This window comes from Asparagus officinalis, chromosome 6, assembly GCF_001876935.1.
Source record: "Asparagus officinalis chromosome 6, Aspof.V1, whole genome shotgun sequence".
Classification (NCBI taxonomy): Eukaryota; Viridiplantae; Streptophyta; class Magnoliopsida; order Asparagales; family Asparagaceae; genus Asparagus; species Asparagus officinalis.
The window spans coordinates 10,478,830-10,548,509 of record NC_033799.1 but is presented as its reverse complement, the minus strand read 5'-3'; the positions used below and the strand labels follow the sequence as shown (position 1 = coordinate 10,548,509).

At 38.3% G+C, this 69,680-nt stretch overlaps 5 protein-coding genes across 8 annotated transcripts in view; 3 read left to right on the top strand and 2 right to left on the bottom strand.

The window, feature by feature from the left end:
* The window catches only part of LOC109845637 (nudix hydrolase 17, mitochondrial-like), a 991-nt gene extending 796 nt beyond the window's left edge, over nt 1–195 (bottom strand). Inside the window, 2 exon segments of the mRNA XM_020414906.1 lie at nt 1; nt 4–195. The exon segment at nt 1 is cut by the window's left edge and continues 106 nt beyond it. Coding sequence (XP_020270495.1) covers nt 1; nt 4–58 — 56 coding nt within the window. The 5' untranslated portion in view covers nt 59–195.
* Nucleotides 13,709–20,888, bottom strand: LOC109844857 (protein PLASTID TRANSCRIPTIONALLY ACTIVE 14). Of its 3 annotated transcripts, none has more exons than XM_020414014.1 (6): nt 20,662–20,888; nt 20,445–20,592; nt 18,010–18,176; nt 17,215–17,496; nt 15,783–16,046; nt 13,709–14,223 (listed from the first exon to the last, which is right to left on the bottom strand). In XM_020414014.1, exons 1-6 carry the CDS (start codon nt 20,827–20,829, stop codon nt 13,855–13,857), a joined length of 1,398 nt encoding a protein of 465 aa, XP_020269603.1. In that variant the 5' UTR covers nt 20,830–20,888; the 3' UTR covers nt 13,709–13,854. The 3 variants fall into 3 exon arrangements, with proteins under 3 accessions (XP_020269603.1, XP_020269604.1, XP_020269605.1); XM_020414015.1 differs by having other exon boundaries at nt 20,445–20,601; nt 20,671–20,888; XM_020414016.1 differs by lacking the exon at nt 20,662–20,888 and having other exon boundaries at nt 18,010–18,234; nt 20,445–20,572.
* Nucleotides 24,854–32,543, top strand: LOC109845727 (condensin complex subunit 3-like). The gene is made up of 9 exons (XM_020415000.1): nt 24,854–24,878; nt 27,130–27,221; nt 28,942–29,185; nt 29,268–29,707; nt 29,838–30,352; nt 30,452–30,512; nt 30,628–30,906; nt 31,008–31,269; nt 31,924–32,543. The coding sequence occupies exons 1-9, from the start codon at nt 24,854–24,856 to the stop codon at nt 32,259–32,261; spliced, it is 2,256 nt and encodes a 751-aa protein (XP_020270589.1). The 3' UTR covers nt 32,262–32,543.
* On the top strand, nt 33,595–56,239 carry LOC109844249 (THO complex subunit 4D-like). Of its 2 annotated transcripts, XM_020413215.1 has the most exons (7): nt 33,595–33,830; nt 51,031–51,278; nt 51,841–51,984; nt 52,065–52,133; nt 52,483–52,673; nt 53,998–54,045; nt 55,506–56,239. In XM_020413215.1, the coding sequence occupies exons 2-7, from the start codon at nt 51,078–51,080 to the stop codon at nt 55,669–55,671; spliced, it is 819 nt and encodes a 272-aa protein (XP_020268804.1). In that variant the 5' UTR covers nt 33,595–33,830; nt 51,031–51,077; the 3' UTR covers nt 55,672–56,239. The 2 variants fall into 2 exon arrangements, with proteins under 2 accessions (XP_020268804.1, XP_020268805.1); XM_020413216.1 differs by lacking the exons at nt 33,595–33,830; nt 51,031–51,278 and adding an exon at nt 51,285–51,658.
* LOC109845726 (glycine-rich RNA-binding protein 7-like) lies at nt 59,821–60,735 on the top strand. Its single transcript, XM_020414998.1, has one exon. It carries the CDS (start codon nt 59,821–59,823, stop codon nt 60,733–60,735), a length of 915 nt encoding a protein of 304 aa, XP_020270587.1.

Below are 69,680 nucleotides of genomic sequence, written 5' to 3'. Positions count from 1 at the left end.
CGCCGTGGCTGTTGTATCGCTGGAGCTCTCGCCCTTGTCTCGCAGCCGTGCAGACCATATTCAATTCTATCGATATTAACTGAGGCCTTCAAGAATTAATTAATGGCGTCCTTGATGGATATTGGGATCGGTCTTTTTGAGTGACAGAAAGTTTAATTGGTAGTTTGGCTCGATCGGTGTTTTTATGGGAATCATGAGAGGCTATATATAAGCCTACGTTGTGCGCTGCTGAAGGAGATGTGGTGAGCGCGTGCGGGGTGCCGATCGATGGGGGCCTCCTTTCGGGAGACCATCGCCCGCGGTTTCTGTGAGGCTTCGGCTTCTTTTACTAAGACGGGTTTTTTCTCATTAGTCCCTTAAATCGTTTTTAAGTTTTTAAATTGGCCCCTCAAAAATTAGTCCTACTTACTGATCATTAAAGTCGCTATTAGGCGCACAAAATTCTTACGAGTCATTTCAAATTAATCCGTCCAGTGAGGAGCAGCTAGGGGTGCAAAGGATTCGGATTACCCGTATCTGATTAGCAATCACGGACGCGGATATGGGCAAATACGTCTCGATAAAGAAAACTCATATCCGTATCCACTAAAATCATACGCGGATGCAAAACGGACATGGGAAAACCAGATACTTTTAAAATAATATGCTTCATATGGTACTAAAGGGTTCATTATTATGTCCGTTATAGGATATGAAAAAATATTAATGATATTTGAAAAGCTAAGATTAGATCTCTTGATAATCAAAGTTAACCTCAAATCTATTAACCTAGGATTAAAATAATTGCAACGGCATGACAAAAAATTTCAGATACGAACACATATATATAGTAAAATATCTATATCTATAACCATACTATATCAGATATAGATATTAGTAATTATATATATCCTTATTCTATATACATAAATTTTGTGCTTGGTAGTGAGGTGACACGATCCCCTCCACTTATTCAAATGGGAGATCACATTCACATGAGTTGAGCTCCCCCATTTGAATGAGTAGAGGTGTCTCATTCTCATCCACTCATTTAGCAAGACGCAAGATCGAGACGGCTGATAGCTAGAAATTTAAATCTGTGAGGGACTAATTTGAAAATATAAAGATGTAAGGGGCTGATATAGTAAAAAACTTCTAGTAACTAGCTTGTAGCCGGCTGTCAAATTAGTTTTCCTTCTTTCTGCCTCTCACTCGGTTTCAAAGAATGGACCTCCCCCGTGGCCCGTGGATAATTGATTAGCCAGAACAGGAAGGGAAACGGCCGCAATCGCAGGGATTATTTTAGTGGAGACGTCGCCATCAAGAGACTAAAAAAAAATTAAGCAAGCGAAACGGACGGATCGGAAAGAGATGCGAGTGGGAGATACGGAGCAAAATATTAGCTGAGAGGGATATCTCTCTCTCTTTCTTTCTTTCTTTCTTTCTCATATTTAAATATTTAATGAGGTGGATAAGTACGAGTAACAGGGCGCACGCTGGGCGAGGTCAGTCCAAGAACTCGACGTGTCCCCTCGATCTCCTCATCATCTCAATGAGTGAGTTCGCTTGTCTCCTCTTTTGTTTGCCACTCCTCCTTTTATATAGTGTGGCACTAGGGACACACTCTTAACTATAACCTCAACCACGCTTCTTTTCTCATTTACTACAGTATACTGGGTCTCACATGAGATTTAAAATTTTTAAAATCCTATGTGGGATCCGGTGCACTGTAGTAAATGAGAGAGAGGGGTGTGGTTGAAATTGTGGTTGGAGGTGTGCCCTTATCATTTTCCTTTTATAAAATAGCATGTTTCAAGTAATTAAGCAGTACACATTTGTGCAGGGAAACTGTCAGCATTTTTTTATGTAGAGTAGACAGTAGGAAATTGTCAGTAATATGGTTTGAGCAACATTATCATCATGAAAAAAAAAATTAAGTTGGGGTAAATTACACTAAGCCCTCATGAATTTTTAGTATTTTGCAGCGAACCTCTATGATCTTTCAAAATCACACTAAAACCCCACTATTTGTTTTTTGCAAAAAAACACCTCAATATCTTTTGGCTATATTACACTAAGCCCACGGTAACTTTTAAAATGTCTTTTTGTGTCATTTTCAAATTCTAATTTGTGGGGGGTTACCACAAAATGCAGGAAGTATCGGGGTTCTAGTGTGATTTTAAAAGTTTATAGGGGTCTACTGCAAATCACTGGAAGTTCATTGAGGTTTAGTGTAATTTAGCCTTTAAGTTATACGCATCATTCAGATAGAAAAGCGCCAAAGTAACTAATTTAATAAGAGACCTGAATCTCAAATTTTACTGACATGAGAGATTGAACATTATATAGGAAATACTTGAATGCATTACATTATATACAATTGAATGTGAAATTTTAAATATACATAGTTATCCACTAAAACAAAAACTTTGAAAGTGCATAAAACTTACTTATAAAAAGTCACATCATCAAAGGCAGAGGTTATTGCTGAATCTTACAAAGGGAAGACGGATGCAGAATGGAGAGCAATTTAGCAAAAAGATTAATGCATTACATTATATACAATTGAATGTGAAATTTTAAATATACATAGTTATCCACTAAAACAAAAACTTTGAAAGTGCATAAAACTTACTTATAAAAAGTCACATCATCAAAGGCAGAGGTTATTGCTGAATCTTACAAAGTGGGGAAGGGTGATGGAGGATTTAAAGCATGGGTAAGTGGGAAGTTATGTGAGGACGCGGGTCATGTAATTATCTTATTCATTTATTTATTCTTTTCCAACTTTGCCTCTTTACAAATGTTTTAGAAACCTTTAAGCTGCAAGAACATCATTGGGTTTACCTCAAAAAAGAACATCATTGGGTTTACAATAAATGTGACCAAGTAAGAGTATGACACCAAAACCAAAAATATGGTCCTAAAGGCTGGCTTCTCTTAATAAGTATTAATAGATTACCTTTTCAAATTATGGAATTATGAAGGGTTTGAGTTTAGTTTTTAGTTTTTTCTCTTTTGTTTATGGTTCTACCAAAAATAAATAAATAAAGGATTTGAGTTCTTCAACTGTGACAACTAGATTTTAGGGGTGAGTTTTCTTAGCTTTATGAGAAATGTATTAGAGATGACTGCATCTTCCTGTTAGGTTTGAGTCTATACCGGAGAGCGGATTTAACATTCATTTAGTCTATTGAATGAACTTGCTCAAGTGAATGCGACTAATTCGCTTAAAGAGTAGCCATAACTACATTGTTATTCTTAAACTAATCTTACACTACAAAAAAGAAAAGAAAAATGCCCCAGGGACCCAAAAAAAGGGACCCCTACGGGACAGGTGAGGTGTCAGTTCCTGGGGGCGCGATTTACTGTTCATGAACAGTAAATCGCACCCCCAGGTGTCAGTTCCTGGGGGCGCGATTTACTGTTCATGAACAGTAAATCGCACCCCCAGGAACTGACTCCTCACCTGTCCCATAGGGGTCCCATCTTTTTAGGGTCCCTGTAGCAATGCCCAAAAGAAAATTGTTGAGTCTATTCACTTCAACTTTTTTTCCAAAATGGATAACTCATCAAAGAACCCCATGCTCTTCTTTGTTGTGGGGGTATTTAATTGGCAAGTTGAAAGTGCCTAAAAAGTGTGAAAATAATTTTTTTTGGTGCTAGTGAGAAAGTATATATGTACGTCAACATGAAAGTGAGATATAATGTTTGTTTATAAAACCAAGTCATTGTGAAAAGTAGAAAAGTAAAGATTATGTAGTAGCATCTATTTGTTTATTTTTATTTAAAATATTGCAATGATTTTTTAGTAACTACAAATAAAATGAATTCAAAGTGAGCCATATATACCATATAAAATTATTGATTTGTTTTATTAATAATAGCAAACCTCTACAAAAATTTATTTATGATATTATCATCCATTACTATAAATTCCTTATAGTTTATATCTATTGTATAATTTATAAACTATTTTCATCAGTTCTCATATCTTGATATTACTGCCCTTGGCGGAGAGGATTTAGAAAAAATAATCTTCGGTCTGATACCAATTTTAGTAACTTTAGGGACTATATAGTTTAAAATAGAAAAGATTTAAGGGTCAACTAGAAAACTATCAACAAAATGCTTTGAACTAAAATGTGAGCCGAGTGAACTCAAATAACTGTTATTCGTGAAGGGGAAAACCCCATAAGATCGATATAATAAAAAATTATTTTTTACAAGTGGTCTCATCTTTGTATTTTTTATTTCACATTTGTATTTTTTTAAGATAAGTTGAATATGCATTAAATCTGATGTGAAGAAATTTTCACATTTTATTTTTATATGCAATTTTAATAAAACAAACATATAAGATATCAAATGAGAAACGTGAGTTAGTTTCAAGCTTTTAATTTTTATTTTGGGAAAAATGCTTCCAGCCCCCAAAAGCTAAGGAAACATGCTTCCCTTTTAACAATCTCATCCTTAGGATGGGTTACTTGGGTTTGGCATTGTTGTAAGGAAACATGCTTCCCTTTGTACATGCATTTCTTTTAAGAGAGAGATAGAGAGAGGATTCATAACCTTAACAATTGACCCGTAACATTAACAATTAACTCGTAACCTTAATAATTAACCCGTAACTTTAACAATCTCTCAATACAAACAACAAAAATAATAAAAAACAAAAATAATAAAATAATCATCATCAATCATTTCAACTATCATCTTAGTACATTATGATAAAGAGAGAGAGAAAACAAAAATAATAAAATAATCCTCATCATATTTTTAATAAAAAAAGAGAGAGAGAGAGAAGGGTATTATGGTCTTCATATATTTTAATCTCTTGGGTTTTGTGTTTTGGGGCTCAGAGAACAGAATCTTTATTTTTGGGGGTAAAATATCCATTGACCAAGTGTTAGGGGTGGGAAACACGTTTCCTTAGCTTTTGGGGGCTGGAAGCATTTTTCCCTTTTATTTTTGGTTAGATATATACGTCCGAAGTGTAATAGTAATGCAGTTGATATTATTTTTTTAAAAAAAGAAAAGAAAAGAAAAGAAAAACAGTGGAACCTACTCGTGACAAATCCATTCAATCCTCACAAATTGTGTCAAGCTAAAAGACGCTCAAATGAAAAATGATGCAAGACAACGACTTGGAAAAAAATACAAGTGTTAGCGTGGAGGCTCACTCTGAGAGGTGGAATTATAGGAAAAAAGGCTAGCTGCCACCATGAAAATCTGCGCACGCACTGAAAAATGCAAGTCAACTCGGTTAGAGCAAGAAATAAAAATGAAATAATTCAAACAAAGAAAAGTCAAAATGATTAGAAGGTTACAGTCGTCCACTGCCAATAGTGGCTCTGAGTAATACGTGTAACACATGCTAAAAAATTGTGGCTGCATATTTAATTTATACATGCCAAAATCTTTTTAATGGAAGTCAATTCTGTTGAAACTTGTGAACTGCTTAAATATTTTTGGTTATGGATGGAGAAAAACATATGTGCATCCAATACTAAACATCTAAATCTGATGGGATGTTAATCACTGTGTCGACATCTTTTTGGAAGAAAATGATACGCTTAGAATCTCATCAGGGGTGAAGAATGTGAGTGTAACAAAGCAAATACATAGATTTTGGATATAAATCTGCAAACGGAATGTATTGGAGGTCAACAACGGAGCCAAGATTTTGTCAAAGGATTGTTCCTATATAATTTATCATGATTTCTATTTAAATCTACATTGACAAGTTTACAGTTTTATTTATTATAGTGGTTTTCTAAGTAGTAAATACATATATAAGTAAATAAAAATTTGTATAAATTAGGCAATACATTGGTATCCTGTGACACCACTGCAGATTATGTAGCTCTGCATCTATTGGAGGTATCTCACTGAAAAACACATAGTATCTAACAAATTTACTAGAAAATTATTCCCTCCAAGTTGTTGCAAAATATTGGAGGACACCTTTCCTCCCCAACATTTTATTGCCTTTTCTCCCCAGTGTATTTGGGCCTAGTCTGGGCTTCTCTTATCTAAGCAGATCATTAGGGCATATTTTCAAAAAAAAAAAAAAAAGCGGTTTGGGCTGGGCTTAAACGAGCATCTAAAGAAACTCTTATTCAAAACAAAAATAATTGAATATTTTAGCACACTGGGCACGTATTTTAGTACTTTTGACATTTGTATTTTTCAGGATTAGTTGAATATGCATTAAATCTAATGTGATAGATTTTTTATATTTTATTTTATATATAATATGAATAAAACAAACATATAAAATGAGAAACGTGAGTTACTTTCACACTTTTAATTTTTAATTTTGATTAAATACCCCCGAAGTGTAATACTAAAGTAGTTGACACTATTTAAAAACAGAAAAGAAAAGAAAAGAAAAGAAACACAGTGGAACCTACACGTGACAAATCCATTCAATCCTTACAATTTGTGGCAGTAAAAGACACTCAAAAGAAAAATGATGTAAGACCATGAATTGAAAAAAATAATAATAAAGTGTTAGCGTGGACTGGAGGCTCACTCTGACAGGTGGAATTATAGGAAAAAAAGGCCAGCCGCCACTCTGAAAACCTGCGCACGCACTGAAAAATGCAAGTCAACTCGGTTAGAGCAAGAAAAAAAAATGAAATAATTCAAACAAAGAAAAGTCAAAATGACTAGAAGGTTACAGTCGTCCACTGCCAACAGTGTCTCTGAGTAATACACGCCAAAAATTCTGTTGAAACTTGTGAATTGCTTAAATACTTCTCTGGTTATGGATGGGGAAAAACATATGTACGTGCATCTAATACTAAATATCTATATCGGATGGGATGTTAATCATCGTGTCGACGTCCTTTTAGATTTTTGGTGCGACATGAATATATGAAAAATGTGTATAAATACATATATTTTAGATAGCAAATACATATATTTTAGATATAAATATGCAAATAGAATGTATTGGGGGTCAGTAACGGAGCTAAAATTATTTCCCAATAATGTTCTTATATAACTCATCATGGTTCCTATATATATGAATCTACATTGACAAGTTTACAATTTTGGTTCTTATAGTGGTTTCCTAAGTAGTAAATACATTTATAAGTAAATGAAAATTTGTATAAATTAGGCAATACGGTAGCATTGTTGGATAGCAGGTTTCTGATATGTTTCCTAATTTGTTTTGGTAACAAATTATTGGGATTCCTAATATGTTTTGGTAACATGATTTCAAATCTGTTTTGGTAACAGGTTATTAGGATTCCTAATTTGTTTTAGTAACGAGATTCCAAATCTGTTTTGGTAACAGGTTATTAGGATTCCTAATCTGTTTAGTTTTTTGTTTTAGAATTTCTAGTATGTTTTTGGTTTTAGGATTTCTATACATATGGAACGATTGAAAGATAGAATTGAGCAGCGTAGGGGATATTTGGAGCACAGAAAAGAGGTATTTTCTGAGCTATTGGTTAGGGTTTTGTTTGGAGAGAATTAGAGCTTTGTTGGTGAGATTAATTGGTGAGTTTGTGTGATTTTGTAATCTCAGTTTGCACTCTTCTTCTCTATTAGTGAAAATCCCATCCACTTCTTGCCCCGTGGACGTAGGCAACTTGCCGAACCACGTTAAAATTGGTTGTTTGAGTTTGTGCCATTATTTTGCATTGTTTGGCCTTCTCTCGGCGTTTGTTTGATTTGGTCTCTCGAAGCACATCGGTTTGGTTTTGGCTTCCGTCGCGCACAACAAGTATCCTGTGACACCATTGAATACTATGTAGCTCTGCATCTATTGGAGGCATCTAACCGAAAAAACGTGAAGTACAAACAATTTTACTAGAAAATTATTCCCTCCAAGTTGTTGCAAAAATGGATTAGAATGAGGTGCTCGTTAGAAAATAAACATCGGAGGAAACATTTCCTCCACAACATTTTATTGCCTTTCCCCGCCTTGTATTTGGGCCTCCTTTGGGCTTCCCTTATCTAAGCAGACCATTCGAACATATGCGGGGCTGGGCTTAAACGAGCATCTAAAGAAGCGTTTATTCAGAACAAATTTCCCTTTTCTAAGATTGGGGAATATCAATAAGATGCTAATCCACTCTCACATGAAAACAAAATACTTTTTAGGGTGAAAGATGATTCATAATGCTATTTGGTTTAGTGGAGTGGTCAATTAATGCTACGTTTGTGACAATTTTTAATCAAGCAAAGTTGCTAATGATCTCACGCCACTCATATGATCATGGCTTCCTTTAACATATAAAGGATTGGATCAGATTAAAGCACATCAAAAACGTCTTTGGTCATCCTACACACTTGTTGGCAGTTTGAAGTGCCTTAAAATACTTAGGTCATTGTTTAATGGGTTAATTGTCTGAAGCATGTACTTTGAACCATAAAATATTTTTTCTTACGTCATTGACGATGGTAATTTCTGCAACACATTGAAATATCAGGGGGATGTAATGTCTGATACTATGATCTTTGAGTACTGACGATATCTGATATTTGTGTACTACTGACAATAAAATTCTAGAGGTGCTTCTGCAATTAATTTTTATTTAATCCTTTCAAGACATAAGAGATGGTCAAAAGTTACAAAGTTCAAATTTTAATAATCACATTACCTAAATTGGTGTTGACGGAGCCTCATTAATCCCAACGTGTTAAAGCAGAGGTGTATATATTATTGTTACTTTGAAATGCAGAGTTGTCCATATTTAGTGCGAGTAGAATTGAGAATGAGTATGTCTATTTTAGTGGTGAGTCAAATAATTGCTTGGTGCCCTCCCTTAAAACTCTAAAACGACTTTTGATTAATTTTTTTTTAATTTTCACTTTGTATCTGGTGGTACAATGATTGAAAACTTCATCAATAAAAAAATAATATACTTGATCGTAGCCCCATGATGAAATGAAGAGCTAAAATAAAAACTTGAAACCAACACTTAATAGGTTAAGTTTGAGGTTTCATATTGCAAATAGGCCTTCTTAGTATAGTTTTCTTGATCTTACGATCCCTCCAATTTTACTTTTGTGTTCTTATTATAGTTTTCTTGATCTTACGATCCCCTCTAGTTTTACTTTTATAGTTTTACTGGAACTTTTTAAGTTTGAGGTATCATATTGCAAATAGCCCCCTTATTAATTGAACAGGAATTTGTGATGAATATGGGTGAGCAAACAGTTGGTTTTGGCTATTTTTTGTCAAATTGATCCAAAGCGAACTAGATTCAAAACCAAATCAAATAATTTTGATTCGATTCAGTTTAGACTTAGAAATGTAAAGTAAGACAATTTTTAGCTAAAAGATAAAGTTATATTACACATTCATAACTTTCACTCGTCTCATATTCCAAACTAAAGAGAAAACTCGTAAAATCAATAACTTTACAAACTAGAATCAAATATTTTATCAATTAGGATGCACAATATTAGTATAAATTATTTATTCACCTAGGAAGAGCAACAAATTTAGGCAATTATATTAAGAGCGATTGATTCGGTTACTTCAATTTCAAATATTTTAAAATCAAACTAAGCTAAAGTTTTTCTCAAACCGAATCAAACCATCAAAATTTGGTTGATTCAGTCAGTTTAGTTGTCTTACTGAACAATGTTCACCTCCCTAGTGGGAGGCAGAAGACCAACCAATAGCTTGGTGGATGAAGGCCGGCCACAAAGAACAGATAAAATTATTTTATAAAAATAATTAAGCTAATCAATGATATGTTAGTTGTTTATAAATTTAATTATAGTAGCTTAACAAGCTATAAAGGAATACTTAAATTCTATGAGTAGTATTTTAAGATATCGGGTTTGATTCTCTTGGGGAGCACACACAGAAATTTAATTTCCTATGAACTTCCTTTGGAGAGGATCTATTGAACTCATTGCTGGCAATCATCCAGTCAGATGGGGGACTGTTTGCACTCCTAAAGTTTGTGGAGAACTGGGAGTCCTCAACCTTCATCTCTTCAATATTTCTCTCCTCTCCAAATGGATTTGGAAATTCTTCGACAACAACAATCATATTGGAAGGGTTCTCCAATCCTTATATACATCCAATCTCCACAATCCAACTCCTGTTCATTATTCCAAATTCTGGAGAGATGTCCTTTCTTGCTATCAATTCTTCTCTGGAATCGTTAATTGGACTCTTGGAAATGGTTCGAAGATTCTCTTCTGGGAAGACAAATGGACGGGGCCTAACTCCCTTGCCAGCCTCTTTCCGAAGGCTTACCTTCTTGCTTTCTCCAAACATGTCCCCACTTGTTCCCAAGGTAGATATCACCTCTTTCCGAAGGCTTACCTTCTTGCTTTCTCCAAACATGTCCCCACTTGTTCCCAAGGTAGATATCAGGGGGATATTTGGAATTGGAAACCCATCATCAGGCGCCCTATTAACGAATGTGATAGAAGTTAGGTGCTTAATCTCTTGTAATTTCTGGCAGCTTGCAATTTGTAGCCCTCCACTGCAGCGAACAATCCATCTTGGTCTATATCCTCCTCTAACATATTTTCTGTCAAGTCTCTATACTCAATTCTTACAGACGTAGGATTGCGCCACCAATTCAATGCTATCATTTGGAACAATTTGCTTCCAAGTAAAGTTCAAATTTTCTTCTGGCTCTTGAGTTTATTCAGACTAAAGACCAAGGACAGATTAGCTAATCAAGGATGGTCAGGGGACTCCTCTTGCACCTTCTGCAGTTCCTAAGAATCCCATGATCACTTATTCCTTGAATGTACATTCACCAATCAGATTTGGGCTCCATTCCTTTCTAGGTTAAATATAGGCCCTCTCCTAGCAGGCATCAGACAGTATTTAGCTATCTGCTATTACTCATCCATCCGATCTTCAGCTCGTCATCTTTGGAGAATATGTTTTCCAACCATCTATTGGGTCATTTGGCAAGCTAGGAATGATTGCATCTTCTCCAACTTGTTCAGCACTCCCCAGCAAATCATCAACAAATCGGTTAATTTTCTTATTTTCTGGACAGGTGCATCAGCCTCCAATAAGTCTGAAGCATATCCTCCACTCCTCGGACATCCCAGACATTCTGGAATCAAGTGAAGATAGCAACAGGCCCCACTGACCTCTCAGTTTCTCAGCAGGTTCTTCCTGCAACTAGCAGGCCGAAACCCACTTCCAGGGTTCCTTTTGTTCTATAGCGAGCCTTTCTGTTGTTGTCTCTTTCATTCCCCTGAGACTATCCATTTTGTTGTTTTATTTGTTCTTCCTTTTGGTAAGTGGGTTGGAACAATGAAGATGTTTCCTTATCGGTGACGGCAAGACCCTCTCCAGGTAGTTTACATCTTCCATTAGTCCCTCCTACCTTCACCTTCCATAGTTTTGTTTATGTAAATTCTTACCCTCCTTATATTTTGCATATATATATACATGAACATGGCTTCTGGCCCTGTTTTTTCTTCAAAAAAAAAAAAATACCCGAGGTCATGCGTTGGGAGTGCCGCTTAGTTATTCCCGGGGGCTTGATACCCATAATCTGAAGGATCATGGGGAAGTTCTCTCGTCAAACCGAAAAAAATAAAAAAAGTAAAAGGAATATTTAAATTCTTTTTCTTAAGGTTCGGAGTGGGTTAAAATTAAGGATCCATTACAACATAGAAGGTAAAATAGCAAGTACAATGATTTGAAATGGCTATAATTTGGAGCATATATAATTTAAAAATTAAAATTAAATTATAACATTATTTTCAGTCAATTAACAGAGCAATTTTTTCCAAATAAACTGGCATCATTTTGCTGATATACAGAAAAAACCGTTCCAACCTACTTCTAAAATGTGAAAACATTACCGTAACAAATGCAAGGAGGTCACTGTAAAATGTGTCAGTCACTTGTGTTTATTGTACTTAACTTATCTCCATGTTTTTAATATTTTCCCCTGTAGTATAGCCCCCCCCCCCCCCCCCCACCCCCTCCCTCCCCCCCCGCCCCCAAATCTACTTGTTGTCATGCAAGATGTTTTCATTAAATACGTGTTATATATAATCGGCCATATTTTCTTGTATTTCAATATTACAAAGTTTTTTCTTGTTAAATGATCTTAATACATATTTTTTTCTCATCTCTACAATATCCTTCATTTGTACATTAGTGAAAGCGATATAAAACTATACAACTTGAGATGGATATGAGCATAAAGATTAATCAAGTGCAAGGAAACCGAACCTTCTCAATTTTAGTTCAACATGAACTAAAGAAATCATTTGTTAAGATATTCCACTAACATCCCAACCATTAATTAAAAATTTGTTTCCCACGCGTACCGTGTTAATTGGTCTTCTCGTTTGACTTGTTAGCTAAAACTAGGATAAGTTTTGTTTTTCAAATTTTAAAAATTTAAGACTATTAACCCCCTCGTGCACTAGTATAAAAGGGAACACGAGGCTCCCAAAGACTAACAAAAGCATTTGAGGGGCCTAAGAGTTAATTAATGGAGATAATTGAGGAAGGAGTTGAAGCTTTTATTCCTATCCACAGCCAAGTGAAGAGAATCAAGCAAGAGGATGAGAAGATTATAGTGGAGAAGTTCAAGATTCATATGTTTGAGAGGAGAGCTAGCTTTAGGGGCCGAATAACGGTATGTTGGGTCTCGCCGGCCAAGCTATTTCACTCTAATGTGGGGGGATTGAGGTCTCTCTATAGTAGTAGTAAAAGTTTTTTTTTTTTTTTTTCGTTGGCAAATATAAGCTAGCTTGCCTACTTGGTTATCTTCACTTGTTTTTTGATGGCTAGCAGCCTTCTGCTGTCACTAATGTGAGTTGTGAATAAGATCAGCGCTTTTTTCTCACATGGATTTTTATCTGGTGTTCATGCCCTTGAAAATTTACCGTTTACTCTTATCTTTTGATGTGCACGTCGCCAGAACCACCAAAAGTTCGTGACCCCCCAATGTTTTTCAACGCAAACCCCCTAATTTTCAACTTTATTTTAGAAAGATCCCAAAATTTTCGATGTTATTTTTAGAAACCCGAAACTTTGAACCTTATTATCGGAAAGCCCACATGAATTTTTGATAAAGTTTCAAAAGACAGGCTCCCAGTTACACTGTTAGCAGGGTATGTTGAAAAAAAAATTGTAAAACATTTAGGGGTTTTAACCCAAAAAAACTAGTGTCAACCACACTCATAGCAGGGATTTGGATCTTCTCGGCCATCAAAAAATAAAAACTGAAAAAAAGAACGTATCACTTTTAGTCATAATCATCTCCTATTATAATCTCAGTAGTTCATTGTTTCATGGTTGATTGTGACTCATTTTAAGGTCTAGTATGTATTGTTTTTGTGATTCAGATAAATTAATCATAATCAATCCATCCAAAGAGATACACGATTATTATTTAGAGATGCTAAGTATTTCAAGAGGATCAAGATCCTTCTAACAAAGCTTGCAAACAGTAACAAATAAAGTTTATTATAAAACAAATAAGGTTTTCGAGATCTATCCTCCTCATATCTCACTTTCAAGCACAGCATAACAAACAGATCCCCCAAAAAAGAAAAAAAAAATCTTGTCCACTAAATGAGCACCACACTGGTGGCATACTCCAGAATCAACAAAAGGCCAACACGTGTCACTTCGTTACCTCGATAAAAAGCTGACACGTGTTCGAGGTAAGAAAGTGACACGTGTTAGGATGTCGTTCTAACAGCACGTCCTTCTCATTGAGCAGGCAAGAATTTTTCAATCAAAAGACATTCGTGCTTAAAACTAATTTTCACCATACAATTGAATTCATACTACAGATGAAAGAAATAATTTACTCAACATCGGCATATTCATATCCCAGTGACCATAAATAACGAAAGAAAGATTACACATCCAATGTAATTAAAAAAAAATTAGCTCTAGGCAGCAGATTTCTCCTTGGATAACGTCCTGATCCTCTGAGTAAGCTTCCTCATGACGTCAATAATCATCAGCTTCTTCTGCATTCTAAATTGAACAGCCAACTTGGTCGAGCCAGATGCATCTCCTTTCAAAATCGACTCATCCTGCATTATTTTTGTGGGGAAGTATTCGAGAGAAACGACACAAAGTGCAACGACGGTTCGAAGCGCAGCAGTTTCAGTGGGGACTCCAAGAGGTGCTTCAGCTGATAGAGACTTCAAAGCATCTATATCTGAATTTAGAACTGTGTCTTCGTCGTTACAGAGGAGGAGTCTCAATGCAGCCAATAAGCGGCCGTCCACCAAATCAGAACCTCCCAAAGTTACCTGGCAAGAGACAAAAGAGAAGTCAGATTATAAACTGTTTGCATGTTTCTCACGGCAACAATATTGTATAAGGAATGAAGTTTTATGTTCGGTCGTTAGCCTGATAAGTTTAATATGATTACATTATTGAGAAATATCTACAATGCAAAAAGATTCTTCTGATGTAATATAGCAATCAGATCTTCTTACAACAAGCAATACAAATTCGAATTTTACAATTTATTGATGTAACAGTTAACTAATTTGATCGAATAAAAAAATATATAATGAAGTTGAGAGTTAGCATTCCTGCGCTTACCCATTATTGGCCTCTCCAGAAAAAGGAAGAGGGAAAAAAAATCCATGAATGAACAAATGGACTATTATGAGGCTTCATTAAGCATCCTAAAACTTTGGGATTTTCAGCGACTCAAAGCCGGAATTGATAATAACGTGGGTAATTTCATAGATTTTAACTGAGAAGACCATTATTATCAGTTTATAACGTTCAGTCTACAAAAGAGGAATTCAACATTCATTCATTTGCTGATAATCATATCCTAAATACTAGATATCTGAAGGGTTAATCAATTCGCCCCACAAATACGCAACAGAAATCCAATAAAACTGAGTAAAACTCTTACAAGCCCAATAAAAGAAAACTGTACCGCAAGGGATCTGTACTCTTTTGTCCTGTTTGAATAGCTACGGCCTGGTGCAATTGGGGTTGAATTATGAAAATGACTGCTTAAGGTTGAATATTAAAGGCTGACTTTTTGTTAATGAGTTAACTGAGGATAAGACCGGCGTGAGCTGTAGGCCCCCCCCCCCAATAAAAAAAAAGAAAAGAAAAAAAGAACTGTTGTTCTGTTCTATTGGCCTGAGTATTTTTTTAAAACTCTTTTTTAAGAGTCGAAAGAATTTACTCAGGGGTCTATTAACACTTGGGCAATAGTAAGAGTTTCTAAATACCAATAGAACTACAAGGGTCTATCCGCAATCGGCGACTTTGCAGAGGTTTATCTGCAACTAACCCTTAATTAGTCAACACACTACACCAATGCAGAATGTTTGGGAAAGATGGCCGGGGTACAGAAGACACTATGGACTCTGGTTAGAATGGTTTGAAATTGTTGGCACGTGCAAACAGTGAGCAAGTATGTTGAATGGACATGGATGGAAGAAAATCATACAGAGGGCTAGATATAGAAAATTATAGAGGGAGGAAGGAGACAGTGACAAGTTTCACATTGCCAATTCTAGATCAGTGCAGTTAGTATACAGTACCAGGGAAATCACTATCAGTGCAAACATAATATTGTATCAGTGCAATCATCAAATGCAGAAACAAACTTTCCACCATATGCTGGTCTATAGAACATGGCATACGACTTGATTGTCTGTGCAATAAGAACACGAGAAAGCAACTTCAAGCATTTCTTTTCCACCATATATTAACCACAGTGGAAAAGGAAAAACAGTACACAACAATTAAAGAGAAAGGAACCACATGATTAAGTGGAATGGTTCTGATAAATAATAAGATTAATATGCAAGTGTGGTGAGTTAATCAAGGAAACCTTAAGAACAGCGCCATCTCCAATTAAATTCAGCTGAGATAGAATTTCCTGCTGCCATTTTTCTGGAGATGAGATGCTGGGAGAAGAAACCCCGGCTGCCATACTAGCAGCATCCAGAAGAGCTCCATCATACCTCAATTCGACATGGTCAAATGGGTTTTCAGGAATCACAAACCCATAATCCAAAAGGAAAAGATCATTGCTTAAACAGCCATAATTCAGCGTTATTGGAGTATCTTGCTCAATTTGTTTTTCTGCTACAACCTGTACAGAAAGTAAAAACTCTTGAAATCGAGGAATAAAATGGTGTCAATTTCTTTGAGTTCTACATAATTAAGTAGGGTGCAGGCAATCCAGATGATATAACAGAATCATATGTGACTTTTGAGAAATGTAACAGGAACAATTGACTTTTTTTAGAGGCTTAGAACAAATATCCAAACTAAATCACCAATACACGCCACTAAATCATCTAATCACCTATACACCCTGTCAATTTTAAGAACACTCTCACACGGTAGTCTTGCTTCATTCATCTTCGTGAAGCATGGATACTCAAACAAAGAACACAAACCACTATAAATTACTAAATTCAAGTATTTGGATGTATCAAATAGTATAGATAGTTGTTGTTTTTGTTCACTAATATAATTTCAAAGACAAAGATGAAAAAAATGGTGGCAGGAAGTAGGAATTTATGATTCATCATTATACGAGAAGCATATTTTTATATTTGAACTTTGTTAGTGTTTCATAGGTATTATTTATTAGGATCTTGCTATGAGTAAAGGCACAGCGCACAGTGGTACACAAAGCATTTAATACTTTTTGAGATCCTCTTGTTTGCTCTATATACTTCTAATATACATGATTTAGAATGATCATATCTAAGTCATTTGCGTTAAAAATTTTCATTGACGATGAAGAAAATCAATCAGAAAAAAGTCATTTGCATTAAAAAGCAACATATAACTGATGATACAAGCGAAAGAATAATGAAACCTGAAAACTGTTAAATTTAGATTGATTCTTACACACAAAGGTGCATAGATTTCAAAGAACTAAGGCAGTGTATGGCAAACCCACTAAACAAGGCCAAGTGGAGATAACATTGGTCCAAAGTCTTAATCCTAGTTTGGCAAAGTTTGGGCCAAGACGAGAACAAGTTTTGCTAGGCCAAATTTTCGCCTTAAACTAGTTCTGTTTTGATCAATCCCCAACCCTGGTTTACTCTTGAACTAGTTTAGAAAAGGACTAGTTTATCTTCCATTTGCCAAACTGAGCCTAATAATAAGCATCAGACATCATATACAATCAAATGAAATTAACTTGATACTGGATATAGAATTGAAGTGAAAGAGAGGAATACTTAGCAAGCTGCAACAGGACATCCACGCACAGTTCTCAAACCTGACAATGCTGAAGAACTTACCCTCACTAACATCTTTGAGCTGCCAGTATCTATTTCCTGTACAATACGAGCATTTGGATCAAAGCTGTGATTGCACATGTCAATTAGTGGAAGCATCATAGGGACATCACTGTCGTCACCATGCAAACGGAAGGCTCGAGAAGAGACTGCTGACATGGCCCAGCCAAGGGAAGATGCATCAACATCTTTCCCTTCAAAAGGATGATCTTTTGATGCTATACCCTCAAGCAAACTCTTGATTTCTTTCTCAAACTCTAGAAGGAAGCGGCATCTTTTATTTACCTGATAAAATTTACAACTGCTATATATCAAAGGCTTGTTTTCACTTTGATACCCCAAAGTTTACCCATTTTTACCACTTTGATAACCCAAGGTATTTTTTTTAACACTTTGATAACCCCAAAATTTCAATTTCATTCAACATTAATACCCAACACAGATCTCATCAGATTTCTGGTAAATTTGTATTACATTTATGTCCATTTTACCCAGTTGCTACGGATCCAAAAAACCAAATGTTTCCAGTAGCAATGGATGGAAGTATCATTTGCTAAGCACATGATATAAATTTAACAGAAATTTAACCAGATCTGGATGGGATATCAAAGTCAAATGAGCTTGAAACTTTGGGGCACCAAAGCTTTAAAAATACTTTGGGGTATCAAAGTGAAAAATGGGTAAACTTTAGGGTACCAAAGTGAAAACAAGCCTATATGATTATATCAAATTCCATACTCTTAGACTTCAACTCTGGACGAAAAAAAGGAGATAGGTGATTTAGGGGAGGTGGAGAACCTGATGGATCAGAGGAGCATACTGAAGGTTCTTTATATCCTCCCCAGAAAAGAATATTGGTACGCTGAATGTCTCTGGCAGATTGCTAATATAGGACCACCAAGATGAACCAACTTTTGATCTTTCATGAAGCAGCCGCAATCCCAATCTCATAGCCCAGAGTTCCACTGTCACATGCTCCCACAGATGTCCATTTTACTTCCTTACTAAATATTTTAGAATAGCCTAATTTGCACAATAGAAAGTTATAGCCTATACTTAGAGCAATTATTTTCTTTTAACATAAGCCCAACATATCAAACATAGCATGCTTTATTGAAGAAAAAACAAATGTAATTGCCCTAATAATATTTAAATTTTAAACAAGCCAGATCAAAGTCCTCCAGAAATAAGTTCGCTTCTAACAGCCTCATTTTTTATAAGAGAAACTTCTTTATGCAACAGCCATGGAGGTATAGATCATGGAAGTTTATTCTTTCTAAGACATCACAACATACATCAGGCTTACGCATCTTAGGTTAATAATGGTGTTAACTCTTAGTAAAGTGACAATTGTGGGTTTATATAGATTCCGATCCCCACCCTAAAGTGTTACCTATCATTACAACAAAATAGAATCAAACCTTGTGCTGCTACAATTTCTTCATACAACCCACACTTATATACACCCATACTAATATCCAATCAACACTATCAGAAACAAAAGCCACGAGGAATCTAGCTGTCATGAGAACTCCATCAGCATCAGCATGAGAATCCAACACAATTTGTTGTAGAATTACAATTAGGATTCCCTCCTTACACAACTAACCTTTTGCGATGAGTTTGAGTTCTCGTACGATATAAAAACTAGTGTTCTTTCATACTCAACAACTAGTTCATCGTGTTCCCATTACAAGATTCAGTCTTATACTTAGCGCCCTTGGCCAAGAATTCGACTCAATAAACTTTGGTAAATCTTAACCTGAGCCTTCGCTCGTAAGCGACTCTGGAGAACTCATCCCTAAGATCTAGTTGTTAAAAAGAGGGAACCTAAATCCCTTATGACCGCACAACGGCTCCCTATTTAGTCAATGTGAAGGCTAAATGGCTCCTAACATCACCATGCAAAAGGTCAAACAGGGTTGTAATCAACAAAAGTGGATTATAATCCACTTTTAGAATTTGGCAAGTGGATTCTTTCGGATTATAATCCATGAGGTTTGACCAAATAAAAGACAATTATACCCCTCATAGTTTCACATACTCCATGGCCTCCCTCAATAACTCACCACCAACCCCATGTCCTTTCAGGTCACTTCGACAAAAATGAGAGACTATAATCCACCTGTTTGCTAAACACTCTACTATTGCAAACGGATTATAGCCCACCAAATTTACCAAACACTCTGGGCTAAAATCCACTTGACTCGCGGTCTAAGCTACAGATTATAGGGGGCTGTTTGGTTTAGGGGCTGTTTGGTTGTATGTTTTTACCATGTAAAAGAATGAAAAGTGTAAAAAAGTGGGTCCCAATGTCAGCTTTCATCACTTTCAATTGTTTGTTTGTAGTTGTGAAAATAGTGTAAAGTGATTTCATATGCTGATGTTGCTTGTAAAGTGATTTCATAAAAAAAAGACATGATTTTAGAAGAAAGCTGACATTGAAGTCAGGAAAAAATAATAAAAAATAATTCCAACCAATATGATCATTTGAGTAGGGACCACTTTTTACACTTTCCAAACAAACAATTAAAGCTACATTTGCAAACCAAACAAGCAATTTATGATTCCAATGGAATAAAAAAACAAACAAAGAAAAGTATAAAAGTAAAATTGATGAGGTGGACAACAACTTTTCAAGTTGTGTCATAAATACACAACTTTACCAACAACAACCAAACAACCCCTTAATGTTTTTACCATGTAAAAGGATGGAAAGTGTAAAAAAGTGGGTCCCAATGTCAGCTTTCATCACTTTCAATTGTTTGTTTGTAGTTATGAAAATAGTGTAAAGTGATTTCATATGCTGATGTGGCTTGTAAAGTGATTTCATAAAAAAAAGACATGATTTTAGGAGAAAGCTGACATTGAAGTCAATAAAAAAATAATAAAACATAATTCCAACCAATAGGATCATTTGAGTAGGGATCACTTTTTACACTTTTCAAATAAACAATTAAAGTTACATTTACAAACCAAACAATCAATTTATGATTCCAATGGAATCAAAAAAAAATATATATATAAAAGTAAAATTAATAAGGTGGACAACAACTTTCCAAGTTGTGTCATAAATACACAACTTTACCAACAACAACCAAACAGCCCCAAGGTAAACCAAGTTTATTGATAAAGAATTACATGATGATGGTAGAAATAATCATACTCGAGGTATATAAATAGCTTAAAATCAAGGAGAAAAACGAAAGATTCGAGGCCTGAGAGTTCATTACCTGGGACCCGAGCGGCGAGGCGACCCAAAGCGGATTCGGGTTCATCCTGCGGATCGAAGCGAAGAGGGAGGTGATCGGGCAGCGCAATGAGATCCGACCCGTCAGCGATGGGTTCGGTTGAGAGCAGGCCGAGTCCGTGAGAGGTGTGGTCGGCGATTTTGAGGCTCGGGTGGACGATGGGTTCGGTTGAGAGCAGGCCGAGTCCGTGAGAGGTGTGGTCGGCGATTTTGAGGCTCGGGTGGACGAACCCGCCCTCTCTCCTGACCCATCGCATGAGGTCGGGTGGCTGAGGCACGAGGCGGGCGGCCGAGCACGTGAGGGGGCGGCGGTGGGTGAGGCTGGCTGCTGTCGCTGTTAGCATTTTGGTAGCGGCGTTGGTCGCCATTTTTGGGGAGGAGAGTGGAGAGAGGGGTTGATGATAAGTAACTCGTAATGGGCTCTTTATTTTTCTTGGGCCTCATACATCTGCTGTCGCTGCTAGCATTTTGGTAGCGGCGTTGGTCGCCATTTTTGGGGAGTAGAGTGGAGAGAGGGGTTGATGATAAGTAACTCGCAATGGGCTCTCTACTTTTCTTGGGCCTCATACATAGTGGTTTTATTGGATTCGGCCTGCTCTGAGTCCAATAAAAAAAAAAGAATCAAAAGATTTCTGTGCTTATTGGTTGATTAATGAAACACATAAATTCAGATCGTGAATTTGGATTAAAACTGATCTCAATAAATTTGTTTTAGAGTGTCTCTAAACGGCCTCCTAGTCTATTTGACAGCTCACTAGAATTGCCAGCTAATCAATCCCGATCTAGTTTTTATGTGTATTTCACGGTTGGAAAAAGCAGATCTAATTCTATATAGTTTTTTATATGCTTTTTCGGCCCTAAAAGTAAGCCGGGATGGGTCCTCACCACCAGCCATGGTTAAAGGGAAAAAAAAGATAAGACCGGTCTCGCTCTTATTGGATTGTCAAGTAGAGCCTTAGTTCGACGATTTCACGATTTGAACCTCATCTTTATTTAAACCTCTCATGATCTTGGTCAATAATCATATGAGAGCCAATCCAGAGAAGAGTTAGTGGCCTGGAAAAAACTACCGGAAAGAAAGAAAAGGCAGCCAAATTTGAATCTATATAATTCAAACTTGAATTAAAAAAACCACTATTAATTAGTTCCGAACAAAATTTAATCTAACATAGTCAAACTAAGTTTAACTTAGATCTAGTCACTGAAAACCAATTTATGCTCATCCAGATCAAATTTAACTAAACCAGCAGTAATGTGGTTTAGGGCTAAACCACATAAAATCAAGCATTGACGAGATTTGGAGTTGCGGTTTTACCTTGGGGGGTCAATGAAAAGTCTCTTGCTTGCCGTCGCACCTTATTCCTCAGCCAGCCAGGTGGACTGCATCTCCGTCAAATCCATAGCATCTGCCTCTCAAAGTATCGTGGCAGGTTAGCGAAATTCGTTCAAAGCTAGATAATGCCTACCCGCCAAAGCCTCTCCAAACTTTTCCCGCATTCTCACTCCAAAGCCGCAGATCCCGGATGCGGAGCTCACCGCCGCCGCGATTCAGCAGCTCTCCCTGCGCAAAATCGGCGCGGATGCCTAGACGAATGCGCCTCTCCAGATCGCTATCCACGGTCGAAGATGCAAGAGCTCTCCTCCTTCCGGTTCCTCAAGCCTCACGCTCTCATGCCTCTGCTCCTCTTCTTCTCGCCTTCGTCAAAGCCCTAACCCTCTCTTCGAGCTTCGCGAGGCCGAACCGGTTTGCCGGAGACGAGTGGTTGCGATTTGTTTTTCGGCATTTCGCGGCGAGGCGCGACGAGAAGGATGCTAGGGTTTTCTGATGAGTTCCTGGAGGAGATTTATAGGGTTTTTGTTGATGGCGGCGAGGGCGGGGCAAAAGGAGCGGCGTAGGTTTAGGGCTTTGCACAGATGTATCGGAGGTAATTGTTAAGTTTCTGGTCGGTATTTGAATTTAGGGTTTTTTATTATCTTTTGGCAAATTGAGACTTCCAAGTTGGTCTTTTGAACGAGTTTTCAAGTTGGTAGGAAGTGATTTTGAGCACGTAAGCAATTAAGAAGAAGGAAATTTTGTTCTCCAAAATACTTTGAAAGAACTCTGCTCTAGCTAACGGTTAAGGGGTTTTGATTTTGTTTAATTGCACTCTTAGAATCAGTTTAATTTGATGAGTTGTATTGTATATTAACCAGTTTCACGTAATCATCATTTAGAAGAAAGTTTGAAGATTTTTTATGGCCATGTTTTTGGCTAACTAGAGGCGCTTTCAAACATGGGTCTTTTTGGTGAGCTTTCCTTTGAAGGGTGTTTGAGCACTGAAATAATTGAAAGAAGATTTGAGCGAGAAATTTCGAAGAAGCTTCTCTGAACTTTCAATCAGGATTTTTGTCCTTTTTTTTAAAAAAAAAATTGCCTCTTAATAAGTGGAATATGGGTCTTTGTGTGTTAACCAGTTCATTTTCAGCATGTAAAGAAAGTTATTTAGAAGCACAGTTACTTTAGTGACTTTAGTCATTTCTCTCATTCTTTATATGGAACATAATGCCATGTACAGTTTTGAGAGCTTGTAAGGTTCTTAATTGGGCTGTGCCGTATACAGAAGTCTGCTAGGTTAGGCTGGTCCGAATTGTTTTGATGTGATGGAATTTACCACCAAATATGTGTGCACATTTCTGCTTTAATTCTACTTAAGTTTCAATAACTTTTGGTCTACAGCGGCGAGTTTGTACGGAGCTGCATCGGATGTGAATATTTGATCGCTTGTATACAGGCGGAATGTGTATTTAACATATTATATACTCAGAGCTGAAACCACGCATGTCCTTTTTTTTTTTCGGGGGTGGGGGTGGGGTGATCTATGTAGGAATGTATGATGCAATTTGGTAGAATTGTGAACAATGCTAAATATAAAATCGGTTTTTATGAGTTTAAGGAAGGGTACTTGTCGCCAGTAGATCCGCCCGTATCTCCATCTCTAACTGTATATATTCAGAGTAAGAAACTATTGAAGACAATGGAAACTTCATCTTCAAATTGCAAATTTGCACCTGCTAAATTTGTTTAGCTTTAAGTTGTAGACCTTAGAAAGAATGGTGGGCACCGTGTGAGGTTAAGATGCACGCAGCCGAAGTTTCTTTCACAAGATGTTCCCGTGGAATCATGGGGGCCCTTAACAACATGTTTATTGGTAGTTATCAGACAAATTTGAAAGCAATAGAAGTGAAAAAAAGCAATGTGATACATGGTTGTTTTCCTTTATTTCTAACCTCTTTTACATTGGGTTATACCATTTATGTTATTGCAAATCAACACATCAAATGGTCGCAGCTTATTGGGTTTTAAGTATTCCTTGCTTGTTTAGAAGGGTGGCGAGTGAAGAAATTTGCATAAAATTCATTATGCGTGTATCTGTTACTTAAGTTACATGGCCACTTCCGATGCGTATATGCAATTTATTTCTTTTGATTGATATAAATAGTGCCTCTTGTGTAAGCAGGGCACTAGCATTTGCTTTCACAAAGAACTATGAAAACACGTTATAGATAATGATTATTTTTTGAAGCTGAAATTTCTTATTTGTCTAGAAGCTGGTCTTTTTGTTAAATCTACCCTTATCATGTTTTCACAGAGGTGCGCACGCTGAACATGCTAGAGTTAAGAAGTTTAACTGTTTCCTGCTTGTTTAATATGATTTCTTTAAATTTCATTATACCAGCTATTAACATGAATTTAAGGTCATTTTTGTCCATCAAGTATTCAATTGTGTGGCATCACTGCTTTTTCGAATTGTGATTTTTCTGTAAGACGCGTAAACTATTTTGTTAAAATTATTAACAGAGTTGATTTGAAATTATATTCTGTGTGCAATCAATACGTTTCTTGAAATCATGAAACAAGTGATTATATGATTGTTCTCCTGCATTGAGTGTTCCTATGCGATGATGCCAGGTTTAGGTTCTGTTACTGAAATGTTTCTGCTTTATTTGGTGTTTTTGTTTATTTGACATGTATGCAAAGATTGATTACTTTGTCAAGTTATGTATACTAGTTGAAACTGTCTATACATATTTGTTTATTTCGTCATAGTGTTCATCTATCATTGATTGAAACCTGTCTGTAGTAGTTATGTTACTATTTTTCAGCATAATGCTTCTTATTATCTCATGAAGTTGTAAGACAGCAAGTCATAATCCAAGTATTTTTTTGCTTCATGTTCTTAAATGTAAGCTACGAGATGAATATTTTTGTATAATTGAACGCATTATTTATTGCACGCATATATAGAGAATGTTCGGAACATCATCTTAATGGAAATTTGAAATATTTCGCTTTTTAGTTCATTTTGATAGTTTATTGCTGAATAATATGTCAGTTTTTTCTTGCACCGATATATGCGGTTGCAGAATGATGCGGAGGGTAAGTCAATGAGGTTATGGGATGAAGTTATAGACAACATGAAGCAGAGAGTGGAGGATAAAGTCCCTCGCAATACGTGGTTTTGCATGGCTGCCCTATCTTCGGCTTGCAAATGACGTGGAGAACAGTGATATTATCAGTCCTGTTTCTCGCAGGTTTTTGCCTGAAGAGTAAAATGCTGGTAGGTTCTTTTTCATATTTTTCATCAGCCAATTTTGCAAGGAGTCTTCATTTCCTAAATTAAGTTAATGTCGAAATATGTGTAGGAGGTGCGGAAAAGACTATAGTTTTATCACTTGCCCACCATCCAATGATACGGCACAGCAATAGTTTCATTCATATGGCTTGACGTGAGTGATGGCTGTTCGTAGAGGGCTGCATATTGCGTCCTGGCTAGTAAATTCCACTTCAAGAGTTCTCAGCGTCACCCATTCATGCTTACCTTGTTGCCTAAAAGTTTTATGAAGCTAATTTGTTTTCTTAATTTATTTTAAAATTTCTGGCAATCCAGTGATTAAGGCTTAGAACCACTTGCTTCTTCACGAGGGGGTGTCAGATAGGCGTTCCGTGGCAGTGCTCAAGGAGTGTGTTGAGGATGGCCCTAAAAGGAATGAATGGCCCTTATGAAGGTGTCGTGCGGACGTGGTTGGGACGATCCATCGCCCTCCTCCTTAGGTTTCTGGCCATGTAGCAAACATGATGAAATAAGCTTGCGAGAAAACAATAAATGGAAATCATCTTAAAAAGATTGCCGTAGCGAGAGTGCAAGAAGGTCAAAGCCATCAGACAATTTTTTGGCCATCACGTTGACAAAGGTGAAGTAAATATTTTTAAATTTATAATGCTTTTCTCTGCGTTCTGTAGTGGCTCTTTACTGAATTATGATATTGTTTTCTCAGTTGAAAACCAAGTACCAGCAAGCAGCCGATGTACACGCCACTATGCACCAGATGTACAGTTATTAAGCTTTTGATACATTTGCATACACGCTCCCCATGTGTTTTATTGACAATATGCCATTACTGTCGAACAACAAAAAGTAGGAGCGTTTAAGCTTTTGGGGACAATACACTTGGTTACCGTTTTCCAATTTTGCCGGATGGTTCACTTCTGCTCGGGCCTGAGTATAACAAACTGAATCCAGCAAGTCAGGCTCAGATATGATGTCTTTTTTATGCAATTTCAATAGTTAGTGCTTAGTGGCGTGCTGACTCAGTTTTTTGTGCTAGTTTCAGTTAGTAGAATACACATTATAAGTACGCAATAAACCCACCGGACTGCCTCACTTGAAATTATCAGCGGCCAACTTCTCCATGTTACTTTGCATGCCAAATGCAACTTACCCCCAAAGTTTCTATCTTCGGTATATCTGTACGGAAATTTTTAGTAAAGCTTAAAACTGCCAAAATTTCTAATCAGGTTTAGTTTTATACAAATCAAAATTGCTGCAATGAAAACTTCTGAATTTAGCCTCAGTGAGAATTCTCAAATTTATGACAGAGATGCGGCTTTTGGAATTATTTTCTTATTGTTGTATCTATGTATTGCTTTACATGTGCGCGAAAGTAGACGACCTTGTTATGAGCTGTGGCTATGCTTATCAATGAGAAGCTTACCTTGCGTCGGCCTTGTAACCCTTCCTTAAAGCAAGAGCCTCTTGCACTAGTTTAAAGTCGCAATATTTTTTCTTTTTTGAGTTTATAGGACCGTCCCTATCTATGTATGGTTGACTCAAGTTTAGAGCACATTATAAGCTGACTCTTATCCTTGTAGTTGATTTGCCCAACATATAGATAGCGATGATAATGGGGCCGTGCAAGATCCAAGTTTAAAGACATAATGTTAAGGAACCCCTTATCTTTATAATTCCTTGCCCTACACTGTGTGTAGGGGCGTGGCCTACTGGACACAGTGCCAGGCACGGCCCATTAACCCATAGTTTGGTTCATCATTCGCTGCCCTATTGTGTTGTGCCATTATCACAGACTGCCAACATGACAGCGCGGAACAGATCCAGGCAACACTTCAATCTATCTAGCGTTCTTCGCTCGTCTCGCCGCTCATCAGCGGCAGATAATTAGGCTGTTTAATTTTTATATTTTTTGAATTTTTTTTTCTGTTATAAGCCTAAAGTTCTCCTGATTTGCGACATATTGCGACCATACACACTGAAATCAGTTCATGAGATAGGCTGCCCCCTTCAATAAAAATGACTATATCTTATTTTTTTCTTTTTATTGATTAATTGCAGTCGAGAACCATCTGACATCAGTTATGGAAGCAGCAGGATTGCCCCTATATTGCGAAGACCCTATCAAGCATTTGCCAAAACTGCTAGCTCAAGTAAGCATGACAATTTACCACTTCAGAATCCATTATGACTATTGAATACCCATCACACTATGCGCCAGATTGATATTTGCTTTATATATAACAGACCATGCAGTTCTTTTTTGTTATTTTTGGTCTGTACTTGCGTTTGCGCATATTCAGTAATTCTTTTGTTTCTTCTAAATTTATATTTTTCGCGTAGTCCAATCAATTTTATTTATCTTCACATACTACATAGCCACTATGATTGGCCAAAGCCTTACATCTTCATCCGCTCATCTTAAGAAGAGTTCGGCGGCCAAGGCCACAATGACTGCAAGCTTTTGGCGGGTTTCCCACCATTCTCTACTCTAACAAGATCTATTTCCAATCTGCTAATCGCCGTTCACGTGACTGCACTCTTTTCATTGCCCTTGTTGTTTTTGTTGCTTTATTTGAGTGACTAATTAGTTCGCTGATTAGAGTTCATGTTTACATCGATTTCTGATGCCATGGATATTTGATATGGGTGCACGCCATATCTTATATTTTCAGAAACTCTACAGTTAATGAAGGACTATTGTTGCGCTTTCCTTCATAATTTTAATTATCCGCGCCCTAGCCGTCTTGTGAATTTGCCTAACACACGCATTCATGACTTTCAATTACATCATTCCTAAAGATGCCCTGGTCTGCAAACAAAATTATTAGGTACCTTCATCTTTGTTAGGGCCAACCTGCTTAAGGCGAAAACATATCATAATAGAAGTCAGCTGATAGCCCCTTACAATACTCTCAATACCAATCTTAATTGTGCGTTAATGGCTTAGCGAGGTAATAAGTAAACTTCTTTACCATGTAGTTTTGTTGTTTTTATGAGGAAGTAGCTGCAAGAATGCTTGGACGCAGCATGGAGTTCATGATTTGACAATCTGATATTTGGTTAACTGTGGCTGGATTAAAGGCAAATGCTGTCTGTGCTTAATAATTTGGTCAGTTACTTGCTTTCATTTGGGTGATTAATCAGTTTGTGAATTATGAGTTTCATATTTACATTGATTTCTGATGCATGGATATTTTGATATGGCACGTCATATTATAATGTTTCAGAAACTACTAAGTTATGTAGGACTATTGTTGCCTTTCATTCATATTGTAGAATGGTACCGTCTTGTGAATTTGCCTACAGGACGAGCATGCTTTCAATTTCATTCCTATATATGCTGGTTGAACACAGAATTATTTAGGTACCCTTTATTTTGTTAGGCAACTGCTTAAGGCGAAAACATTAAAGAAGTCAGCTGATAGCCATACAATGCTTCCTCAATACATATCTTAATGTGCTGTTAATGGGCTACCAGGTAGTAAACTTCTTTTACCATGTAGCTTTTGTTGGTTGTTAAGTAAGCTGAATGTTTGGACCGGATGGAGTTCATGATTTGACAATCTGATATTTGGTTAACTGTGGCTGGATTAAAGGCAAATGCTGTCTGTGCTTAAGAATTTGGTCAGTTACCAAGACGGTACATTTTGTTTGATGTGGCGGTAGCTGCATTTAAGAAGTATTCATTAATAACCAAGTAGCAAAAACAAACACGCGCGCGCACAAGTGATGTCTTGCTGCAAGACGCAAGCACAATTGAATATTTAAAATTCCCTTCTTTCTCAAGTGTGGTCTAAATGGAAATCTGTGAAATGGTGACTGATTCAATGGTTGAAGCTTCTTCCCAAATTATTTGTGTCTTCTAACTAGAAGTTGTCACACACTCACACTTTGTGCGTGACTAACCATTACTTGTTTTCAGTGAACTTTTTGCACTGCCTGAGGCTCTCTCGAACCTATGTGCAGGCTAAAGGTTCTGACGCTGCAATTACTACAGGCACTGAGGCAGCAGTTTATGCATCTGAAGCTTCAGACAGTAATGACCTTCTTGATGAGGTCCTTCCCGTGACAGTTTCTGATTACGTTGATTTAGTCAAAGCACACCTCTCTGCAGGTTAGGCTAATTCTTTACTTGCCTACTATAGCTAAGGATTTTGAACGAACTAATTATTGCTCCTTATACTGTGATTTTTCAGGACCAAACTATCGGTTTGCATCCCGACAGCTATTATTACTCGGTGCTATGCTTGATTTCTCGGATACTACAAATAGGAAAGTTGCAAGTTCTTTTCTCCATGAACTTTTGATCCGGCCTCTTGACTATGAACTCGACGATGATGAGAATAAGATTATAATAGGGGATGGAATCAGTCTTGGGGGAGATAAAGACTGGCAAAGAGCGGTATCAGAATTGGCTAGGAAAGTGCATGCTTCTGTAGGAGAGTTTGAAACTGTAGTTACTAGCGTCATCGAGGAGCTTGCTTGTCCATGCCGAGAAAGAACTGCAGATGTCATTCAGTGGATGCATTGCCTCTCAGTAACTGGTCTACTTTTAGAAAACATTGAATCCTTACGAAGTTTACATGGGAAAGCCATAGAACCTTCTGAAATTCTACATTCGTTGTTGCTTCCAGGGGTTAGTGTTTATACACTCTATTCTATTTGGTCTCTCCAATTCGTCTGAGTTTTTACTATTCTATATCAGCTCTTGTCTTCCTATATATTTCTTAGCACTGCATTCAATTTTGTCCATTATATGGTTGCAGGCAAAACAGGTCCATGCTGATGTGCAAAGAGTTGCTACTAGGTGCCTATGTCTCTTTGGGCTACGAGAAAAGAAACCATGTGAAGATGTAGTTAAGCAGCTGAGATTGTCCTTTATTAATGGTGCTATTCCAGTCAGTCCAATGGCCTGTAAGGCACTAATTGATCTTGTTACGTGGCATGGCCCTGAGGAAGTTGACAAAGCTATTGGGCTGGATCTACAGAACTCCAGTGGTGATGAAAAAAACAGATTTGTTCCCGTGAACTTAACAGATTCAAAGGATGATCTTAGTATTGGAGTTCTTGATCTCTTATATTCTGGATTTGATAGAGAGGATTGTGATGCAACCATTGAGGCTGATGATCAAGAAAGTATTCGTTCTATTCTTGGAGAGGGCTTTGCAAAGTTTCTTCTTCTGAGTGATAACTATCCAACCATATCTTCATGCTTGCATCCTTTGATCTTATGCAAGCTTGTTACTCTGTATTTCAGTGATGAAGCTAATGGTTTACAAAGGTAACAACTGCCTCCGCTTTTATGCACATTTCTGTAGATTTTACTCTGGATGTTTCCAGTATTTTATTCAGGTTTTTAATAATTTTATCTTGATCACAGGTTAAAACAATGTTTGTCTGTGTTCTTCGAACATTATCCTGCGCTATCTCACAATCACAAGGCAAGTTAATGCATGTAAAACATCATATGCTATTTGAATCCAGGATCAATCATTCTGATGATGCTTCAATCCCCTTTGGTGTAAATATTGATGGTGAATTGTGTTCTCTGTGCAGAAATGTGTCTCCAGAGCTTTTATTCCTGTTATGAAATCTATGTGGCCGGGTATCTGTTGTAACCCAGGAGGTGCTTCTGTTGTAGTGTCTAGACTGAGGAAGCGTGCATTCCAGGCATCGCGTTTTATGTTGCAAATGATGCAAATACCACTCTTCTCAAATGAAATTGAGGAACAGCAGTCTAGCGAGAATAGAACTGAAAGTCCTCCCACTTCCGAGGAACGATCACTTGATTTTGAGAGTGGGGAAGAGGGTCTTGCCATTCAAATTGCTGCTGAGGTGGTTTTTCTCATCTATTGCTGTCCAAATGGCATCTTACTATGATCCTCTTAAGGATATGGAGTTGTTATCTTAATTATATTTTTTGATGTGAATGCTAGGTGGTGAGCTTTCCTGAGAAGAAGACCCCAGCTGAGAAGTCTTATATACTGACACTGTGTAGAGTAGCCGCACTGGTTCAGTTTCGCCCATCTGAGCAAGAAGCAATTAAATGCATGAGGGGGCTTTTAAATGGCATGATTATAGCTGCCTCAAGTGATAAGGAGCTCGTAAAAGAACTAAATCGGATGGCAACACGTCTTAAATCACTTGATAAACATCCAGATGAAGAACTGTCACACGAAAAAGCTACTGCTATATTTGGTAAGAATCCCTTTTATGAAAGCCATTGACTTACTGTTATTGTTTAAACTCTTGCAATATCTGCCTTTTGAGTATAATTTTTTGTTTTCGCGTGAGTGGTGACATGTTGTATTCGAAGAATTGACTTGATCTCAGAGAAATAGCAGAGCGAGTAAAATCTCAAAAAACACCCCAATGCTTTGGAATGATTCCCATGAAACCACCCAATGGTTTGTTTTTCCCAGTAAAAACCAAAAACTTTTCCTACATAACCCAAACGTGATGAAAATGCCCCTTAGGCTAAAAAAAAAAAGAGATCATTCTTTTAATTAATTCCTTTTGCAAGATAAACTCCTCTCTACCCTCTCCCTTAGGGAAGGGTGTATTTGCAAATTGCTTAATGTGATGGTTTGTTTTGAAAAATAAAAAAAAAGTGTGAAAATATTTGGTTTGAGGGGCATTATCGTCACTTTGGGGGTTATGTGGGAAAACTTTTGGTGTTTAGTAGAAAAACAAAGTATTGGAGTTTTCGTGGGAAATGCCCCCAAAGTATTGGGAGGTTTTGTGTAATTTACCCACGAAACTATATTGTTTTCCCATGTGGAAATAATTTCTATAAATTTCCTGGATATACTAATACTCGGATACGCTAATAACGAAAATACTGGTTCCCAGGGAAGCTAGGATTGGATGAAAACCCTAAAATGGATACATTGACTACAGTACTGCCACCGACACCAGCACCACGCTCAACCAGAGCTGCTCCTTCCAGGAGAAGAGCAAGGCGTGAAGCTTCTTCAGATGAGGATGAAGAAGAAGAAGCTTCCTTCCCCCCTGCTGTTCCAATGACTCCTAGCATTGTAAGCATGCGATCTCAAAGGGCAAGCAAGACCATGGCGATGTCCAAGATGACAGCTAAGACTAAGATCGAGTTCTCAGATGAGGAAATCCCCGAAGAGTCAGATGTGACATCGGAGGACGCTTCGGATGAAGCTTGTGACGATATGAGTTGATTTCGTGCTATTGTTAGATCTGTGGTTTTTGTATCTGGTTCACTAAGGATGAACTATGTATTATTGCTAAAGATATTTCATTAAGGAATCATCCATGACGTTGGATGTAAATCTAGGCTATGTGTTTGATAATACGCCTGCATTGTCTTGGGAGGGTGGAAGTTCAAAAGAAAATATTCGGAAGTGTGTAATGTTGTTAATGCATTCAAAATGCATAAAAGGATGAATTCTGTATTATTTCAAAGTTGATTTAGTTGTATTCGATGGGGTTCATATTCGGTATTGTATGTGTAATGATATTCTATGATATCAAAGTAAAAGAAATAAAAAATAAAAATGGTTCACTGTTATGAGAATATCCAGAGGAGCAATTGCGCAATATTGACATCAAATGTCTGACATTTTGAGTTTTTATGACATTATGCTTCCGAGTTCTGTAGCTACCGAATCCTACAGTCAGATCATACAGGTAGAAAAATTTTCAGTCCTGAGTCTCCTTACATGGATTTTTATATTGCAATTGTAATTTCGATAGTTAATCTAAAAACGAAACCATAGCTTTATCACGAGACATTTCGCGCGCAAATAAAAGCCTTCCAAGTAGAATGCGCCGATACCCGTCAATACAGTAGGGAATACTCAATCCTTCTACAAGTCGATATTGTATTAATGACGGCTAATTAGGATGCAATGCGTTCTTTAATCAAGTTTTGGGAAAAATTATCTATCTACTAATAAAAATGCTCATACTTTGTGTTTTTAATTTTGTTACCAAAATTGCAGTTTATTTTGGTATAACTCCAAAGACGAGTTTCGTTTTAAACTTGGTGGTGAGTTAGTCATTTTGACTCCCTCGGAACAAGTAGACTACCAGATCCACATTCACGTACAATGATTTTAGGAATTATATCAAAGTAAGCAAGGCATCTTAAGAGGAGTGTGATTCTAATCGGTACCGCTTGCATGTCAGCGGGTCGTTTTTGGCCTTTCAATGCACCCAACAGGTAGCAAATTGGTAATTTGTCCCCTCATTATGTGACTCAAAACCACTCGTTCCACGTGGGTGGTTCTGATAAGATATGCTGTCTCTTAAGAGTAATTAAAAAAGTTCAGAAAAATAATTATCAAGTGGATAATATGAGACATTTTATTGTTGCATTTCCCCCCCAAAATTTAAAATTGCATGCCTTGTGTAGGAGAGGTCAGGAGCGTATGAAATCTGCTGGCGAACGATAAAAAAAAATTCAGAATCAATCGCAATCATCCACGTGGAAAAATCTCGTCCTTCAAATTGAAAAGTGCTTGCTTCTTAAGTCAAGCCCCAAGAATCACTTCACCCCTCATCGTCTCTTTCCTCTCTCCTCCCCAAAAACCCTAGAAATCTTAATCTTCCCTCAGAGTTCCCAAAATTCCGCATAAACTAAAGAAACCCCAGATTCAAGAAGAATCTTTCACCTACTTCGATCGTAGATCTCCTCGCAATTCCTCTCACTGAAACCCTAGCATTCATCAGCACGAATATCTCTTGATCTTTGTTCGGGCGATCGAGGGAACTTCGTTTTCTTTCTGGTAATCATCTTTTTCTTCATAATATTCTTTAGTTGATCGTAATTCGTCTTGTCTCAAGTTCTTTGCTTTGATTTGAGACTATACCTGTAGTTGACCTTGATTATAGAGATTAGGTTTTGTTTCGGTTAAATAAGTAGGGGTTGAGTTCTCTTCAATCTATAACAAAGTGCAGTTATTGTCCGGATCCATGATGATATGTTAGGATCAATTGAGTGTCATGTTGATCATTTTGATGCGAGTTCATAGAGATTGGGTTCTGTCCTTTAAACAACGAGGTTTTCAGTAGTGACTTTGACCCTGTCTCTAATACTACCGGTGTAATTGGCGTTCTTTTAAATTTAAATTCGTTGTGTTTTGTTGGCGCTTTGCGTAACAATAGATTTAGTTCATTAGTTGGAGTGTTTTCAGTGTGTTTGATTGGTTGTTATATTGTTTTCGTCAAAATTGCCGTTTTTTTTACTCTGGCAGATGGTGATACCGAATTGCTGTTTTTGTCCTGCAAGTTTTGATGCTGGTATTGCAATGTTTGGCTGTGTGTTGTCTCGTGCAAAGCCAGTCCATCTGGGCGCGGGAACTGTAGAATTGTGGTGATATATCAGGATCCATTTAGCGCCATATTGACCATATAATTACTTTTGATGTGAGTTTATAGGGATTTGATTCTTCCTTCAAACAACTAGGTTTGAAAAGTAACTTCTCCGAGATCTCTAACATCGACTGTGTAATGAGTTCTTTTCAATTTCAATTTATAGGATGCTTGTTGTTATTATGCATAGGAATAGATTTAGGTCATTAGCTAGAGGTATTTGGTTCTTGTTGGGAAATTACTCTCATTCCCCTATTACCAGATTTAAGAGAAAGCGAAATAAATGCGAAAAAAGGGGACACGCAAGATTTACGTGGTTCGGCACAAACTTGCCTACGACCACGGGCTGCTGCAGATCTTTCACTATGAAGAGAAATTTTACAACACTCACAATTTTCTCACAACCCAATCCCAACTTTGAAAATTGCTCACAATTTTCTCTCACAAAGACTTTTCTCTAAGTCCCTCTTTTCTCTCTCTTGCTCTTCTATAAAAGGAGTTGTTTCTGGGATGAGTTTTTCCTTAAGAGTTTGGGGCCTATTTATAGTGTTTGGGAAAATACTATGCACTAGTATTTTATTAGTTGTAGGGCCCGCTGTGGGGCCTGCCCACCTTTTTTTTCTTCAAAAATATTTGTTAAAAACGTGCCTTTGAAATTGAGTGTTAGGTTGCCTAACACTCAAGCTGCCAAATTTGACTATTACAACCCATTTGTATTTTTTAATATTCTTGATCCCTATATAAGGGGATGTTGTATAAGGGTTCAAAGCACGAAAAACTCAGAGAGTTTAGATATAAAAAATAGAGTGAGAAAAGAGTGAGATAGAAATGTTGTCCCTTTCTTTGTGAGAGTCTCTGGTTAGAAAGTGGTCTCCTCTTTTGTATTCTTCTCTTTTGGTGATTAGTGAAGTTCTCTGCTGTTCTCGTCCGTGGACGTAGGTCATACTGACCGAAGATTATCTGTATTAGAAGAAGTTGTATCAACCTCTCAGGAAGTAAGTCAGATGACATGAAGGATGAAGAGTTAGCTCTTCTCGACAGACAAGCCCTTGGAGTTATCCGATTGATGTTATCCCGTAATGTTGTCTTCAACATAGCAAAGGAAAAGACCACGGCGGGTCTTATGGTGGCTCTCTGCAGCATGTATGAGAAGTCCTCTGCCTCAAACAAAGTTCACTTGATGAGACGACTGTTTAATTTGCGAATGACGGAAGGCTCATCGACAGCTCAACATCTCAATGAACTCAACATAGTCACAACCCAGTTGAGTTCAGTTGAGATTAAGTTTGATGAGGAAGTTCGAGCGTTGATCCTTTTGTCTTCCCTACCAGAAAGCTGGAACGCTACAGTCACGGCTGTGAGTAGCTCATCGGGAAGTAACAAGTTGAAGTTCGATGACGTTTGTGATCTGACTCTTAGTGAAGAAATTCGACGGAGAGAATTAGGTGAAGCTTCAACCTCTTCAGTTTTACACACGGAGTCTAGGGGAAGAACTTCAGAAAGAAGTTCAAATCACGGCAGATCAAAATCTAAACGGAGCAAATCTAGATCAGGAAAGAAAGTCTTCAAGTGCTACAATTGTGGCAAGAATGGTCATTTAAAGAGGAAGTGTCGGGCACCGAAGAAAAACACCGACGCACAGGAGTCTGCCAACGTGACCGAGGAAGGACGTGATGCTATGATTCTAAGCGTCAACAGTCCGATTGAATCATGAATTCTTGATTCAGGGGCATCCTTCCATTCCACCTCATGCCGAGAAATCATGGAGAACTACGTCAGCGGTGATTTCGAAAAGGTACATCTAGCAGATGATGAAACCTTAAAGATTATTGGCAAGTGAGACATCCGATTAAAATTATCAAATCAAACCACATGGAAGATGTAAGGAGTGAGACATATTCCTGGTCTTAGAAGAAATTTGATCTCTATGGGATAGCTTGATGGAGAGGGTTATTGTACAACCTTCTCGGATCATGAATGGAATATTATCAAAGGAGTATTCGTCATTGCTCGAGGTAAGAAAAATGATATTCTCTATATAACCTCTAACTTAGAGAATATCATTGCAGTAACAGATACAGATAAAAAATCAAACCTATGGCATCAAAGGCTTGGTCATATGAGCGAGAAAGGGATGAAGACATTTTTGTCAAAAGGAAAGCTGTCGGATCTGAAGAATGTAGATGTCGGCCTATGCGAGGGTTGCATCTTTGGCAAACAGAAAAAAGTCAGTTTTGTAAAGATTGGCAAGACACCCAAGACAGAAAGGTTAGAATTGGTTCATACCGACGTATGGGGGTCATCTCCAGTTTCATCTCTTGCATGCTTACTGTACTATGTCACATTCATTGATGATTCTACAAGGAAGGTATAAGTCTATTTTCTGAAGAAGAAATCAGAAGTCTTTGATACCTTCAGAAAATGGAAGGTAATGGTGGAAAATAAAACTAGTTTGAAGATAAAGCGGTTGAGGTCAGACAATGGAGGAGAGTATAAAGACAGTAAATTCAAAGAGTTTTGCGCAAACAGCGGGATCAAGATGGAGAAAACAGTTCCCATGACACCGTAACAGAATGGCGTAACAGAGCGTATGAACAGAACTTTGAATGAACGTGCCAGAAACATGAGGTTACATGCCGGCTTACCCAAGTTTCTATGGGCTGAAGCTATCAATACCACAGCCTACCTAATCAACTGCGGGCCCTCAGTTCCTTTGGATGGTGGAATACCGGAAGAAGCTTGGAGCAGAAAAGAGGTAAACCTTTCATATTTAAGAATTTTTGGTTGTATCTCTTATGTACACATAGATTCTGCTGAAAGAAGTAAACTTGATGTCAAATCTAACAAATGTGTTTTTGTTGGTTATGGTGGTGATGAGTTTGGTTAACGATTTTGGGATTATGAAAATCGGTAGATCATCAGAAGCAGAGATGTCATATTCAATGAGAATGTGATGTACAAAGACAGATCAACTGCAGAATCAAGTGGCTCTAGTACAAAAGCTGAAACAAAGGAATTTGCTGAATTTAAGAAGATTTCTGAAAAGGATGTCCATACTAGCCCTGAAGCAGTTCGAGAAGAACCAAGCACGCCAGAAGTGAGACGCTCCTCCAGAATTCCTAAGCCAACTCAGCGTTATTCGCCTTCTTTGCACTACTTGTTGATGACTGACAGTGATGAACCGGAGTGTTATGATGAAGCAATGTCGGTGAAGGATTCAATCAAGTGGGAGTCTGCTATGCAATATGAGATTGACTCGCTCATGTCAAATCAGACGTGGGACTTAGCTGAATTACCACCAAGTAAGAAAGCTCTTCATAATAAGTGGATTTACAGGATCAAAGAAGAACATGATGGGAACAAGCGTTACAAGGCAAGGTTGGTTGTCAAGGGCTTTCAGCAAAAGGAATGTATTGACTACAATGAAATTTTCTCTCCGGTCGTGAAACTGACTACAATCAGACTGATGTTGAAAATTATAGTTGCTGAGAATTTACATCTTGAGTTGTAGTTAATATCTTCCTTTTGCTGAAAACCTTTGACAACCAACCTTGCCTTGTAGCGCTTGTTCCCATTATGTTCTTTGATCCTGTAAATTCACTTATTATGAAGAGATTTCTTACCTGGTGGTAATTCAGCTAAGTCCCACGTCTGATTTGACATGAACGAGTCCATCTCATATTACATAGCAGACTCCCACTTAACTGAATCTTTCATCTGCATTGCTTTATCATAACACTTCGGTTCACCACTGTCAGTCAGCAACAGGTGTTTGCGTCGAAAGTTAATGTATTCATTGCGGTATTCATTACAACTTCGGTCGTTACAATGAAAACAAAAAAATATTCTTTTTATAAGATCTTTACACAATGAAAACAAAAGTTACAACTCTCGTCAAAACAAACGCAGAGATCGTTTATCGGTCTTCTGCTTGCGTGGGATCTTTGCCTGTGCCGGGGTTTATCCGTGGACCGCCTTAGATCTGGATCCGGTTGATGGAAAATTCGGCAGAGTTTCGTCTTCGCCGAGGAAGTATTTGATTTGAAGCGCTGAAATCGACCAAGCGAAATCAGGGCTCTTCTCGAGATTAAGACCAAGCCTAATCTCAAGGGACGGACGGGAACGGGCGTCGGATCTCTCGAACTCTCCTTCGTTATGCCGAAGAACTCGCCAAGATCTGTTAACCCTCGCTGAAATTCGTGCTCCTTTGACTCCACAATCCGGCAGCACCTCCTCGTCTTGATAATCAATCGCCCCTGAAAAATGGAGGCCTTTGACTCATATTTATAGGCCTCGAATGCGGTTATTTGGATGAGAACAAGTGATTTGGCTCTATCTTCAGTTGACAACAGCCTAACCACGTTTGTAGATGATATCAAGTCAGTTGGGAACCTCTGGAACCAACAAATCTCGAGAAAAATCATCAAAAACCGAACCCGATCGAAACAGCGCACGCAGGACAAGTCTGACCCGCGCTTGCGCGGGTGACCCGCGCCGGCGCGGGTCGGATCATTCCGACCCGCGCTTGCGCGGGTCGGATCATTCCGACCCGCACGGGCGCGGGTCGGTTTGGTCCGTCCTGCGCGGCGCGCTGAGTTTCGCTGATTTCTTGTGTTTTACGACTTTTCCGATCTTCCAGGACCTGTAGTTTCTCCCGTTTTACTCATCCGTTGTGTTGACTTGTATGCTCTACGCGAGTTGATTAATGTACGTTGATTGACGCCATCGTGAACTGATTGACGCGCGCACTGATTGACATGCACGAGCTGAATGATGCGTGCGTGTTAACTGACTGTTGGGTGCGTTTGTACGCTTTGAGTTGATTAACGCGTGCGGTCCACTTGGTGTTTTCCATTGTGGTGGTTCGTTGTCGTGTCATCAACAGTTTGCCGATTCGCTTCATGCGCTTGTCGGCATTGGATAATCCTCTTTGATTTGGATAACGACGTTCATCACCTTCTCTTTGTCTTGAGCTGTGTGCGGGCACCCATAGGCATTTTTAGACGCCTACAACAGGTAGTGCAAAGAAGGCGAATAACGCTGAGTTGGCTTAGAAATTCAGGAGGAGCGTCTCACTTCTGGCGTACTTGGTTCTTCTTGAACTGTTTCAGGGCTAGTATGAACATCATTTTCAGAAATCTCCCCAAATTCACCAAATTCCTTTGTTTCAGTTTTTTTACTGGAGCTACTTGATTCTGCAGTTGATCTGTATTTGTACATCACAGTCTCATTGAATATGACATCTCTGTTTCTGATGATCTTCCGATTTTCATAATCCTAAAATCGGTAATCAAACTCATCACCACCATAACTAACAAAAACACATTTGTTGCAGCGAAGGGGCTTCACAGACACAAAAGATGTCTATATAAGAGTGGACGAAGAGAACATCACATAAGGATTTAATGTGGTTCGGTCAGTATGACCTACGTCCACGGACGAGAACTTCACTAATCACCAAAAGAGAAGAATACTAAATAGGAGATCACTATCTAACCAGAGACTCACAAAGAAAGGGATAACCTTTCTATCTCACTCTCTTCTCACTCTTTTTTTTTCTAAACTCCCTCTCTGAGTTTTTTCGTGTTTTGAACCCTTATACAACATCCCCTTATATAGGGATCAAGAATATTAAAAAAATGCAAATGGGGTTGTAATAGTCAAATTTGGCAGCTTGAGTGTTAGGCAGCCTAACACTCAATTTCAAAGGCACGTTTTTAACAAATCTCCACATTAACTTTGAAAATGAAGATCTTCTCTTAACTCTTGCTGTCTCGACAGAAGCCCCTTACGGGCTTATCCTCCGTTTTGTCGAACTCCAAGCAATTCGAGACAATGCTCAAACTTATGCGAAGGTACGAGCTTCATCATCATATCTGCTGGATTGTTTGCAACACTAATCTTCTCAATCCTGATGACTGCTTCTGTCATTGCCATATACTCTGTCTTTGTGGTAGACAAAGTAATTGTCGAAGTGTCGACTGTAGAGTCGCTTTCCAACTAATGGCATTACCTGAAAGAGTGAATATATAACCTGTCAAGGATCGTCTCTTATCCAAATCGCCCGCATAATCTGAATCAGAATAGCCAAGTATTCTGCAATCGAGTCTGTGTTCCTGCCAAAATTCAAACCAATATTAGCAGATCCTCTCAAATATCTAAGTATCCATTTCACAGCCTGCCAATGGATCTTTTCAGGCTTATCCATATACCGATTCATAACACTGACTGCATGTGAAATATCTGGACGGGTGCAGATCATCGCATACATAATGCTTCCAACTGCACTAGAATAAGGAACACAAGACATGTACTGCTCTTCCTCAGTCTAAGGTGCCAAATCTGCTGAAAGACGAAAATGAGCGGCAAGCAAAGTCTTCACAGGCTTGGCATCAAGCATGCCAAATTTCTCTAACATCTTCTTGATGTATTTCTCCTGAGATAGAAATAAACTTCCTTCTCGCATGTTCCTGTGGATCTCCATCCCCAAAATCTTCTTTGCTGCTCCCAAGTCCATCTCAAACTCATGTTTGAGTTGAGATTTTAACTCGTTGATTTCTAACATATCTTTAGCTACAATTAACATGTCATCAACATACAAAAACAAATATACAAAAGAACCATCATTGAGCTTTTTATGATAAACACAACTATCATATTTACTTCTAGAGTAACTATGCTTAAACATGAAAGTATCAAATCTCAAATACCACTGCCTCAGAGATTTCTTCAACCTGCACACATGATCTTCTTTACCTTCAACAATGAACCCTTCTGGCTGATGCATAAAGATTTGCTCATCAAGCTCGTCATGTAGAAAAGCCGTCTTCACATCAAGTTGCTCAAGCTCCAAATTAAAATGAGCAACCATGGCAAGCAACACGCAGATTGAGGTGTGTTTTACAACTGGAGAGAATACTTCATTGAAGTCCACATCTTCGGTCTGACTGTAACCTTTAGCTACCAAGCGTGCATTGTACCTTATAGAATCTGTATCCGGAGCTCCTTTCTTCTTGAAGACTCATTTACAGCCAACGATCTTCTGTCCCCTTGGTGGCTTCACTAGCTCCCATGTATGATTCTTGTGAAGAGACTCCATCTCTTCAGTCATCGCAACAGTCCAATTTGCAGCCTCGTTGTCACTAATAGCCGCCTTATAAGTAGAAGGCTCTGGAACCTCAATCGATTCTGCTATACTCAAAGCATAAGCAAGCATGTCTGCATAGCGTTGAGGAGGTCGGATCTGCCTTTTTGTTCTCCCGGTGGTAATATTATACTGTTGTTCTTGTGGTGTATCAACATCTGAAGTTGAACCTTCTGTAGTATCAACTGGTTTAACATGAGCGCCCTCAAGCACTCTCTTTGAAGTTGAGCTCTCTAGCTCCACCTGCTTGGTAGATTCCTTTTGAGTACCTGTAGTGTCAATAACAAACTCCTTTCTCGGGTGAAGCATGGATTTTTCATCAAAAGTAACATCCCTACTAATAATAAATTTACGTGACTTAGGATTAGAACACCACAATCTATATCCCTTCACCCCAGTAGCATATCCTAGAAAGATAGATTTCTTTACTCTAGGTTCAAGCTTGCTATTATTAACATGAAAATAAGCAGAGCAACCAAATACTCTTAAATGAGAGTAATTAGCAGGGGCACCAGACCATACCTCTTCTGGAGTCTTGAAATTAATTACTGTAGAAGGAGATCTGTTTATTAAATAGCAAGCTGTATTGACTGCTTCGGTCCAAAAGTCTTTTGACAAACCGACATTAGAGAGCATGCACCGAGCTCTCTCCAAAAGTGTTCTGTTCATCTTTTTTGCAACTCCATTTTGTTGTGGTGTATGCCGAACTGTACGATGACGCACAATACATTCATTCTTGCAGAACTGGTCAAACTCTGTGGAACAAAACTCCATCCCATTATCGGTTCTGAGGCGCTTGACTTTCTTTCTTGTTTGTTTCTCAATCATAACCTTCCATTGCTTGAAGGTTTCAAACACATCACTCTTATGCTTCAAAGGATACACCCAAACTTTTCTGGAATAATCATCGATCAATGTTAGCAGAAAACAAGCTCCACCTTTCGATGGAACCTGAGAAGGACCCCAAATATCTGAATGGATATAATCTAAAGTATCCTTGGTTCTGTGGACACCAGTACTAAAGGATACTCTATGATGTTTGCCGAAAACTCAATGCTCACAAAAGTCTAATTTGTTGGTTTTCTGACCACAAAGCATACCTTGCTTGCTCAATATATCTAGTCCTCTCTCACTCATATGCCCTAACCGCATATGCCAGAAATGTGTAATGTCTGAATCTGAATCCTCTGAGGATGACACTGCTGCAACACCTGTCACTGTACTGTCTTCAAGGATATAGAGGGTATTTACCTTCTTTCCTTTCATCATAACAAGAGAGCCTTTGCTTACTCTCAAAACTCCACCTTCAGCCGAAAACTTAAAACCATTTGAGTCAAGGGTGCCTAAAGAAATAAGGTTCTTCTTTAACTCTGGAATATGACGGACATTGCTCAATGTTCTAATAATACCATCATGGGTTCTAATCTTAATTGATCTGATACCAACAGTCTTGCAAGGCATGTTATTTTCAAACAAGACATTCTCACCATCGATAGACTTATATGTGACAAACCAATTCCTATGTGGACACATATGGTAGGAACAACCCGAATCAAGAACCCACTCATTTTGAGAATGAGTATTAACATTAACTGAAAGAACTTCATGTGAACTAGAAGACTCTTTAGTTACAGTGGCAACTGAAGGTTTTACATCCTCAGACTTTGACTGTGAATTGTCCTTTGCTTTGAGCGCTAGACAATTAGTATTTATATGCGCTCATATTTATGACAGTAATAACATTCAATATTTCTTCTTGGCTTGGACTTTGATCTAGACATGTTTCTAGATTTGCTTCTACCACCAACACCCTTTTCAGGACGACCACGAGTGAACAAGCCTTCAGCTTGATCATCTCCTCCTACGACAAACACTTTTTGCCTTAACTTTTTTTAATGTAAGGCTGATTTGACATCCTCCAAAGAAAGTGTATCTCTACCGTATAACATGCTATTGACAAAATTTTCATAGGAATGAGGTAATGAATATAACAAGATGAGTGCTTGATCTTCTTCGTCGATTTTAACATCAATATTCTTTAAATCCATAAGAATAGTGTTAAGTTCATCTAAGTGGTCTTTAATTCGCATAGCTTTCTTCATGCGAAGGGTGAAGAGACGTTGCTTCAAGTATAGCTTGTTTGTTAGAGATTTCGTCATGTACAAGCTCTCCAAATTGAGCCATAAGCTGGTGACGGTATCTTCATTTGTAACCTCTCGCAAGACCTCATCGGCCAAACAAAGCTGTATGACACTATACGACTTCATCTCCAGTTCTTCTTTCTCATCATCGGGCATAAATTCTGGAAACTTATCCTTTCCGGATAAGACTTTGAACAGTCCTTGTTGTACTAGGAGTCCCCATTTTTACTCTCCATAAACTGAAGTTGTTTCTCCTATTAAATTTCTTTACTTTGTATTTCGCAGAAGACATCTTGAAGCTAACTAGAACAGTAACTGTATTTATGAACAGTAACCATACGTATGAATAGTAACCATACGTATGAATAATAACAGTACTTTTGAATAGTACCGTACACGTGAATAGTATCAGTGCCTTTAAAGAGTAAATGATAATGTAACTTATTTTCTGATGTGGAGGATCCATTTTTAGTGGCAGCCACAGAACATACGATAAGCAGATACACGTACTCTAAGCAGGTTTTGATACCAGTTTGTTGAAAGATTTTTGGGCCGAGACAGTCAATACAACTTGCTATTTGATAAACAGATCCCCTACAACAATTAATTTCAAGACTCCAGAAGAGGTCCCAAAAGTAATTATCGAAGCAGTTCGCAATGAAAGATCTTGGCGCTGTAAAGCAGATTCTTAGAATGATGATCAAGAGAGACGAAGTCTGGGACTTTAATGGTATCACATGCTGAGTACATCAACAAAGTACTCTTCAGGTTTAATATGTAAGATGCTAAACCAGTTAGTACACCTTTAGGTGTTCATTTTAGACTTTCTAAAGAGCAGTCACCGATGTTCGTTGTAGGTTCAGATCTGCAAGAGAATATAAATTTGAAACCAAAATTGTCAAAGCAGTTCGCAATGAAAGATCTTGGCGTTGCAAAGCAGATTCTTAGAATGAGAATCAAGAGAGACGAAGTCTGGGACTTTGATGTTATCACAGGCTGAGTACATCAACAAAGTACTCTCTAGGTTACAATATGCAAGATGCTAAACCAGTGAGTATATCTTTAGGTGTTCATTTTAGACTTTCTAAAGAGTAGTCACCAAAGACAGAGGAAGAGAGTGCACACATGGTAAAGGTCCCGTACGCTTCAGCAATTGGAAGTCTGATGTATGTCATGGTTTGTACAAGACCAGATATTGCTCAAACAGTGGGAGCTGTTAGCAGGTATATGAATGATTCGGGCAAGGTTATAGAGAAGCAGTCAAATGGATCCTCAGATATCTACGGGGCACCATAGTTAAGTATTTTGTTTCAAAGGTGGAGATACAATACTAACAGGTTATGTGGATGCTGATTTAGTAGGAAATGTTGACCACAGAAAGAGCACTACAGGGTATGTCTATATTCTAGGAGGTACTGCAGTCTGCAGTGAGTTGGGTTTCACAACTGCAGAAGATAGTTGCTCTCTCCGCAACTGAAGCAGAATATGTTGCTGTTACAGAAGCTAGCAAGGAAATGGTTTGGCTTCAAAGTTTCTTGGATGAATTAGGTAAGAAACAAGAAGACAATGTCTTATATTACGACAGTCAAAGTGTTATTCATCTAGCGAAGAATCTGTTTTTTCATTACAGAACGAAGCACATACAAATGCGGTATCATTTTATCCGGTCACTTCTGGAAGATGGAATTTTGAAGCTTAAAAAGATCAGTGGAGCTCAAAATCCGACAGACATGCTAGCAAAGACGGTGACTACTGACAAACTGAAGTTGTGTTCAGCTTCAGTTGGCCTGCAATATTATCAAGACGGGAAAGAGCTGCTGTACAGATCGAGATGTGAAGACAAATTGAAATCAGTCTTCAAGTGGGAGATTGTTAGTCAAAAAAGGTAGCCACTAGAAGCCACCCCATTTTTTTCCTCGTGAACAAAGACACCGAAAGCAAAGAGGGGGATGCTGCAAATGTTGACAAATGAACAATTTGTTGACAAATGGGAATCAGGGGATTGATATCTTTGACAAAGAATAATCGGTGTCGAAATTTTTGAAGAAAAAAAGGTGAGCTGGCCTTACAGCGGGCCCCATAAGTAATTAAATACTAGTGCATAGTATTTTCCCAAACACTATAAATAGACCCAAACTCTTAAGGAAAAACTGATTTCAGAAACAACTCTTATAGAAGAGCAAGAGAGAGAAAAGAGAGGCTTATAGAAAAGTCTTTGTGAGAAAATTATGAGCAATTTTTAGAGTTGGGATTGGGTTGTGAGAAAATTGTGAGTGTTGTAAAATTTCTCTTCATAGTGAAGATCTGCAGCAGCCCGTGGACGTAGGCAAGTTTGTGCCGAACCACGTAAATCTTACGTGTCCTCTTTTTTGCGCATTTATTTCGCTTTCTCTTAAATCTGATAATAGGAAAATGAGAGTAATTTCCCAACAACTGGTACTAGTATTTTATTAGTTGTGGGGCCTTTTGTGGGGCCGGCCCACCTTTTTTTTCTTTAAAAATTTCGGCACCGATTATTCTTTGTCAAAGATATCATGCCCCTGATTCCCATTTGTCAACAAATTGCTCATTTGTCAACATTTGCAGCACCCCCCTCTTTGCTTTCGGTGTCTTTGTTGACGAGGAAAAAAGTAGGGTGGTTTCTAGTGGCTACCTTTCTTGACTAACAATCTCCCACTTAAAGACTGATTTCAATCTGTTTTCATAACTCGATCTGTGCAGCAGCTCTTTCCTGTCTTGATACTATTGCAGGCCAACTGAAGCTGAACACAGCTTCAGTTTGTCAGTAGTCACCGTCTTTGTCAGCATGTCTGTCGGATTTTGAACTTCACTGATCTTTTCAAGCTTCAAAATTTCATCTTCCAGAAGTGATCGGAAAAAATGATACTGTATCTGTATGTGTTTCGTTCTGGAATGAAAAGACGGATTCTTCGCTAGATGAATAGCACTTTAACTATCGTAATATAAGACATTGTCTTCTTGTTTCTTGTCTAATTCATCCAAGAAACTTTGAAGCCAAATCATTTTCTTGCTGGCTTCTGTTACAGCGACATATTCTGCTTCAGATGTGGAGAAAGCAACTATCTTCTGCAGTTGTGAAACTCAACTCACTGCAGTACCACCTAGAGTATAGACATACCATGTAGTGCTTTTTTTGTGGTCAACATTTCCTGCTAAATCAGCATCCACATAATCTGTTAGTATTGTATATCCACCATTGAAACAAAGTGTTTTACCTGTGGTGCCCCATAGATATCTGAGGATCTATTTGACTGTTTTCCAATGTACCTTACCCGGATCATTCATGTACTTGCTAACAGCTCCCAATGCTTGAGCAATATCTGGTTTTGTACAAACCATGGTTTACATCAGACTTCCAATTGCTTAGGCGTACGAGACCTTCGTCATGTGTGCACGCTCTTCTATTTGACTGTTTTCCAATGTACCTTACCCGGATTATTCATGTACTTGCTAACAGCTCCCAATGCTTGAGCAATATCTGGTTTTGTACAAACCATGGTTTACATCAGACTTCCAATTGCTGAGGCGTACGGGACCTTCGCCTTGTGTGCACGCTCTTCCTCTGTCTTCAGTGACTGTTCTTTGGAAAGTCTGAAATGAACACCTAAAGGTGTACTCACTGGTTTAGCATCTTGCATATTAAATCTGGAGAGTACTTTGTTGATGTACTCAGCATGTGATAATATCAAAGCCTCAGACTTCGTGTCTCTCTTGATCCTCATTCCAAGAATCTGTTTTACAGCGCCAAGATCTTTCATTACGAACCGCTTTGATAATTTTTGCTTCAAATTTATAATCTTTTGCAGATCTGATCTTGCAACGAGCATGTCATCAACGTATAACAATAAAATAATGAAGCTATTGTTAAACCTCTCGAGATGCAACAATAATCTGCTTGGCATCTAGTGAAACCGTTGCTATCCATAAAGCTATTAAACTTCTTGTACTATATGAGCGAGAAAGGGATGAAGACACTTCTGTCAAAAGGAAAGTTGTCGGATCTGAAGATTGTAGATGTCGACCTATGCGAGGATTGCATCTTTGACAAACAGAAGAAAGTCAGTTTTGCAAAGATTGGCAAGACACCTAAGACAGAAAGGTTAGAATTGGTTCATACCGATGTATAGGGACCATCTCCAGTTTCATCTCTTGCAGGCTCACTGCACTATGCCATCTTCATTGATGATTCTACAAGGAAGGTATGGGTCTATTTTCTGAAGAAGAAATCAAAAGTCTTTGATACCTTCAGAAAATGGAAGACCATGGTGGAAAATGAAACTGGTTTGAAGATAAAGCGATTGAGGTCAGACAATGGAGGAGAGTACAAAGACAGTTCAAAGAGTTTTGCGCAAACAGCGGGATCAAGATGGAAAAAACAGTTCCCATGACACCGCAGCAGAATGGCGTAGCGGAGCGTATGAACAGAACTTTGAATGAACGTGTTAGAAGCCTGAGGTTACATACTGGCTTGCCTAAGTTTCTATAGGTTGAAGCTATCAATACCACAGCCTACCTAATCAACCGCGGACCCTCAGTTCCCTTGGATGGTGGAATACCAGAAGAAGCTTGAAGCAGAAAAGAGGTAAATCTTTCACATTTAAGAATTTTTGGTTGTATCTCTTATGTACACATAGATTCTGCTAAAAGAAGTAAACTTGATGTCAAATCTAACAAATGTGTTTTTGTTGGTTATGGTGGTGATGAGTTTGGTTACCGATTTTGGGATTATGAAAATCGGAAGATCATCAGAAGCAGAGATGTCATATTCAATGAGAATGTGATGTACAAAGACAGATCAACTGCAGAATCAAGTAGCTCCAGTACAAAAGCTGAAATAAAGGAATTTGCTGAATTAGAGGGGATTTCTGAAAATGATGTTCAGAACAATCTTGAAGAAGTTCAAGAAGAACCAAGCACGCTAGAAGTGAGACGCTCCTCCAGAATTCCTAAGCCAACTCAGCGTTATTCGTCTTCTTTGCACTACCTGTTGCTGACTGACAGTGGTGAATCGGAGTGTTATGATGAAGCAATGCAGGTGAAGGATTCAGTCAAGTGAGAGTCTGCTATACATTATGAGATAGACTCGCTCATGTCAAATCAGACGTGGGACTTAGCTGAATTACCACCAGGTACGAAAGCTCTTCATAATAAGTGGATTTACAGGATCAAAGAAGAATATGATGGGAACAAGCGCTACAATGCAAGGTTGGTTGTCAAAGGCTTTCAGCAAAAAAAAGGTATAGACTACAATGAAATTTTCTCTCCGGTCGTAAAACTGACTATAATCAAACTGGTGTTGAAAATTGTAGTTGCTGAGAATTTACATCTTGAGCAGTTAGATGTAAAAATAGCTTTCCTTCATGGTGATTTAGAGGAGGAGATTTATATGAAGCAAGCAGAAGGCTTCATAAAGACAGGCAAGAAAAATCTAGTATGCCGGTTGAAAAAGAGCTTGTATGGATTAAAATAAGCTCCCAGACAGTGGTACAAGAAGTTTAACAGCTTTATGGGCAACAACGGTTTCACTAGATGCCAAGCAGATCATTGTTGCTATATCAAGAGGTTTGACAATAGCTTTATTATTTTATTATTATACGTTGATGACATGCTCGTTGCGGGGTCATATCTGCAAGAGATTATAAATTTGAAGCAAAAATTATCGAAGCAGTTTGCAATGAAAGATCTTGGCATTACAAAGCAGATTCTTGGAATGAGGATCAAGAGAGACACGAAGTCTGGGACTTTGATGTTATCACAGGCTGAGTACATCAACAAAGTACTCTCCAGGTTTAATATGCAAGATGCTAAACCAGTGAGTACACCTTTAGGTGTTCATTTTAGACTTTCCAAAGAGCAGTCACCGAAGACAGAGAAAGCTTGTACGCCTCAGCAATTAAAAGTTTGATGTATGCCATGGTTTGTACAAAACCAGATATTGCTCAAGCAGTAGGAGCTGTTAGCAAATACATGAATGATTCAGGTACACTGGGAAGCAGTCAAATGGATCCTCAGATATCTACGGGGCACCACAGGTAAAGCACTTTGTTTCAAAACACTGGGAAGCAGTCAAATGGATCCTCAGATATCTACGGGGCACCACAGGTAAAGCACTTTGTTTCAAATGTGGAGATACAACACTAACAGGTTATGTGGATGCTGATTTAGTAGGAAATGTTGACCACAGAAAGAGCACTACAGGGTATGTCTATACTCTAGGAGGTACTGCAGTGAGTTGGGTTTCATAACTGCAGCAGATAGTTGCTCTCTCCCCAACTGAAACAGAATATGTCGCTGTTACAGAAGCCAGCAAGGAAATGGTTTCACTTCAAAGTTTCTTGGATGAATTAGGCAAGAAACAAGAAGACAATGTCTTATATTGCGATAATCAAAGTGTTATTCATCTAGCAAAGAATTCGTTTTTTCATTCCAGAACGAAGCACATACAGATGCGGTATCATTTTATCCGGTCACTTCTGGAAGATGGAATTTTGAAGCTTGAAAAGATTAGTGGAGCTTAAAATCCGGCAAACATGCTGACAAAGACGGTGACTACTGACAAACTGAAGCTGTGTTCAGCTTTAGTTGGCCTGCAATAGTATCAAGACGGGAAAGAGCTGCTGCACAGATCGAGATGTAAGATAGATTGAAATCAGTCTTCAAGTGGGAGATTGTTAGTCAAAAAAGGTAGCCACTAGAAGCCACCCCACTTTTTTCCTCGTCAACAAAGACACCGAAAGCAAAGAGGGGGGGTGCTGCAAATGTTGACAAATGAACAATTTGTTGACAAATGGAAATCAGGGGCTTGATATCTTTGACAAAGAATAATCGGTGTCGAAATTTTTGAAGAAAAAAAAGGTGGGCGGGCCCAACAACTAATAAAATACTAGTGCATAGTGTTTTCCCAAACACTATAAATAGGCCCCAAACTTTTAAGAAAAAACTCATCCCAGAAACTCCTCCTCTTATAGAAGAGCAAGAGAGAGAAGAGAGAGGTTTAGAGAAAAGTTTTTGTGAGAGAAAATTGTGAGGTGGCTTCTAGTGGCTACCTTTTTTGACTAACAGTTCTGTTGTGTTGGATATGAAGCAAAAATGCCGGAAATTTGATTTTTGTTAGTTGGTCTTGAAAATTAGAGGTTGTAAAAGGTGTACATAACTTTGACTTTAATTTTATTCTAGTATTTATTTGTGTTTTATATGGAAATTGTGTTTAGTGATTTTGATGTCATTTTGTATTGCTGATAAAAGTATGTTTGAGAATCCTTTCATGTTTTCTTAAGAAACTAAACCTAGTTCATTTTACTGTTACAGGTTATTTTGTTTCCTTTTATCTTCACAGTGCATCAGCAGCTAATTTGATGGCAACACCTTTGGATATGTCATTGGATGATATGATTAAGAACAGAGGTTCTGGTGAAAGAGGGAGAGGGCATGGCCGGGGGCGGGGCCGTGGACGGGCCCGTGGACGAGGTGGGGCCACTCGTGGGAGGGGAGTAGGTATGGCTCGTCAAGGGCCTCTTGGAGTAAATGCTCGGCCATCACCTTACAAGATTGCCAAGGCAAGCCCGAAATCTATTGCTGTTTTTTGAATGCATTCAGGAATCTGAATTATTTTAGAAATTCAATTATGGAGGGATGATATATAAGTTCTTTTTGAATTTGGAGAGGCTCAAGCACCCAAATAGGAGGTCCTGCCTTTGGTGCTTGCCTTTGGTGCTTATACATTTTTAATGGCTGATAAAATGGGGGAAATTCAAGGGGTACTATTGCTAAATGCGGAATCTCATCATTGCTGGCCTTCATTTATTATGCTGAACTTGTTCACGGAGTATATTTGCTAAGGAGCTTACCGGGTCATTCTGGGAACTGGAGCTCTCACCAATTTCTTATCGTCAGCATATGTGTAATGGGTGGAATTCTCGACTTCCATTTGTTAACTGTATGCTTTATTATCACCAGATATAGGCTTATTTTCATCCTAAAGAATATTAATGTGGTAGTGGTAGGTTTTTCTTTAGTTTTTGAGCAGATGCACTGAGTCTCGTTGGTTGATCGGTACTACGGTTCTACGCTAACCATTTCTTTTCCGTTCTGAACCTTTGTTGCATATTTTTTTATCAGTCTTTCAGCAGAACAAAGGACAATATATGGAGACATGATTTGTTTGATGAAAGCATGAAAGCTGCTGGTCTTACTGGAGTCGAAACTGGTACAAAATTGTACATATCAAATTTGGATTATGGGGTGTCCAATGAAGATATAAAGGTGCTTTTTCTGCTTTAGCTGCCCTCTATATTTCTCCATTATTTATGCTCGTGCTGATATATATTCCTCTGTGGGTTTAGGAACTTTTTTCTGAGATCGGTACTCTTAAGCGGTCTGCAGTTCATTATGACAGAAATGGGCGCCCTAGTGTGAGCTTCTGTTTCCTATCGTATAGCAACATGGACATTATTTCTTTCCCTTGCTTTAGTTGTTTTAAGCTAGTAATTGACTGAATCATATTATTCTTTCTTGTATCTGGTCACCTGTATAAGATTGTATAGAATTGAATATAATAATAATCAACAACCTTCCTAAAGTAGAAAATGTGGATGGTTTTCGACTCTTTTTCATTTTGAAGTGATTGTCAGAAATTTAGATATGATATATTGTTCATAAGATAATGAATACTGTGAAGCAGAAGCTCAACACTTTCCTGGTAGGCAAACCTGGCCAAGCTATATTTGTACTCATGTTGCATAATATCTTTCCTCTTGGCAGGGTTCGGCAGAAGTGGTGTTTGCTAGGAGAAGTGATGCAATGGCTGCCATGAAACGTTACAACAATGTTCAGCTGGATGGAAAAGCTATGAAAATCGAAATCATTGGCACTAATCTTGGGTTACCAGTTACCCCTCGCATTAATGTGGTTGGTGGTGCAAATGGGAGAGGAAGGAGGACAGTCGTTATGACGTATGCAGTTCTTTCCCGTTGTTTTCTGGGTTTCTTTCCCATCTTTTCAATGATTAGCTAGTCTTCCTTGAATAACGGTTGCTAAATTGGATATACTCAGAAATAATAGTATGTTGAGGACCTAGATATGATTAATTTTTTAAGTAGTCCAATCCTGAATTGACTCATATAGGCAGTCACTGCTTTCCAGTATTTTTCTTGAGTTGCTAACTACCATGTTACTTCTCCCTATCCATTCTAATTCTTTTAGATTCTTTCTTATGGAGTACCTTCTTTCTTAGTTATCAATATAAGAAGCTTTGTCCTTTTTTGTTGGGATAGGTCTTCCTGAAATGTTTTAATGCCTTTTACTTTTTAACCTGTGGAGTGTGGACCATATGTACCATTTTAATGTTCTTTTTAGGATAATATGCCACTTAGGTTTTTAATGGTTGGATGTAGGTATGCCTTCTGGTGGCAAATGTTAACTGTTTTTTTTTTCAGTATCTTATTATTATTATTATTTTCGTTAGATGTAGATAGTAAGAGTATATTGGAGTTGAGGATAAATATTTTGTAGTAGAGGAGGCAACAAAATATTGAGGAGAAAACCTCTTGTCTTTGCCAAAATCTTTTAAACCTGTTCTAAACATGTTTATTGTTTCTTGGAACTAAAATTTTTATGCAAGCTTTACCACATTGTTAACATTATTTTTTATTATCGATAAGTTTGTAACATTGTGCTCCATCATATAATCTTCTTTATCAAATTTGTTTTTTTATTTACAATCTAAAATAAGGTCAATAGAAAAAATATATTGTTTTATTCATATTAGATAATATATTTGATGAGCACATATATATGTAAAACAATTTAGATGACGTAGATATCAGATTTGACATTAATATAGTGTTTGTTTATATCCTTTTCTGGGACCACACCATTATGGGCACGATCCAGCTATTCTACCTTTTATCATTTCCATGATTCTGTGGTGTTCATTTCACTCCATCTGCTTGCTGTAATCGGATGTGGGTTGCCTCAATTGTTGGTATCATCAGTAGGTAGGTTCAAGAAAATGAAAGCACCTAACTGCAGATTATATGTCTTCTGATTCGTGTGTTGATGTTCTTTATTTTTTATTTTACTTAACGGGTGATATGTCTTCTGATTTGTGTGTTGATGTTCTTTATTTTTTATTTTACTTAACGGGTGATGTGGTGGATACATAGCTGTTATGCTCTTGTTTTGCTTTGTCTAATCTAATTACTATAGAGAATTCCTTACCATTATATTTGTATTAACATCACATGACAACATTTCTGATATTTTGAGATTTTTCAGGCCGGAGTTTGGTCAAGGTGGTACAAGGCCCTTCAAGCGCACACCAAGGTGAGTTCATGTAGACTGTTTTTGTTTCCAGTACTGCTTAAATTTATCTCTTGGATTCAGCTCTTTCCTATTGCACACAAACACTGATCTAGAAGCACATATATGCATGTACCGATTTTATCTCTTTGCTTAAGCCCCTATCTCTTGGCATGTGGAAGTGATTTGCCACAAGTTCTTGTGTTTTATCTAATGAATCATCAGGCTAATGGATAAGTTAGTGTAATTTCATCTTTATAGGCTATAATGGTTCTTGTCTGCGTTCATTTCTAAATATAGAACCAATGTTGGAAGAACACAGAGTCTTGGTTTATGTTATGTCCATGAACTGTATATCGACTGCTTGCCATTTCCTCTCTTATCACTATATCTCTTGGTGGTTCTTACATGTTTTTCCTTCTTCTTTTTTTTGGCGATTCACATGCATTAGTTGATGTTCTATTTAGAAACTATGATGTGCTTTCCCTTGGAATCCCAATTTTACGAGGCCCGTTTTTCCAGCTATGGGAAGGCATCAAATGTCTATATTTCGTGCATGAAAAGATGGATTTTATGGTCCCATTGAGGTAGATCATTTGCACTGGAAACAAAGTCAAGATGATCCTTCATCAACCAATAAAATAATTTGATTAGAAAAAGAAAAAGAAAGAAACAAAGAAAAGAAAGCTGGTTATACACCATGTTTGCTTAAGTAAATGTTTTGGTGTCAATATATTTAGGCTCCGGCCCCTGTTTGCGCCCTAAATTATTAAAGGTCTCTATGTATACCCTATAAACTATTTTCTGTCCCATCTTCCCCCTTGAACTATTAAATTTGTCTCTGTTTATCTCCTAAAGTATTTTCAGTCCCACCTTACCTCCTAAACTATCACTTTTCTCTCATAAATTCATGAGGTAATGAACAAAAAGTTCTGACATCCTAAACTATCACTCATAAATCCGGTTAAATACCCACGAAGTAATGAATAAGAACTTGGAACTAGGCATTGAAAGTGGTTCAGATAGAACCCTTGCTACTTTTATCAGCAGAAAGTAGTTCAAAATGTTGTTTTTGGGGTTTTTTTTTTAGGGGGGGGGGGGGGGTGCAGATATAGCCTTTGAGGGCAAATAGTTTTAGAAACTAGAATGTGTCTTCGCTTGATACTCTGGTTAAAGGGGTTTAAACCGTGTGAATCACTCATGGGGTTTTTATTTGCTAACAAATAAATATGAGAGGTGAGAAGTTGCCGGACCCCATTTGTGCAAGGAGCATGTTTATTCTCGAAATTGTGCTTGCTTTCTGGTGATGATTGTCTCTTAAAATGGTAACAATGAGGATATTTGCTTTCCACTTGCATCGATACATGTGCCAAAGACTTGCTGCTTACAATCACAGTTTGTTTTATCTACCCTTATCCAAATTCCTTTGTACTATTGTATTTACTTCACAACATTTCTGTCACTAACATGGTATTTATTTACAGGCCAAACCGTGGGGGTTTCCAGCGTGGAACTGGGAGAGGTCGTGGACGAGGACAGGCACGTGGCCGTGGAGGCCGTGGTCGTGGAAGGAAGCCAGTTGTGAAATCAGCAGATGATTTGGACAAGGATTTGGACAGTTACCATGCTGAAGCAATGAACACATCATAAGGCGGAGGAGGGTTTTGATGTCCATTGCGACATTTGGCTAGCTTGTGATGTGGCATTTGAAGAAGTTAAAAGGAGATTGAAGTTGCAATTGGTGGCAATTTGGCTTTCTATTTTAGTTTTCAAGCTGAGCTTTCACTTAGATATGTTTCCCATCTGCTGTTCGAATGACTGCTGACAAGTAGGGGTGCATAAAACCCTCACAAACTTCTCTTTGAAAACCTTGTTGAGATGCTGTTGAGTAATTTGTGTGCTTGAGAGAACAGAATATTTGATAGTACCAGTGTTAGTTTGCATTGCAGTATGTACTTAAAATAGTGAGAGGTTTGTGGGTGAGATTGCCGGTTTGTTGGTGATTTTTCTGGAATGCTTCATCCTTTCACTTCAACCTACGCGCTGCAGAGCTTGTTACTTTATTCTGTTCCTTTCAGGCTGCTGCTTACATTTGCTTTGTGGAGCGTTGGTTGAATGCGACGGTTGCTTTGTAGAGTGTTAGTTGAATGCGACGATGTCCTATATTGGAGACTTCTATTCTATTTACCTTGAGATACAATCTGCTTGTGGCAGGCTACGGGAGGATTTGTCCAAGTTGTTCAGTGATGATGTTAGTATATTTTTATTGTACTGCTTGAATTTGAATTTTTCTGTTATTTTCTTCTGCAAGGGAGCTTCCTTGCTATTACCAGGGGTAAAAGGTGGATATAAATAAGCTAACATGAAATTTGATTAAGACTTCGTCGAGTTATGAAGTTGAAACTTTCTTGGTTTGTTCGGCTTGTTCGTGATATAATAAACTATAGGTCAGATTTTATGCAAGCAACCTAGGGATGGAAATGCCTTATTCGAATTCGAAATCGGCTCAATTAGCGATGTTCTTGTTCGAATTCGACTCGAATAATATTCAAAATTCGAATTCGTTTCGTTTAGTTGTGTTCGTGTTTGGTAACTATTCACGAACATTAGATTAACAATATTTCATATTTTGGTATAAAATTATTCATTAACTAAGTTGTTAAACTAAATGAATATGGAAATGCATACTCAAAAAAGTACACAGCTTAATTGCAAAAGGGTTTTTTTTACCTTTCTAGTGAGAAATCAAAGAATCACGGCACAAAATGTCCAAGATCTACAGAGATCGAGGGAAGTGAGCGTCGTCGCGGGGAGGGACGAGGGCCTCGTCGGAGAGGGAGGAGGATGTCGTCGCGAGGAGGGACGAGGGCGTTGTCGGAGCGGGAGGAGGGCGTCATCGCGGTCGTCGAGAAAACTATTTATATTGGGTTTATGAGATGAGAGATGGAGACTTGGGGAGTTCGGCTGCCTGATCTAGGGTTTATGAGATGGCAGAAAACTATTTATATTGGGTCATGAGGTGTTGGGAATAAATCTGAACCGTTCGTTGATGATCCAAAGAGACTGGTATGTGAAACCCTAGGTCCCTTAACATGTCTATTTATACATATGGGTAGAAGTTGTAATAAAAATTTTGATGGGTAATATTTACAACAAGTTTAGTTAATACGATTAACTAACATATAAAACGTTACCGAATAGTTAATAATCAGCCGAATCAAATATACCTTTAGTTAAATTCTATTAGTTTATTATAAGCCGAATACTGAAAAATATTCATTTAGCATTAAATGAACTGTCGGATCGAATATGACCGAATATCTGGACGAATATTAGCGGAACTGTTTATTAAATATTTGGTTCACTCCCACCCCTAGCAGCCAGCAAGAATCCCGATTTCTTGAGCATCCACAGGAATCGATGATGAGTATTCTGTCTATGCCTATTGTTGAATAAACAGGATTTTATTACATAAGTCCAAGATATCGGGGTTGCACGTGGCATATACGTATATCCTTCTTAATTAAATCATAGCTAAACCATAAACTTTATTACATGCAGTCACATTCGTCATGCTTATCCTAATCCAACCCTTGCTCGACTCCTGCGCTTCTGTTCAGCGACGAGTCGTTACCAGGCTGTTGGGGATGCGGAGAGCAGCCATTGTAGCAGTTGTAGCAATCCTCGGCGCACACAGACTCGCGCTGTTGGGGATGCGGAGAGCAGCCATTGTAGCAGTTGTAGCAATCCTCGGCGCACACAGACTCGCACGTGTTGAGCGTTTCGCCGCATTGATGGACGCATTGATTCTCGCATGATGATCGATCAGCAAAGCTCATGAGTAGAAGCACGATCATGACAGTTGCAATATTTACCGCAGTTGCATTTGTTGATGCTGTCTTCTTCTGGACGGCCATTTTTTTGCGTTAAAATAAATGGTGGGGGAGTTTGGGGTATAAATAAGGTTGGAATCATAGGGAAGTAGTCATGCGCTTCATGTCGCATTGTTGTTTTGTTGGGGTGGGATGCCAAGAATCAGGAGAACGCAATTTGCATGGGCAGAGGGAGAAAAAGTCATCAGGATTGTTGAAAACTCTTAATCCTACTCTTAAAAAGATTTTGTTAAATCCTAGCAAGAGGCCTTTCTTCTTAAATTAATTTGATTCACAACGAACATTCGCGCTCATAATTCTTACTTAATTGTTAGTAAAACAATATTGAAGGAGACAGAAATTCTGAGGCGTGAAACACTTTCCTTAAAGAAATATTTGCCCCCACTTGATATTCAAAGTTGCTTCGGGTTAATGCAAATTTTCTTCCCAGGATATAACAGAAAATGAAAATTCCAGTAAGCAAATCTGGAATTTTCCTTAATTCGTTGTGAAACAAGTTTGTAATATTGCAGAAGTTTTTGATAGAAACGATTCAGAGAAAGAAAATTGTTTTTGATATCTGAAAATATAAACTATTTATAGATTTTGAAAATGTGCTTCCAACAGTCACAACTTTTCAAAACCCCCCTTGGAACAACCAGCCACTTTTCAACAGTCACTTGTCTTTTCATAATTTTTTAAAATTCGAAATAACATTAAAAATAAAATATATTCAATATATAATTATATATATAAAAAATAGAACATTTAAGTGCGTCTAATAATCGCGCATTATTCGCGCTACCCGCACGCGGGTTTAGAAGCCTACACTTTGATCCATTATTCAAAGCCCAATAAGCATTCAATGCTTTTAAACCTCTAAAAGAATGTTCAAAATTCCAATGTGGGACTATCTTGTTTTTTACAAACAAATACTAACACTTCCGTTGAAATGTTTACGCTCAACTCTAGATGTTCGAACATTATGTAAACTGATGCACAAGTTGTATAGGTAAGAGCTAATTTTAACCGTGAGTGAGTAAATTACTAGGATATTTGTCCAAATAAATTTAATAATTCTAGGATATATATATACAACTCGATAATTCATCAAATCAAAGTTTATCAATCCAAACTTCAAAATTCAGGCTACATTTGGATGCCATGCTGACGAACAAAAGCATTTTTCCTTTTGAAGAAATATCTCATCGCGATAACATACTCTCTCTGTTCTTTCTCTTAACAAGTATGTGTTTTAATTTGTAATATTCGAGAATTGTGAAATACAAAACACTTCGTCATATGATGTATATCGTTGGAATTGAAACATTGATAAAATTTCAGATGTCGCTGCTGCTATGTTACTAATTCTGGTAGATTTTTTGTGCAGTATAATGATAAGCATATCTCAAAAAAGAAAATATATAAAATAGGAAAATGAGAAAAACATGAGTCCGCAAAAGATGAGTTAACTAGCTAGCACCCAACAAAAGGTATAGGTTGTGAGTTTGTTAATCAGTCTGAATTGTTAGTTTGAGTCCAAGTTATTAGATAGAATTCTAGTTATGGTAGAATACTAGTTAGTGGATAGATTTCTAGTTATTGGATAAAGATTAGAGTTGTAATCTTATTCCTATATATATGTAAACAATCTTTTTGAGTTGTAGAACGTGAATAAAATCAAGAGAGAAGTTCCTGCTCCATCCGGCTTGTGTTCATCAACAAAACAGAGACTTAAAGAAAAGCTCCCAGCAGAACACGTTCTCTATTCTTTGGTGTTCAATCTCTCAAAAATCAGCCAGGTTATTTTTCTTTACAGGTTTGCTCATAGGTTACAGGTTTTGTGTTTTTTGGCTGATCCTGTTTCAGAAGCCTACAAGTGGTATCAGAGCCGTGTATGCCTAAGTTTCAACCAAGATCTGAAGAGATGACGAGTTCGGAGAAGATGACGACTAAGGTGGGTTCTCTCACTCTTCAATACCCGACGCTATCGAGGGATAACTATGCTTCGTGGGCAATCAAGATGAAAGTCTACATGAAGGCTCAAGACGTGTGGGACGCCATTGAGCCAGCGGCAGGCGTATCCGTGGAACACAGGAAGGATCAGATGGCGTTGGCGGCCATCTACCAGGGGATTCCTGAAGAGACTTTGATGGTGATCGCAGAGAAGCAGACGGCAAAAGAGGCATGGGAGACGTTGAAAACAATGCATCTAGGAGCGGATCGTGTGAGGAACGCGAAGGTGCAGACCTTGAAGTCCAAGTTCGAACTTCTCCGGATGAAGGAGAATGATAACGTCGACGATTTTTCGACGAAGTTGACAGGAGTCGTCAACAAGATCCGGGCTTTAGGCGGCGAGATGGAGGAGAACTACGTCGTCAGAAAGCTACTTCGGGCGGTACCGGAGAGATTCCTTACTATCGTCTCCACGATTGAACAGTTCGGGGACATCGACAACATGACACTCGAGGAGGCAATCAGGCGTCTCAAAGCCCACGAGGAGAGAGCACGTGGTTTTCGAGACAACGTCGACAACCACCTACTCTTGACGCATACGGAGTGGCAAGCAAGGGCCAAGAAAAACAGCGGGGGTTTCCTCTCAACACAGTCAACAAATGATGGTAGTGGACGAGGTTGCGCTCGCGGAGCCGGTCGCGGGCGTGGCCGCGGCCAAAGGGGCCGAGGCGGCCAGCAGCACCACGGCAGCGGACAGGGAGGTCACGCTGCCCTGGTTGGCCAGGCGGGCCGCGGAGGGGAGCACGGCGGCCAGGCAGGCCGAGGCGGCTTCGGCGGCAGAGGAGGACGTCCAGGAGGTGGTTTCGGCCATGGAGGTGCAGCTTAGCACAAGCGGTGGTCGAGACAAATCAAACATCAAATGCTTCAATTGCGGAGTATACGGGCATTTTCAGTCGGAGTGTCACAAGCAACGCCGCAATCACGAACAGGAGGCTCATCTCACCCGTGCATATGACGAGGAGCCAACCTTGATGATGACTATTTTAGAGGAATCATCAACTGTCATCCTACTCAATGAGGAGAAGGTGGTGCCAAACTTACTCACAGCGGGGGAGGCACAAGTTGCCAACGATGTTTGGTACCTTGACAACGGAGTTAGCAATCACATGACCGGCCACCGAGACAAATTCAAGGAGCTCGACGAGAACATTACAGGAACCGTCAAGTTTGGTGATGGATCCGCGGTAGAGATCAAGGGGAAATGCTCTATCCTCTTTCAGTGCAACAACGGCGATCAAAGGCTACTACCTGAGGTATATTATACTCCGGGCTTGAAATCTAACATTATTAGCCTTGGTCAGATGACTGAAGATGGGAGTAAGGTTGTTATTGCTGACGAGTTCCTGAGGGTGTTTGATAGGAACGGTTCTCTCTTGATGAGGGTGACACGTTCAACTAACCGATTGTACAGGATAGAGTTAAAGACTTGCAAGCCGGCGTGTTTGATGGCGAACATTAACGATCCAGCTTGGTTATGGCATGCGCGCCTTGGGCATGTCAATTTCTTCGCCCTCAAGATGATGATTGATAAGAGGATGGCTTCCGGGTTGCCGAAGATCTTGCACCTGAATCAACTATGCGAAGGATGCCTTGTCGCCAAGCAAGCAAGACTACCGTTCCCTTCGCAAGCAAACTTCAGAGCTCAGAAGCCACTGGAGTTATTACATGCTGATCTATGTGGCCCAATCACTCCATCTACACTTGCTGGTAACAAATACTTCCTTCTTGTCGTTGATGATTTCAGCCGATGGATGTGGGTGTACATGTTGAAAGCCAAGAGTCAAGCTTGTGAAACCTTCAAGAAGTTCAAAACAGAGGTGGAAAACGCATGTGACCACAAGGTGAAGACATTGAGAACAGATCGTGGTGGCGAGTTCTTGTCAAAGGAGTTCACCAAGTTTTGTGAAGACTACGGCATCAAGCGTCATCTCACTGCACCGTACACCCCGCAGCAAAACGGTGTAGTGGAGAGGCGAAACCGCACGGTGATGGCCATGGCGAGAAGCTTACTTAAAAGCATGCATATGCCCGGAACAATGTGGGGCGAAGCGGTTAGGCACGCGGTGTACATACTCAACCGACTACCAACCAAGGCATTGCACGACCACACACCTTACGAAGCTTGGTTTGGTAAGAAACCCCACCTAGAACACTTGAGAGTTTTCGGATGTGTGGCGCATGTGAAAATTGCAGGTCCTTCTCACAAGAAACTCGACGACCGGAGCACGCCAATGGTGTATATCGGGGTAGAAGAAGGAAGCAAAGCGCATCGCCTTTACAACCCTCAACACGACAGAATTCATGTCAGCAGAGACGTCGCGTTCGAGGAAGGAAGAGAATGGGATTGGAGCACAAATGGAGACGAGAGAGCACCTAGCTTGGCGGAGTTAACAGTGGAAGGGGAGTCTGCAGTAACCGGCACAACAACCGGCACATTGCAAGTCGGCCAATCTGCGACAGCGGCGATCAAAGCCAGACTGCAGCAGCCGGCCAAACTGGACAGTAGCAGCGGGAAATCCTGTGCATTGGAGATGACCGGAGACCAATCTGGATAGCAAGGCAGCCAGCAGCAGGCCGAACCAGTCCGCGTACACCTGCTGGTGCTGCAGGCCGAACCAGGAGCAGTACACTTGCTGGTGCTGTAGGCCGAACCAGGAGCAGTATACTTGCTGGTCCAGAAACTGCTGCAGAGGCAGCAAACCCCACTGTATTGGAAATGTTCGGACCCCCTGAAGCTGCAGCGATGACTCCAGATGAACCTGTGCGTTATCGGTCCCTAGCAGATATCTATGCAGAGACGGAGGTGATTAATCTCCCCGCAGAAGAATTATTCCTGATCTCTGAAGAACCTGCGAGCTACATTGAGGCTGCAACAGATCAAGAATGGCGGACAGCCATGGAGAAGGAAATGGAGGCCATCGAGAAGAACAAGACTTGGGTACTCACGGAGTTACCGTGGGGTTCCAAACCCATTGGTCTCAAATGGGTATACAAGCTGAAGAAAGACAATGAAGGCAACATTCTCAAGCACAAGGCAGGACTTGTAGCAAAAGGCTACGTTCAGCAGCAAGGCGTGGACTTCGATGAGGTGTTTGCACCTATGGCGAGGCTTGATACCATCAGAATAATCCTCGCTATATCAACACAGAACGGGTGGGAGGTGCACCATCTGGATGTGAAGTCGACATTCCGAAATGGTGATCTCCAGGAAGAAGTGTATGTGGTTCAACCTGAAGGGTTCGTTGTGAAGAATCAGGAACACAAGGTCTACAAACTCACAAAGGCACTCTACGGTCTACGCCAAGCACCTCGGGCGTGGAACACACGCCTTGATAAGTGTTTGAAGAGCATCAGATTTGCACGATGTACTCAGGAGCAGGCGGTATACACCAGGAGTAACAGAGGGAATTTACTCATTGTTGGCGTGTACGTGGACGACTTGATTGTTACGGGCTCGAGAGCGGATGAGATAAAGTTTTTCAAGCAACAGATGATGAAGGAGTTCGAGATGAGTGACCTTGGGTTACTTTCCTATTATCTTGGTATCGAGGTGGATCAGCGAGATGATTGCATTGCGCTAAGGCAGGCGGCCTATGCGAAGAAAGTTTTGGGTCAGTTCGGAATGATGGATTGCAACCCGACACAATATCCCATGGAAGCAAAGCTAAAGCTTGGAAAGGATTCTGAAGGAACACCGGTGGACGTGACAGAGTATAGACGCATCATCGGATGCTTAAGGTATCTAACTCACACCCGACCCGATATCACATATGCCGTGGGGATTGTGAGTAGGTACATGGAGCACCCTACAGTTTTGTATCGACAGGCTGTCAAGCATATTCTGAGGTACGTGAAGGGTACTGTGTCCTACGGATTGGTGTACAAACGAGGTCGAGGCAATGAAGAGTTGGTGGGATTCACTGACAGTGATCTTGCGGGAGATGTTGATGACAGGCGCAGCACATGCGGCATGGCATTCTATCTAGGTGACAGCCTGGTCACTTGGACATCACAGAAGCAGAAGACGGTGGCATTATCATCCTGTGAGGCAGAATTTATGGCGGCGACTGCAGCAGCGTGCCAAGGTCTGTGGCTAAGGAGTTTAATTAGCGAGGTGATCGGGAGTGAGCCCAAGCCGGTTACACTCTTCGTCGACAACAAGTCCGCGATTGCCTTGATGAAGAATCCGGTTTTCCATGGAAGAAGCAAGCATATTGACACACGTTTTCACTTCATTCGTGAGTGTGTTGAGCGAGGACAGATTAAAGTGGAGTTCGTGAGCACGAGCGAGCAGCGAGCGGATATTCTCACGAAGGCACTAGCAAGGGTGAAGTTCATCGAGATGCGGGAGCTGTTAGGAGTAAGGGACTTAGAGTCTCGTCCAGATTAAGGGGGAGAATGTGGGTTTGTTAATCAGTCCGAATTGTTAGTTTGAGTCCAAGTTATTAGATAGAATTCTAGTTATGGTAGAATACTAGTTAGTGGATAGATTCCTAGTTATTGGATAAAGATTAGAGTTGTAATCTTATTCCTATATATATGTAAACAATCTTTTTGAGTTGTAGAACGTGAATAAAATCAAGAGAGAAGTTCCTGCTCCATCCGGCTTGTGTTCATCAACAAAACAGAGACTTAAAGAAAAGCTCCCAGCAGAACACGTTCTCTGTTCTTTGGTGTTCAATCTCTCAAAAATCAGCCAGGTTATCTTTCTTTACAGGTTTGCTCATAGGTTACAGGTTCTGTGTTTTTTGGCCGATCCTGTTTCAGAAGCCTACATAGGTGTCCCCATGTTCATCTATAAGCTTTCAATTATATAAATGACATTAGGTACCAACCACTTCTCTTATGAAATTATGAAAATAGGCCATAGGCATCCAAAGTGATAATCAAAGTACACCCTTAATTGGAAAGTGACGTTGGACCTACTTTTGATAGCCAAGAAGGCTGCTGCCTTCAGATGCTTCCATGAATTAAAAAAAAAAAACTATATTATCAAAGTTGGCTAATTGCCGATAGACCCCCTATTGTATTTCCCAATTGCGAATAGAGCCCCTGCAATTATATTTGTGGGCAAGGGCCTATGCGTTGCAAGTGCATGCTTGTTGGATTACCGATCGTTGAATCATGGATTGTAGCTCACCATCAACTTGCTGCACCGAGACATACTCTTAAAGAGTCGCAAGCTACTCTAATTTAAGGATAGCGCATCAAGTGAAGTGCTGTAAAAATCCAATGTGAAGCCCGAAGGTGTTTCTATGTTGAATGCCTAGTCTAGTTAGCCCACAAGTGAAGTGCTGTAAAAGTAAGTGAATCCTGCATGAAACTAAAGTGTATTTAAAGATTGAACTATACTCACAAATTAAGAGAGGGTTGCTGAGGTTATTAACATGCGAGTATAGTCCTATATTGAATAGGCTAAGAAAGAGTCCACATTGGATAGCTATAGCTATATATGCATTAAAATTGATTTCTGACTTCTATTTAAAGCTCATCAACTCTAACTTAGGTTCAATTTCTTCGCCAACAATAACTCGGATATTGGTCATTACGTATGAGGGATGTCTATCTGCGACAATAGAGGCACAAGGCCCCAATTATCCCCTTTTATAAATGACACTCATTAATTTATAACCAGCTCTACGTGACAAATGGTCATGAGCGCAAAAGTTGATTATCGTGGAGCCATTGTTACTAGTACAGTGAAAAATCTCTTTCTAAACCACTGTGATCTGAGAACGATTACAATTGAATTTAAGTATACTTACTATAAAAAAAAAACTATTTTTTTCTTATCCAAAATAATTTATAACTATATATTAGATAGAAGATGACTTTGATTAAAGTGAACTTTTACTTTTTCCGAATGGGAAGCCAGTTCACAAATTCTTCGCACGGCATGGCCATTGTGGAAAGTTGGATGGCAGTACGGCTAGATTCGGACCTCCCACTACACTATATGAAAACTGTTAATTTGTTTAATAGATAATTATAATTTGTCTTTGAGTACATATTAGAAAATGAGTGTAAAGTATGAAGCACGGACGAGTATTAGATTTGGAATGAATCATAAATGTTTACTAAATAATTTACCAACTATGATTAATGTTGTTGATGTCAGTTTTCGAAACAAAGGGTTATGTGAGGATTGTTTAAGGTGTTAAGGTCCTCAGTCTCCTTTAGACAGTTGGTTCTTAATTAAGCAGAGAATCTCGTCCTGCACATGAACAACACGTGACAATATCGGAGTTGGGATCTCTGGTGCTTCCTCTGACAATTAATTCTGTAGTGAACTTGAGTGGAGAAGAATGAGTAATTTTCTAGCAAGAAATTACTTACCCTATGTAGTAGACATCATCTTTCCTTTATAGCAGATCTAAAGGGCAAATGCGTAACTTTGGCCAAGTCCAAGAAGGTAGCTTAGTCAATAGTTATTTTATAGGCATTGGTTGCAGAGGTGAATGAGTCACTCAGGCGTTTAATGCGATAGTGACAAGATATGCATGACGCTGACGAGGTCCGATGAGTCATAAAGACTTTCGAGGCTTGAACAATGATGATTATGATCATGCATTCAATGTGATGGCGATCTACTTTCAGCGGGGGACTCGAGGATAAATCGCCTCCCGACTCGTCTCTATGAGAGGGTTGGCGAATGATGCCTTTCGCTTCGATCTTGCGAGCGGACCTATAAGTATTGTCTTTTTACTCGACTTCGAAAGTTCTCGACACGGCTTTGTAGACTGATTTACTCGCACGTCTTTCGACTCAGCCCTTCTTAGAAAGGGTCGAATGTTGAAGCCTGTTCGAGTCATCTCGTATAGAGTGAGGTTGATCTGGTGTTTAGTTAATACGGGACACATGTCGACTCACCGTGAAAGATTAGCACTTAGTCATTTATATGATATAATGAATATAATAATTTCTATAGTACTTTCTTTAGTGGAGAGAATCCAAATCCAATACGTATTGACCATCTCTCCAAAATAGAAAAGAGGGAAACGTGAGAATTTATCCAATATCCGAGTTTGGGGGAGGGAGGATAACTTGGATGTGGAGTATTCTGGCACAAACCGTCGCCAAAAGGAGCGCAGACACGGGTCAAAAAGCATTTCAATCAACGTTCAAAAAAGATGTCTCAAGCAAAGCAGTCTTTTCTACTTTATGTTAAAAAACTGTTTGCTTCGAAAATCAAGCATAAATTTCTAGTGTGATAGTGCAAATCTCACGTGGTATTATCTTTGTTTTTTTAAATCGGAATAAATAGTCAGAATTAGAATAATAAGACTCTCTAATTGGCACCACATTAGAGGGAATCATAATCTCTTTATTGCTCTAGAAAATAAAAATGGGAAAACATTAGGATATTTGGTATCTTTTTTTAACAATTGTTTGGTATAAATTTATAAATATGAAAAATTATATATCTTTTTTAATAGATTGTTTTTTTACTAGCTACGTAATAATATCATATCATATCATATTCCCTTTGAAAGCAAGAGTTTGAGAAAAACTTTCCATGGTCAATATTATCATTCACTATTTTAAATATTTCATGTAAATCTAAATTTATTCTAATTCTAATTGTATCTTATACTAATCCCACATGAACTACGTATAGCTCAACAATTAAAAAAAAGATTACTAATATACATGAAACACTATTTTGAATAATTCATGTAAATATCATCACATTCTAATACTAATTATATCTTATACTAAGCGAACGTGAACTACCTGTTGCTCAACAATTAAAAAAAGATTAAGAAATCATACATAGCTAATATATTATAATACATAAAGTATTTTTTAAAAAAGCCTAAAAAGTTTTAAAAATTACATAAAATATCCTCAAAACCTTAAAATTACACAAAACACCATGACTTTTCAAAACTTAAAATAACAAACATGGAATCTTGAAATTAACAATAGACCTCAAACAATTTTAAATTTACAACTAACATGTTCAACATTTCAAAAATTGAAACAACCTCAAAAGTTCAAATTAGAAGAAAAAAAAACACCTTGAAATCTTGAAATTTTAAATATTGCAAAGAATATTGATGAATGCAAGGGATTATCATCAGGTACTTGAAATTTTAAAATTTGTAAAAAATACCTTAAATGTATAAAAAGTGCAAAAACTATCTCAAAAGTTAAAAATGCCAAAAAAACCTAAAATTTTAGAATTATAACCAGTGCACATCAAATCTAAAAATTATCATCAGATCGCTAAAAATTTAAATTTTATAAAAAACAACCCAAAGTTTCAATATTTATAAAAAACACCCTCAAAATTTTTAAGTTGCAAGAAATATCTTAACATTTGAAAACGTACCACTAACACACGAAAAATGGAATTTCAAGCACCCATCATAAAATTTAAAATTTTCAAAAAACACTATCAAAGTTTTAAAGATTGTAAAACATGCCCTCCAATTCAAAATCACAAAAAAGCTGAAATTTTCTAAACTTGACAAAGAAAAGAGTAATTGTTTGATATTTTTTTCATTAAGGTATATAAACTTAACTTTCAATAGAGTTAAGCGGTGGTTCTACACTTGTAAAGGCTGCAAACAAAAAAATGGATAGAATTCTTAATAAGAATGTCAATGATAAATGTCATAGAATTGCCGATGAGGTAGTACCAAGGTTAAGTAATATCTTTTTTTCATAAACTATTAAAATTAATTATTAATATTATAATCTAAGGATAATTGATAATAAAAATGTAGGTATTTAGTTCGGATCCTCATGGAGAATGGCACAAACAAAACAAAAATAATATTATTTGACGTAGCATAAACTCTTATTAGATATATAATAGAATAATTTATTGTAGAGAAAAAAGAGATAACTCCCAACCTTATTTAAGTCATAAATTAGAAACACAAAATTTTCATATGTGTAAGTTTAACATTTATTCTCATTAAAATAGAAAAATAATCAAAATCCATATATTTCTAGAAGTTTGTGTTGAACATTGAAAATATGTGCAACTTTTTTTGTGAAGTAAGACGAGAAGATAAAAGATGAACGAGCCTGGAAAAAGATAACAATACAAAAAAATCCACCTCCAGTATGATGTCACAATTGATGTTAGAGGATGAAGACACTACTCTAGAATTACCTAGGGAAAAAAGATAAAGATGGAGAATGATTGATCTCAACTCAATAAGAAAATAAAACACAATGAATAAAAAGATCTATTTTCTAAATCTTCTATAGAATAGTTTAAATTTTTGAGTAATATTAAGAATCTTTAGAAGGGGATTTCATAAATTTTTAGTAGATTATATGCCTATGTAAAAATCTATGAAGAAATGCAGAGAAAACACAGTCACACAATCGATATGTTAAATTTGAACGTGTGCTCACAAAATGTCCACATTGAACCCATAAAACATCGCTTAAGGTGAAAAGTAGTCAAAGTGATGATACTTTAGAAGAGAGTTACAAGTTCACTAATAATTTAAGGGTAACCGGCTATTTCCTTTCAAACTACGTTATAAGTATGAAACAATGAAATAGAATACCATAGATTTGAAAGGGAAAAAAAAGTTAGAAATACACAGTCTGGGTTTTGAAGAAACAATCTCACATACTCAAAAAGGAACAAAATTGGGGAAATGTTTATTTAATATTATAACTTCATAAATACGTTAGGTTGTTAAATAAATAAATAAAAGGTAAACATTTTAGGTCTCTCTATCTACAACTTTATCCTCAAATTTACCTCGGTCTAAAAAGTAGTCAACCAAATACTGAAAACCC

Coding starts and splice junctions, on each gene's coding strand:
- LOC109845726 (XM_020414998.1), top strand. CDS start 59,821: ATGACGAGTTCGGAGAAGATGACGACTAAGGTGGGTTCTCTCACTCTT.
- LOC109845727 (XM_020415000.1), top strand. CDS start 24,854: ATGCGGTTGCAGAATGATGCGGAGG. Junction 27,222..28,941: donor TGCCAAAACTGCTAGCTCAA/GTAAGCATGACA, acceptor TCTTCTAACTAG/AAGTTGTCACACACTCACAC. Junction 30,513..30,627: donor CGCTATCTCACAATCACAAG/GCAAGTTAATGC, acceptor TTCTCTGTGCAG/AAATGTGTCTCCAGAGCTTT.
- LOC109844249 (XM_020413215.1), top strand. CDS start 51,078: ATGGCAACACCTTTGGATATGTCATTGGATGATATGATTAAGAACAGA. Junction 51,279..51,840: donor CACCTTACAAGATTGCCAAG/GCAAGCCCGAAA, acceptor TTTTTTTATCAG/TCTTTCAGCAGAACAAAGGA. Junction 52,134..52,482: donor ACAGAAATGGGCGCCCTAGT/GTGAGCTTCTGT, acceptor TCCTCTTGGCAG/GGTTCGGCAGAAGTGGTGTT.
- LOC109844857 (XM_020414014.1), bottom strand. CDS start 20,829: ATGGCGACCAACGCCGCTACCAAAATGCTAACAGCGACAGCAGCCAGC. Junction 20,593..20,661: donor CGAGCCTCAAAATCGCCGAC/CACACCTCTCAC, acceptor AAAATCGCCGAC/CACACCTCTCACGGACTCGG. Junction 18,177..20,444: donor CCTCGCCGCTCGGGTCCCAG/GTAATGAACTCT, acceptor AGCATGTGACAG/TGGAACTCTGGGCTATGAGA.